Here is a 70,939-nt window from a genome sequence, read left to right as displayed (position 1 = left end):
CAGACTCAACCACCTCTGCCATTGCTGAACGTGTGCTCACATTCACAGAAGAGCGAGCCCGTCTGGTCTCCTGCTGCTGTCTAAAGCAGGAAGGTTCTTTCCTCTCTGGGTCACAGACTCACCCTCCTAGCTTCAGATGGACAGGATGCCCATCTATCTGTGTGAGGCTTCTGTTCTGCCCCGAGGAAACCTCTCCTCATTTGAGAACCACACAACCATCAAGCAACTGACCTCTCACAGGGCAGGAATTTTGCCAGCCCCGCCTCTACCCACCCTACAAGAGAAGCCTCCAGATGAAGTGGCACCTGCATGTGCAAAGAGTCTGTTCAACTACCTAGGACCTTGCAGTTTACATGGGTGACCCTTCACCCTGTTTGTGTAAAAGCCCCAATCTTATGAAGCTCAAGATAACAGGAGAATACTTACATAACACTGGGATGAGGAAGGCTTTCCTAAGCACACCATCAAAAGCAGACACCATATAGGGAAAAAGATCTTGCCAAGTTAAAAAAGAATCCTACCACAATTTTACCAACCATCTACCAAAGAGATAAGGAAAAGGTGCCCCTGATACTCCAGACTCTGGGCACTTCAAGTCCACCGCTGATACCAGAGAAGCAAGGCTCTGGCATCCCTGCTTCCCTATCAGGTGCTCAGGACAGCACCCTCACCCCATACCTGTGCAATTGTCGTGTATGTGTGGGGGTAAGCTCCCAGCACTTGTGGCACAGCCCAGGAATGCTCTGTTTGGTAAAGCAGAGCTCAGGCCAGCACAAGAGAGAGCTGTCCCACCCTCTCTAAATGCTGGCTGGGTCTAAGCATTGTCCATGGTTGAGGCCTATCCCAAACTTTCTGCCCTGCCCCAGAGGAGGAATCCTAAGAGCCCACCCCTAGAAGGGCCAGGAAGTGAAGACAGACCAGAAGGAAAGCAAATCACTACACTGGTCCTGAGCAGGAAACACAGTTTTGACTTAAATTAAGCTAGCTTAAGCCACAGTGCAAATAAATATGTTCCCTGCAATAATTTCATTTAAAAATAAAATTAAATATGAACCTCCAGGCTGGCATAAGGAACTGAACCTGCACGTCTAATTTTGTTCCGTCTTAAAACCCCACTAAAACTACTGATAAAGGGGGATTTTGTTTTTCTTTAACACAAACTCACAAAGCCAGGAAGGACAGGAGTAATGGCTCCAACAACAGGATTTTAGAATCTAGAAAGCCGATGGTCCAGTGGTGATAGACACGGCAAGCTAAGAAAGCAGAGTCCTAAGTAAGTGACAGTGAGGAGGGCTGAGGGCCAACCCAGTGACAGCTCCAGATCTTGGCAAAGCTCAGGACAGGGTGTGCCAGGCACTCAGGAACCAAGGGTAAATGGAAAGATTCCTGTGTGAAAGCCTTCCCCGCATCCCCTCCTCCACTTCATACTGCTGGGTAACCATTCCCACACCAGCAGATACCAGAGATTTATTCTCTGGAGAAGAGTCACTGCACTGGGAGGGGTCAACCCACCCAGGTGAGAGGGCAAGGGGAGGATAATGAAAAAAGTGAACTATGTGGCCACTGAGTGTCTAGATCCACACTAACTGTTGAAGCCCACCTGTCTCCCTTCTGCCCACCTGTGGCTTCCTCCAGTGTAGCACCCAGGCCTTCACTCTACAGCCCAGTGTTTAGAAGACCATGTTTTGGAGGAAAGACACAGAGCCTGAAGCTACATGAACCTCTGGGGAAGCTCCCAGTGGACAAGCCCCTCGTGCTAAAAGCATCCGCCTGCCTTCCTGGTACCCCTGTCCTCTTGAGGTGAGCCACCAACCAAGGGCTTCCCAAGACACCCTTACGTGGCAGATGAAGACCCCATGAGAAAAAATGCCAAGAAACTATCTTTACTATCCAAAGATAAGACGTTGCATCCATTTAACAAGAACAGGAGTCTACAAAACAGGAAGTCAGGTTACAAAAAGCAAAGCAAAGAGTTCTTAGAATTAAAAGCATGTTAGCAATGAAAAGTCAGAGATAAAACTGAAATCTCCCGCAGAACACAGCAAAAGGACAAAGAGATGGATATAGAAGATAAAAGATAAATTACAAGAGGACCAAAGGGCCAACATTCAGACACAGGGGGGCAGAGGGAACACAGGGAGCAGAAGGAACGTGACACGACATGATTTGGAGGAACTTTCCCTGAAGCACCGGACATGAGTTGTGGCAATGAGACAAGTCGCCTCGAAGCTCACTGGGAGAAGTGCTGGGCCCGCACAAGCAGCAGCACGAGAAACAAGAAAACAGCGGGATGCACTTCTCAATCCTTGAGTTAGTATTTCCAAACCAGAAGCCCATGTGCACCCAAATGGACATGGCCTCCAGAAATTGAGTTCTTTCTCTAGAAGCTAGTGGGATGAGGGAGTGAACCAAAAAGAACACACCACAGGATACAGGAAACAAGAAACCCAACAATGGAGCTGTGCAGCTCAAGAGACTAGCACTGCTTCTGGCCTGTGCCCATGAGAGCTCCAGAGGGAAGTCCAGGGAAAAAGCCAGAGCTGACAGACAGCCTGGCAGCACTGAGCGTGGGGATGACCGTACTGAGCTGTGACTGGAAGATACAGGAAAAGTCAGCCACAGGTACACAGAAAACTGGGCACATTTTTAAGAAGGCAATTTAATTCTGGAGAAAAAAAATAATGGTCATCTGTAGGATATCATTTGTATAGGCATAAAACGTAAGTATTCCTTACGGATTTACCCAGAAGGTAAAATACTGGCAGAACGAGGGAGAAGCACAGTTAATGGCTGTGTAAAGGGAGCTACAGAGAAAGTCAATAGATAATTTATGAAACTCATAAACGTGATGACCTGAGATAGAGGCACATGCACGTTACACGGGATCACAGGCACATGCCAGAAGGAAGAGCAGAGAGTCACAGGGGAGTACTCAGTGAGTGGGGACACACCACGGTTTCTTGTCTTTTACCACTCCTTGACTTTTAAAACTGAATGTGCATATATTACTTTGATAAAATAAGAATTGAAAGTTCAATGACAAAATCCACATAAAGAGTGTGCCACAGACTCTGCCACAAAGATATACTTAGTGAACACCAGCTGTTAATAAGGGTCTCTTCGGGCCACCTGCTTGGCTCAGTGGGTACAGCATGTGACTCTTGAGTTCAAGCTCCATGTGGGGCATAGAGATTACTTAAAAAAAAGGGGGGGGGTCTCCACCTTTCTTTTTTTTATTATCATTTATTTATTTTGAGAGAGAGCATGAGCGTTCAGGAGGGGCAGAGAGACAGAATCCCTAGCAAACTGTGTGCTGACATTGTAGCAACACAGGGCTCAAACACACGAACTGTGAGATCATGACCTGAGCTGAAAATCAAGAGTTGGACACTTAACCAACTGAGCCACCCAGGCGTCCCTCCTTCACCTTTCTAATCCTTCCAGACTCAGACAACATGGAGACATGATGCTCACACTTCATTGCCAATTTTGACCCCAGGAGCATCCCGAAAAGCCTACCACACATTCCACAGCCCCTCAGTCAGAGAAGTCCTGAGCAAAGCAGTCCCCTGCATCCTCCCATCCAGCTGAAAAAGCCCCTTCCTGTCCATCCCACCCCCCAAAGCGCAGGACTGTTCAGTTGGGTCTTCGACCTTCACCAAGTCCTTAGGAAGCTCCAGAGCAGCCTCCCGTGCCTCTCTTGGTCTCCTCTCCTCTCAGTTCTGTGGCAGTGGTTTACTGCCCCAGGTGGTTTCGTTTAGGAGGCAGGCAATGACTAGACACCAGTTGTTCAATCACCAATAGTAACCAATGCAAACACCTGGCCTCAACAGGGAGTGGGCCTTCTTGACCTCACAGGTAGCCGTTAGCAGAATACAACTGCTTCCTTTTCTTTGTTGCCATCCTTCTGCATTCCGGTTCTCTGACATTTTGAAGAAATATAAAGTGTTTTCTAACTAGATAAAAATCCGTATTTCAGAATTTAGCCAGCCACCTACATGTAAGGAAAGAATATTTTAGTCTTGCAGAAAGAAATTTCTTAATCATACAAACACAAGAGACTGAAAGCACTTTCTTCTCACATTCCTCTTGGTTTGTTTGATCAAGCTCTCCAAATTCTGCCCTCAAGATTTCTCAATCCCCAACGAACTGGATCAACAGAAGAACTACTCCTAGAGAGAATATCATTGCCCTGAAAAGAGCATGTTGTTATTTGAGCTAGTTCAGAAGACTTACAAACTTTGTCCTTTACTCCAATCTGCTGGTTTGGCCTCAACAGGTCCAGGAGAGTCCTCGAGATCCCTGTTCAGGCACTGGCCTCTGGGCTCCAGGCCTGCAACCACGTGCTGAGGATTCTCTCTGCCAAGCCAATAATTTATTAAAATGCTTATCTCACATGATTTTGTGGTATTTGGAGAGTAAAGCCCTATCGTCTACAGATCTGCACTCAAGGACTAGCAGTTGACATCATATGGTGTCTGGAATGTGATTGAAAATAGTCCAGGAGTGGGTGGAGAGGGATGGGTGAAACTGGCCATATGTTGCTAACTCTCCAAGTACCTGAGAGAACATTCTTCTATCTCTACTTCTGCAAATATTTGGAAAAGGCCATAATGGAACTTTTAACAAGATAGTAAATAAAAAGCTCGTGTCAAGCATGCAGGATGACTGTGCAGAGGAGCTTGGAGAAGGCTTACTCCCAAGACTGCCTCACTGTGAGGCCATCTTGGCTGTCACACAGGGAGTGACCATGCACTCTGAGTCACCCTGGCTGCACAGTCCCCCTCAGCCTAGGGAAGCATGGCCCTCTGGAAGGCAGCAACCAATAAATGTCTTAAGAAATCTGCTCCCACACCACAGGTCAGTCCAGTTCCTCACAACCTAACCACGGGAAGAGTCCCATTGGCCAGAAGCTTTGCTGTGTCCATGCCTCATATAAACCGGGGCCATAGGCACACAGGTCCCAGCCAGAGTCACCCCCAGGAGAGGAACACAATCTGAGCTGTGAAAAAGCCAAAACTCAAACTGAACTCAAGAGTTCAAGTATAAATTTTAAAAAATTAAAGTTAAAAAAAAAAAAAGAGTTCAAGTATAAAAATATACAGGTATAAATAAAACAGGTGTGTGTGTGTGTGTGTGTGTATACACACACATATATATTCACATATTTAAAATACATACATATCTTGGCACAAAAACAGACCCTCAGATCAATGGAACAGAATAGAGAACCAGATAGAAATGGACCCACAAATGTATGGCCAACTAATCTTTGACAAAGCATGAAAGAATATCCGATGGAATAAAGACAGTCTCTTCAGCAAGCGGTGCCGGGAAAACTGGACAGCGACATGCAGAAAAATGAACCTGGACCACTTTCTCACACCATACACAAAAATAAACTCAAAATGGATGAAAGACCTAAGACAGAAAGCCATCAAAATCCTCAAGGAGAAAGCAGGCAAAAACCTCTTTGACCTCGGCTGCAGCAACTTCTTATTCAACATATATCCAGAGGCAAGGGAAACAAAAGCAAAAAGGAACTATTTGGACCTCGTCAAAATAAAAAGCTTCTGCACAGCAAAGGAAACAATCAGCAAAACTAAAAGGCAACCGACGGAATGGGAGAAGATATTTGCAAACGACGTATCAGGTAGAGTCAGTATCCAAAGTCTATAATAAAGAACTTACCAAATTCCACACCCAAAAAACAAATAATCCAGTGAAGAAATGGGCAAAAGACATGCATAGACACTTCTCCAAAGAAGACATCCAGATGGCCAACCGACACATGAAAAAAGGCTCAACATCACTCATCATCAGGGAAATACAAATCAAAACCACAATGAGATACAACCTCACACCTGTCAGAATGGCTCACATTAACAACTCAGGCAACAACTGATGTTGGCGAGGATGCAGAGAAAGATGATCTCTTTTGCATTGTTGGTGGGAATGCAAGCTGGTGCAACCATTCTGGAAAACAGTATGGAGGTTTCTCAAAAAACTAAAAATAGAACTACCCTACGACCCAGCAATTGCACTACTAGGTATTTATCCAAAGGATACAAGTATGCTGTTTCAAAGAGACACACGCTCCCCAGTGTTTATAGTAGCACTATCTGTTAACAATAGCCCAAGTATGGAAAGAGCCCAAATGTCCATCGATGGATGAATGGATAAAGAAGATGTGGTATCTATATACAATGGAGTATTACCGGCAATCACAAAGAATGAAATCTTGCCATTTGCAACTACGTGGATGGAACTGGAGGGTATTATGTTAAGTGAAATGAGTCAGTCAGAGAAAGACAAATATCATATGACTTCACTCATAGGAAGGCTTTAAAATACAAAAAAGATGAACATAAAGGAAGGGAAACATAAATAATATAAAAACAGGGAGGGGAACAAAACATAAGAGACCCTTAAATATGGAGAACAAACAGTGTTACTGGAAGTGTTGTGGGAGGGGGAATGGGCTAAATGGGTAAGGGGCATTAAGGGATCTACTCCTGAAATCATTGTTGCACTATATGCTAACTTGGATGTAAATTTAAAAAAATTAAAAAATAAATACATTTTAAAAATAAATAAAATACATACATATCAAAGCATACACCCACAGAAGCAGGACTGAAGAGAAAAAATTAAACTGTCAGCAATAGCCATCTCTGGGTAGAGAGAGTATGGAAAACATCTTCCTGTTTTGAAATCCTCTACAATGTTATCTGAAAGGGAATTAAGTACTGCACCCATCAGTCCTGAACACAATGACCAAAACAGGAGACAGAGGCAGGCCCAAGCTGCTGGGACTGGCTTCCCGTGCCCACACCGCCCCACCCCAGTCTCTCCGCACATCTCCTCTGCCCACCACACCCACCGCCAGAGCCTTCTGCCTGGCCTCCTCTGCCACTCCCACCCACTTCACAACTGCAGCTAATTGCTCTTCCAAGTTTGTTCCTTGCATCACCCACTGGCCACTGGACTCTCTCCTTGGAAGGGTTGACACCCCACACACTCCACACACCATCACCTTAAATTTTTTCATTTATTTAATGTTTATTTATTTTTGAGAGAGAGACAGACAGAGCACGAGCAGGGAAGAGGCAGAGAGAGAGGGAGACACAGAATCCCAAGCAGGCTCCAGGCTCTAAGCTGTCAGCACAGAGCCTGACACAGGGCTCGAACCCATGAACAGAGAGATTATGACCTGAGCCGAAGTTGGACACTTAACTGACTGAGCCACCCAGGCGTCCCTATACACCATCACCTTGTACCCCACCTGTCAGAAGCAGCACAGAATCAGGGCCCATCTCCCTCAGGGGTGCATATCTGTGTCTTTCTCCTCCCCTTCCTCCTGCACGAACACACAGTTGCCGAATTTCAAAGCTTCCTTACATATAGGATCTCTCCCTCCTAAATCATCCTCTCCATTCCCACTGTCGTGGCACCTAGTGGGTCTCAAATTTGAGTATGCATTCAAAATCAACAAGGATGCTTATGGGGCGCCTGGGTGGCACAGTCGGTTAAGCGTCCGACTTCAGCCAGGTCACGATCTCGCGGTCCGTGAGTTCGAGCCCCGCGTCGGGCTCTGGGCTGATGGCTCAGAGCCTGGAGCCTGTTTCCGATTCTGTGTCTGCCTCTCTCTCTGCCCCTCCCCCGTTTATGCTCTGTCTCTCTCTGTCCCAAAAATAAATAAACGTTGAAAAAAAAATTTTTTTTTAAAAACAAGGATGCTTATTATAAAGGCAGGTTCCTTGACAATGTCAGATGTTGGTAAGGATGTCTGACAAGGGGAACACCCCACGTGGCTGGTGGGAAAAGTAAATGGATACACACCACCTGGGAAAACTGTCTGGCAGACTGCACCCCAACGTCCATCGAGTGTAGAACAGAACAGAAAAGTGATCTGGGGTAGAGTTGCACAATGGATGACACATGGCATAAGTAAGAATGGCTACCTAAAAGGTTGATCACCCATCACAGACATGCTAATTGAAAGAAGCTGCTGAGTGAAAGAAGCCACACATGGTGTGACTCCAATGACAGGGAAGTTTAGGAACAAACGTCTCCCTGGCCTGGGAAGCCAGAAGAGTGGGGGCACATTGGCTGAAGCACAGGGGGGAGCCTGCTGGGTGCTGGGCCTGTTCCAGATGCAGGCCTGGGCTGTGGCTAAGAGGGTGTTTTCAAGTGTGAACATTCATCTGGTAGTGTCATGCTGAAGATGTGTCCTTTTGTCATTCACTGAAGTAGGTTTGTTATACTTCAATATAGAGAGGCACCATGTGAGACAACCAGAGCTCCTAAGCCCTGACCCCATCCTCAGGTTGGACTGGATTGGCCTTGAGCCTGAGTTCCTAGTACACAGCACCTGGTGAGGATTTGCTCTGCATTTTCACAGGCCTGAATCCCTCCAGCATGAATCAGAGCAGACCCATGGCTTTTGGAGGGCACAGAGTGTTCCATCAGGGTTTCTCAGAGCAAATCTGGCATTCTTTGTAACAGGTGCTCCATGCCACACACAGTGGCCAGATCACTCAATAAAACATCACCTCTGATGAGGATTGAGAGGGAGTCAGAAAGGGGAGAGGGGGCAGAAAAGAAGGATGACCCTCTGGAGGTGTGGAGAGGGGGGAGTTCTGGTCCAGGCCCCTTAGTCCGGATGTGCCCACCTGCCTGTCCCTCTCCTGGACTGGATGCGAGTGGGTCAGCTCAAAGGCAGCTGGGTCACTCCTATTCCCTACCCACCCCTACCCCCCCCCACCTCCAGCAGATTCCCAGGTGGGGAACTTAGAGAAGACTGTGGGGCCAAGGGCAAAGAGAAAACAGGGTCCAGAAGGAGGAGGGAGCAAGACGGAACTTGGCTGTCATTCACCAAGCATGAGCTCCAAGATGTGTATAAATGAGAAAATGGGTAAACCTGAGGGAAGGGTGTACCCAAGCACTCTATACTATCCTTACAATTCTGCATGTTTGAAACACTCTCAAAATAAAAAGCTCAAAGTAAGGAGAACAGGGACTTCAAGAGGTCAAATGTTTTCTCCAAAGGCTCACTGCTCTAAGTAACAGCTATGCCACCTCAAGATACTTAACTCATTCAATCAGTGATCTTTATTAACCCTCACCATGTTAGCAAGTGATTTGTTATTAAAATGGAAGGGAGCATCTCCATCACAGTATAGGTTTCAAGATTATTATGCCTGGGCTTCTAATGTATCTTCTTTGTTCTCCAGGATTGGATACTCATTTGTTTATGTGTTAAACAGAACCACCTACTAACTGCCTGGACTCTCCATCTTTAAATTTTTTTTTTTTTTTTAACGTTTATTATTGAGAGACAGAGACAGAGCATGAGCATAGGAGGGGCAGAGAAAGGGGGAGACACAGAATCTGAAGCAGGCTCCAGGCTCTGAGCTGTCAGCACAGAGCCCGACGCAGGGCCTGAACCCACAAACCAGGAGATCATGACCTGAGCTGAAGTCAGATGCTTAACCAACTGAGCCACCCAGGCGCCCCTGAACTCTCCATCTTTAAATAAATGTCTTGATTAAAAAAAAAAGGCTCAGAATGCGAAGTGGTTCAATGTTTAGGTAGCACTGATGGAGAGAAAGCCCTGGAAGGCCATCAGAAGAGAAGCCAGCACTGCTTTCCACCATCCTACCTGTGATTATTATGCACCTTTTATCTAAGCCAAGGCATCATGCCAGGAGTTCAATGAGATGCAGAGGTATAAGACCAGATCCTACACTCTAGGAATTCATAATACTGTTGGCAAGGCAAAAAAATAATGATGAGTGTAAAAATAGCAAAAAAGAGTTAATCTGTTTAGTACATGCCAGGGTGCACCCAGTGCGGGCCCTACAAACTCAAGTGGAAGTAAGAATTGCCACGGTCTGAGCCATCAGGGCTCATGAGAAGGGGATGATGCCAAAGCCAAACCTCCAATAGGGAAGAGAAAGAACAGAGAAGTATGAAACCAGAGGGCCTGGCATGGAGGAGGGAGCATCTGGCTGGGCCTCTCATACCAGCATGGTGGGAAAGCCATCTGGAAGGACAGTTTCAGACTGAAAGGAGAATGCTTCTTAAAAGGGGTGGAAAGAATCATCTTAGGAAGGCTCTGGTGGCACTCAGGGCCCAGATGAGGGAGGACATCCACACTGAAGGCAGAACACATGTGACTTTCCACCTTATGGTAGCTATCTGTGACCATGGCTCCATCTTCCTCATGTGCACACAGGGCACTTCATCTGGACCACATGTTCTGCTTGCTAACCTGTTCTCAGTATCACTGGGTTATGAACATCTCTTGTGTCATTTTTTTAAAAGATTTTTAAGTAATCTCTACACCCCAAAGTGGGACTCAAACTTACAACCCCAAGATCAAGAGTCACATGTTCTACCGACTGAGCCAGCCAGGTGCCCCTCCCATATCTTTTTGTTTTTTTAATAAAGTTTATTCATTGGTGGGGAGAGGGAGGGAGTGACCGGAAGAGGGAGAGAAATAGAGAAAATGAATGAGCAGGAGAGGGACAGAAAGAGAGCAGACAGAGGATCCAAAGTGGCCTCTGCACTTACAGCAGAGAGCTCGAGGCAGAGCTCAAATTCAAACTGTGAGATCATGACCTAAGCTGAAGTCGGATACTCAACCAACTGAGCCACCCAGGCGCCCCGTCTCATATCATTTTTTTTAAGCAATTTTAATGTTTATTTATTTTTGAGAGAGAGCGCAAGCGCACAAGTGGAGGAAAGGTGAAGAGAGGGGGACAGAGGATCCGAAGTAGGCTCTGTGCTGACAGCAGAGGCTCGAACCCATAAACCATGAGATCATGACCTGAGCCAAAGTTGACACTTAACTGAGCCACCCAGACACCCTCTCCCATGTCATTTTCTTAAAATTGTTTTCATGTTTATTTATTTTTGAGAGAGAGAGAGAGAGAGAGAGAGAGAGAGAGAGAGAGAAACAGAGCATGAGTGGTGAAGGAGCAGAGAGCAGGAGACAGAATCTGAAGCAGGCTCCAGGCTCTGAGACGTCAGCACAGAGCCCTACACGGGCCTCAAACCCACATGCAGTGAGATCGTGACCTAAGCCCAAGTCGGAGCTTAACTGCCTGAGCCACTCAGGTGCCCTTCCCATGTCATTTTTAACAACAGCACTGAACCTGCCATCTCCAGCTCCCACAACAAATCTAATCCAGCTCAACTGCTGGCTAATCTCCCCTGTCCCACTCCTGACTTGATGTGGACATGAGCATCCTCACTGCCAACAGATTTTGAATACTCTCCTGCCTATAGCCTTGCAGGAAACGCCTAAGGAAGTAGACATTTTAAGCTTACGGGAATAAACGGTATTGCCAAATGGCCTTCCAGAAAAATGGCCTCATTTATGTGCCTCCAGCAGCAGCTTGTGAGGAATGTCGGTTTGTCTGCGTCTTCTTGTTCATGGTTCACTTTCTCCAACTTGGGGCACCTGGCTGGCTCAATGGGAAGAGCATGTGACTCTTGATCTCAGGGTTTGGTTTTGTTTTTAAATTTATTTTTGAGAGAGAGAGAGAGCACACAAGCCGGGGAGGGGGTAGAGGAGGAGACAGAGAATCTTAAGCAGACTCCATGCTCAGCGCAGAGCCCAATGTGGGGCTCTATCCCATCACCCTGGGATCATGACCTGAGCCAAATTCAAGAGTCAACATTCAACCGACTGAGCCTGAAGCTGAATGTGGGTACATGGGCATGGGGTCTTTATACTACTTGGTTTCTGGATTTAAACATTCCATTTTGAATTCTTAAAAATTCATTAGAATTCCTTTAAAAATGTGCCCTCTAGTATGGAACCAACATTATTGCCCTGAGGAATGCTTTAAAGGGTACTCCCCTGCCCTGCATGACAGTGGTATGATGATCATGTGACCACCGGGAATGCCAAACATGGAGCCTGGGCTAACCACCCACCTTGTCACAAATGGTAGTAAGAGTCGGAAGACTTCTGGTCAGGAATGGATGTTAAGGGCTGCAGGTGTGGCAGGTGGGTGGGATCTCTTACAAAAGGGAGCTGGTGAGGCTGGGAGGCTGGCTACAGCCTGTGTGGAGGCCAAAGATCATCAGAGGCTTGCTGGCTGGCCCTTCTGGCACTGTTTGGGTCGCACTGACTCACAGGGAGTTGCTAAAACGGATGCCCACTGGCACTTGGCTTGGGTTAATTTCCAGAGCTGCCATCTCCCCTCTACCCCTAAAAAAGGCATGACCTCTTTCAGATTATAAGGCAGTTTGCCTCTCCTGTCCTGCCATGGTTCAGCAAACATTCATTTGTAATATGCAGAGCATAACTATAAGCAGCAGTGACTTCTCCTCTACACCTCAGTTTCTTCCCCTTAAAAACAGGAGTAACAAGTGCATCGAATGACCCTGCAGGCGTGAAGTCAATGGGCTAACATAGGTCACCTCCTGCAGCGGGGGTTCATGTCAGCTGCTGTGTTGCTGCTGTTGAGGAAGCCCTGGACCCCTGAGCAGATGAGGGCTCACATCCCTTCAGGTTACTGTCACTCCTGGTCTAGAGGCAGTAGGGCCAAGGGTCAAGACTCTTGAAGTCAATGGCTCCACGATCACTTCCTGATTGCTGTCAGGGGCAGCAAGGCTTAAGGTGGTCAGACAGATGGGCCCCTGGCCTCAGGGAATGAACATTTTAGTGGTGGCTTATACACAGAAGCCTGCAAGCCAGCCCAGTTGTTGAGATACGGACCAGGCTATCAAGAAAGCAGAGGAGCTCAGGAACTTCCCCACTGGAAAACAAGGGCCAGAATCGCACCAGGAGGGTACCAGGCTGTTGGGATGCCTGAACATGATAAGCCACAGAAAAAGCTCACCCAAGACTCGCTCACTTCTGCTTGGAGGATAAAACATAACCCACAGGCAGAATCTAGACATGCAAGTTTCAGGGCACTCCCCATCCTTCTTCCCTAAGGCCTCTCCAGGACCTTGGAAGTTGCTATTCAGTTGTTTGTTCTTTGTTCCTTATGTTTTGTTTTGCTTTGTTTTATTACGTTTCTGGCTAAGTAGCACTCAACTTTCCCCTTATGGTACAGGCAGAAAGCTCTCCATCTCTTAGGTCCCAACTTGGAGCTCAAATCTCTTTCAGAGGCTGACTTGTCTGCCCTGAGTCTGCTTCATGCTCCCTAATCTCCTGGCACTTGAGTAGAGAGCCCTGATACACGCTGCCCTTCCCCCACCACCAGTATCTCCTCCCCTCTGCAATCTGTTCAACCCAACAGACATTTATTTATTTCATGTCTATATGTGCAACATGCTGTACTAAGAAGTGGGAGGCATAAAAAGTCTCAAGAATAAGATGGAAGAAAAATTTAGAAGAACCGGAAGAAGTGATTGACGAAGTCCTTTCATTCATTCACTGCTTACCTATCCATTCCAGGCACAGTGCTGGCAACTACAAATACATGCTTGTTCTCTGGGATCCCAGAGACCAGACCCATGGTCAACACTAATCCAACAATTCCCCCAGGAAGGCCCAAGGCCCACAAAGGCCAGCTTGAGAACTCTAAGGGGGGCTTCTCCTGGAGTGCTGCAGGGACGGTAGATGTTCAATGAAGAAATGATCTGAACTCACCAACAACATCACAACTATCCTACCCACGAGCTCCTTTAAGTGTCATCAACTCCCATAACCAGCCTTGGGGGTTTCACCTTCACCTTCCAGGGCTCAGGTGGAGGTCTTTTTATTTTCCCTCCACCTTCCCTGTTAAGACAGACTGGACTCCAGCCATTTCATAGATAAAGATGATGATCCAGAAAGGTTAAGTATCCTGCACATGGTCACTTGGGCTAACAAGTAGAGAAAATGGGGTTTCCAGAGCTTCACAATGCACGCTGGCACAGGTAAAGAAGACCACTGTAGAGAGAGCGGTGCATGCAGCCTCTAGGAAAACACTTACTCTTGCACATCTCAACAAGTGTTTTATTTGCCAGGTGCCATGTTTCATAGGACTGGGGTCCTCCCACCAGACACTACAAGGGGCTGAGAGCCAACACATCGAAGGAGGTGACCCACTTTGGCCAGGTAGGCAGGGAAGGATCTGGAGTATTTGTTATTTAAGCAGACATTTAAAGGAAAGGAAGAGAAACTGGTCATAAGTGGGGGGGGGGGGGGGGGGGGGGGGGGGGGGGGGGGGGGGGGGGGGGGGGGGGGGGGGGGGGGGGGGGGGGGGGGGGGGAGTCTACCCATTGTCAAATACCCTAAATACTTGGTAATAACTTGTTTAAAAAGAGAGGAAAAAAAACTTAGAGTGTTCAAGAAGCTGAAAAACCAGAGAGAATGGAGCAAGTTGGGGGGTTTGAGAAGAGGTGACTAGGCCAGGCCACCTGGAGTCTTATTAATGCTAAGAGAAGTCACAGAAGGTTTTCAGCAGGGCAGCAGAGAGCAAGGGGAGGTGCAGTCCAGAATGGGCCCAAATGAGGTAGAGGGTCCCTGCAAGGGCTCTCCTAACCAGCCCCAACTCAAAACTGCTTTTTCTCATGATGGACAAGAGACTAGATTATTGGGCCTGTGATCTGAAGCACTGTTCTCTTGGTAGATACTCAAGAGCAAGATGGAGAGAGTGAACGAGCTATCAGATGCTTCTCCTTCTGTTGAAACTCCCCAGCTCTTTACTATGCTTTCTTTACTCCCTCACTCATCTATAAACTACTCGGGTTCAAAACATTTCCCAAGATATCCACCTTCAACCAACAGCATGAACACCAGAGGAAGTCAGAATTAAACCCATGAACACAACAAATCAAGGTACCAAGAATCATGATTTTCAAAGTGAACCATAGAGATAAAACAGACAAATCTGCGAACTCAGAACACCACATCATGTTAGGCAGACAACCTCTGAAACTGCTCATCCCAGCAGTGGTAGCAGAAGGGCTCCCAAAGGTGTCCGTGGGAATCCATGAACACACTACGTTATATTTACAGAGATAATTAAAGTTATGCACTTTAAAATAGGACCATCACCCTGGATTATCTGAGCGGCTCCAATCTAATCTGAGTCTTTACTAGAGAATTTTCTTGGCTGAAGTCAGAAAGATGCAGTAGAAGAACCCACACCTAATGGAGGGGGCCAAAATACAAAGTGTGAGACTGAATACAGGCCGCTTCCAGGAACAAAGACTGACCACTAGCTAACAAATAGTAAGGCACAAGAACACCTCAGTCCTACAACTGCATAGACTGAATCTGACCAACAACCTGAATGAGCCTGAAAAGCAAATTCTACTGCAAAGCCTCTGGGGGAAAAAATGCACACCTAACCAACGTCTTGATTTCAGCTCTGTAAGACCCTAAGCAGAAGACTCAGCTGAGTCCACCTAGATCTCGGATCTACAGAAACTGCCAGGTAATAAATTTGTGTTGTTTTAAGCCACTGTATTTGTGGTATTTTGTTACGGCAACTAGGGAAAAACTAACACACAAGCAGCTATCTGGCAGAAAGGAAAGGAAAAGGAGGGGAGGGGAGGGGAGGGGAGGGGAGAGGAGGGGAGGGGAGGGGAGAGGAGGGGAGCAAAGCGGAGGGAAGCGAAGGGAAGAGAAGGGAAGCGAGGGAAGTGAAGGGAAGGGAGGAAAGGAAAAGAAAAGAAAGAATCCAACTTCCCTAGAAGCAGAAGGAAGTTGAATTATGAAGTATACAGTCAGTCCTTGACACCCAGAGACTCTTCAACCGCCCTCCTTAACCTCTGACTCTCCCCCCACCCTCCCCAATTTCCTTTGATGACAACTCATCCGTCTGGTTCTTTGGTCTCCCCAAAGAGAAATCACTGCCCCGGGGGCTTTTCTTGCAGGAGCTCTGAAGTGGACCATCCATCAAGATTTCAGCTATAGACAACTCCAGGGTATCCAAAAAACCCCAAAAGCCAAAAAACAAAAAAACCCAATATTATCAGATTCTGCAATATCTGCAGAATTGTCCCCAGACTATTCCATGGCAGTGCCCAGAGCCACTAACTCTACAGTCCCTATGCCTTCCACTGTACTAAGAGGCTTCCCAGCATTCCATCCCACTTCCTTCCTTCCACACTGCTGCATTCCACCCCCTCCAAGTTAGTCATCAAGAACTGTCTATGCTTGCTCTCCCCTATCTCTGGAATGGTCTTCCTCTTTCAGTTTCCACCACTGTCTACTGCAGACCTTTATAATCTCCTGCCGACTAGGTCATTCCACAACCATTTTATGGAGCAACGTGACAGGCAGTGATCTAGCAGTAAGAATATAGGGACGAAAAATGAAAGGTCCCCAAACCCCAAGAGTTCAAAACTCATAATGGCCTAATTGGCCTCTCTCTCTCTCTCCTCTGTTCTTGATCCATCTCCAGGGACTCAGGGAATCTTCCCAACTTTGGCATTTCACTACCTCAAAGCAGGCCACATGCCAAATACAGGCTCAACTCCTTAGCACAGCACTCCCACCACTAACATGTCAGCACCTGCTCACCCTCATTCCATTGCCATCTCCTGAACCTCCTTACCCCTCAAACTCCAGAAACCAGCCTACAGCAATGTCCTCCATGCAGTGAGCATTCACACTTCTCCACTCTTCAGCCTGGAACGATGGCCTTTCACACTACTTGTTTTTTTAGGGCTCAGTTTATTCGTTACCTACTCCACAGACTGCTCTTGGTCTGCTCAAGCAAACTGACAATTCCTCCCAGAAGAAAGAAGGCACTGTAACTACTCCTTTGTGGTAGCGCGTTCCCCGAGGGCAGAAGCTGTCTCAGGTAAATTTGTGGCTATCACCACACCAGTAAGCTCAGTAAAAGACTGCTAAACGAAACAAGTAGTCGGTGGTGAAGCCTAGGGCGCACTGGCAGCATGGAAGGGTTCAGCAGCTGAAACTGGGGACAAGGCACTAACTAACCCCAGCTCTTCATTCCGTCCTCCCAACCAAAGGTCGCTTCCTGACAACCTCTTCCTGCCACCCCTCGAGAAATCCACACTGGGGTGGGACTGGGGGGGCGGCGGAGGCAGGTTACCCCTAGATTCTCCATCCCCTACCGCCCTCAGCCCCAAGCACCTAGCCTCCGAACCTCATCCTCCAGCCACCCTCTTCCAATTTCTTTCTCTCATTCTGATGCGCTTTTCTTAAAGAGGAATCACAAAACACCCAGATCTGCTAAAGCCGCCACGGGCTGCCCCTTTCCTTTTTCGAATTCAGTGTGATTCAAAGCAGGGGAAAGTCTGCAACCAAAGCACACAAATGACGAATGAGAAAGCTCAGGACGATGACTCATAACCCAGGGCTCGCTGGTTTGCAGAGTTCGGCCCCAGGAAAGCTAACCAACAGTCCGTATCAGCGAAGAACGGAAGGGACAGCCGAAGGCTCGGCCGCGCCCTGTAACTCACGCGAGTCCCTGGCGCCTTCGGCCTCCCGGCACCCCCAAGCCCCCGCGGGTCCGGCCGCCCTAGGTCTCCCACGGGTCCGGCCCGGCCTCGCCCTCCGCGCGCAGGGGGGCTGAGGGGGGAAAGGTCCGGGGATCTCGGCCTCTAGACCGGCCCCTACTCACATTTGACTGACCAACTTCTGCCGGAAGGCGGCGCTCCGCCAGTCGGTCTCCTGCCCCGAAACGTCCATGCCGGTCCCTCCGCTCCCACCGCCCCCGTCCCGCTCTGCCGCCGCTGCCGCCGCTTCTACCGCAGCGCCAGGCCTAAACCCGGAAGCCGTTGGAGGCGCCTCCGCCGCGCCGGAAGCCGAGCGGGGATTGTGGGAAATGGAGTCGCGCGCGAGGGCCTATGGGAAATGGAGTTTCAAGGCCCAGCGGGGTGACTTCTCGGCGCCCGCCCCCTCCCGCGTACCCCAAATCGCGGGCCTCTCTCCCAGCGCGGCTGTCGCGCGGGACGTTGAGCCCACATACTCTGGGCTGACGAGAGCCGGTGGGCGGGAAACATGGCTGCATAGTAGTCCTGATACTGCCCTTAGCAGGCCCACGCTGGCCACCTGCATTTCTTGCGACCCTACTGCGTGCTAGTCTCACCAAATCAATGAGATCCGCACTTTTGGGCAGAGCTGCTAGCAGTCTACAGATGAAATGGAAAAATTGTTTATCTGTCAAATATTTATCAGCACCTACTGTGAGCCGAGTACTGTGCCAACATGGTCCGGGTTCTGCTTTCCTGCCACTACCTTGCAGCGCCACATGCAAAGCGTGACCAGATAGACTTTTGTTACTGCTTCTGTTAAGACTTGCAGAATCTCATATCCCACTGTATTTTGTAAGGGGTGGGGATGTAAGGAGCCTAAACTAAATCACGTTTATTAAGTTTTAGACATGGGAAATCTTGCTTGGCCCAAGAGCCATGTCCTGTTAATGGAGAACACAGCCCAGATCCTCGCTGGTGGCCAGATACCACACAGACTTGTTGGGTGGAGGCAAGTGAGCTGGAGGTAGGATGCAAGGGAGTGAGAGGGCCTGAGGATGCTTTTAGAAGGATAAAAGTTCTGCTGGGTAGGATATATGTGGCCCTTGTCAGTGCCAAAGGGAAGGGAGGATAAGTGGCAAAAATTCTGAGCCAAAATGGTCCACAAGTGCCAAGTGGACAATCACCAACATGAGCCTCAGAGAGAATGAGCCGGCACCTACTGTTGCCTGTTGAGTGCCAGGCCCAGGCTAGGCTGGGTACACCCCCTGTCTGGGTGTCCCAGGCAGGAGCTTAGGGTGGGGTGGAAATTGAGAGAGGAAATCGTGACAGTTTTCCCAGAAAGGCCCCTCTTGCCTACAGGGTTTCAGGTCTTGAGTCTATAAGAAAGCTTTTCACATCTTCAAGCTTTTTTTGCTCATTCTCCTGAAAATAAGTTTTAAAACTCTGTATTTAGGATGATCAATTTGTTCTGGTTTCTCTAGGACTCTGTGGACTTTAGTTCTGAGATTCCTGCATCTCTGCAACTCCCTGAATCTAGGCCAACTGGCATAGTTGATGACCCTATCTATATCCCTCTTGCACATTTGTTTTCCTCTTGCACATTTTTAAAAAACATATAATTTGGAGCACCTGGGTGGCTCAGTTGGTTAAGCATCCGACTTTGGCACAGGTCATGATCTCACAGTTTGTGGGTTTAGGCCCTGCATGAGGCTCCGTGCTGACAGCTCAGAGCCTGGAGCCTGCTTAGGATTCTGTCTCCCTCTCGCTCTCTGCCCCTCCCCCACTTGTGTGCACGCATGTGCTCTCTCTCTCTCTCTCTCTCTCTTAAAAATAAATAAGCACTTTTTAAAAATTGAGACATAATTCACATACCATATAATTCACCATTTTAAAGTGTATAATTCAGTGTTTTTTAGTATTATTCACACATTCATGAGGTTGGACAACCATCGCCACTCTCTTACACATATTAATTTTTTTAAGTAGGCTTCACACTCAGCATAGGGCTTAAACTTATGACCCTGAAATCAAGAGTCACATGCTCTACCGTTTGAGCCAGCCAGGTACCCCACTCTTGCATATTTTTAAGTTGACATTTAAATACTTTTCTGTGCATCACTGGAAAGGTATGACTGCAGTGTATCCTATATTGTATATGGGCTCCAAATGCATTTTTTTTCTTTTTTTTTTTTTAAGTATGTTTCATGCCCGGTGCAGAACCCAACATAGGGCTTGAACTCATGACCCCAAGATCAAGACCTAAGCTTAGAACAAGAGTTGGACTTGGGGCACCTGGGTGGCTCAATCAGTTAAGCATCTGACTTCAGCTCAGGTCATGATCTCACAGTTCACAAGTTCGAGCCCCGCATGCTGACAGTTCACAGCCTGCAGCCTGCTTTGAATTCTGTGTGTGTGTGTGTCTCTCTCTGCCCCTCCCCTGCTCACACTCTGTCTGTCTGTCTCTCTCTCAAAAATAAACATTAAAAATAAAAAAAAAAAAGAGGTGGACACTTAACTAACTGAACCACCCAAGCACCTCTGTATTTTATTTATTTATTTTGAGAGAGAGAGCAGGGGAGGGGCAGAGAGAGAGAGAGGGAGGAAGAGAATCCCAAGTAGGCTCCACACTGTCAGTGCAGAGCCCAATGTAGGGCTCAATCCCACAAACTGTGAGATCATGACCTGAGCTAAAATCAAGAGTGGGACGCTCAACCGACTGAGCCACCCAGGTGCCTCAACCACCCCTGCATTTGTTCTTCATGTCCTTGGGCCTGCACATTCCATTCATCAATTTATGGAAAACATTGGCTCATAACCTCATAGAGATTCACAGACAGACAGAGACTGGGAGCTTGTCAAGAGTTTGTCACTGGGATAAAATTAAGTGCTACCCCCTTTGCTGTTTGCTCCAGAGCTCTATTTCTACTTGTCCCTTTGCGGCCCAGAGGTGGTAACTCCTAGGGCAGTGGTCTTTGGTTAGAATCTGGATGGGTGGCCAGGGAAGGAGAGGAGGTAGAGACAACCATAGACTTCCTAGCCTCAGGGAGACAGGAAGTCCATGGGAAGGTGGATCCTGAAATGGACCTGTACTCTCTCAGCACCTGCAGACCCCCCTGGGGACCTCAGTGTGAAAGTGGGTAGTTTAGACCCTGAAAAGGAAATGATGGAGGAAGCTGAAGCCATTCCCAGGCTTGACCAATATCCCACACCACTTGAAGGTAAAGTCTCTGCCCTCCTGGTTCCTGCAGGCTACCTTGCCATTGCTGGATCCTGTCACTGGCCACACATTTTATGAATATGATCCTGGGCCCTGCAGGAACTGGGAGCTGGAAGCTTCTGGGGCAGATGAAACTTCCCTGTAGGGAGCCTTGCACATGATCTTTGAGCATTTGTCTCTGTCTCCCTTCAGCCTCATGTGAGGACCCCTCTGATTCCCCACCTTGTTTTGGTGCTCAATCCATGGAAGGTACTCAGCTGCCCCTCTTTCCACCCTAGCACCCTCTACTGTGTTAACCTGGAGCCTCCAATCACCTCTTTGTGTGTGGATGGGGGTGGGGGGCGGTGGTGGTGATTATTGCTTCTACAAACAATACATGAAAACTTTAGAAAGGACCAAACATAAATCCCATCTATCAAAGGCAGCCATTATTTATATTTTGATAAATTTTCCTTTTCTCTCTTTCTCTCTCCATTAGTTTAAAAAATACAACAAATCATGGTGTAGCTGCCATTTGATCCTGTGCTGTAAACCTACCATTGTAGAATCAGCATCTCCCAAGGATTAACAAATATTTAGCAATTGGAATTTTAATTATTATTTATTTATTGTTTTTTCTTAAAAAAATTTTTTTTTAAGTTTATTTACTTTTAGGAGAGAGAGAGAGATACAAAGACAGAGACAGAGTGCAAGTGGGGGAGGGGCAGAGAAAGAGGGAGATACAGAATCTGAAGCAGGCTCCAGGTTCTGTTCTGCCAGCACAGAGCTCGACGTGCGGCTCAGACCCATGAACCATGAGATCATGACCTGAGCCAAAGCTGGACCCAACCAACTGACCCACCCAGGGTCAACCAACTGACCCACCCAGGCGTCCCTAATTATAATTTAGATTATAAAACTACATCATGGGAAAACCTATAAACAATCAACTGTAACCGGTGTAAAATATAATTTTAGTAATAGTATCATATACTGACTATGAAATCTGTCATCTTAGTCATTCCCCTGTTCTTGGACCTTTAGATTGTGGATGTTTCATTTCCTATTACAGATAATGTGTGACAAACATCTTTGTGCACAGATCTCTGTTAGTGTTTCAGAAAATTTCCGCAGCCCAGACCTGAGTCCTGGGTCCTGGGGACATACATTTGTAAGCTCTAAATTCACACATTAAACACATTATAGAATAATTTTTTTAAATAGGTAAAATCATAACTTTCAAGCAGATATTAACTTATTGAAGAGAAAGCTGTTAGGGGCACCTGGCTGGCTCAGTTGGTAGAGCATGCAAGTCTTTTTTTTGTTTTGTTTTTTTTTAATGTTTATTTATTTTTGAGAGAGAGGGAGAGAGGGAGACAGAGGATCTGAAGCAGACTCTTGGATGAATGCAGAGAGCCCGATGCAGGGCTCAAACCCACAAGCCATGAGGTCATGACCTGAGCCGGAGTCGGACTCTCAACAGACTGAGCCACCTAAGCTGCCCAAGCGTACAACTTTTGATCAGGGTCCTGAGTTCAAGCCCCATGTTGGGTGTGGTGGCTACACGAAAGAAAGAAAGAAAGAAAGAAAGAAAGAAAGAAAGAAAGAAAGAGGAAGCTGGTAATATATTACCAGCTTTTTAGTATTTGAGAATATTGCACTGAATATGTAAATGAGATAAAACTGGCCTCTTCTGCAGTGGGCGAGAGAAACCATTTGAATCTCCACCTGATATGATTTGCATGTCTACGGACAAGAATTATTTTGCATTGCTATTATCTACATTGGACAGAGTAGTAAATCAGCTAGGGTAAGGAAAGACTAGAATCCGATAGATGAGAAGGGTGTATTCTACACAATGCACAGTACCCCTTGAAGCATGAATTTTCCTTAAGTGCCTATCACATAATTTTTACAATTTTCTACTTTTTTCCAAGAAGAAAGCACTTTGCATGCCCACCAGCGGTTGTCACATTGTAGACTACAAAATTCAGTCTGGGTGAAACTACAGATCAAAGGACCTGGTTTCTTCAACAAGAAGAAAAATACAACATGAAAGGGAACTCAAAGATTAAAGGAGACTTTCGAGGTATCCCAACTATATGAACTATGAGTATGAGATCCTCGTTTGGATCTTGATTCAAATAAACTTCAAAAAGCAACAAAGAAGAACGTGTATAGGATAATAGGGAAATGTGATCCCTTGACTACTTGGTGATATTAAGAAATTATTGTTAATTGTGTGTGTGAGAGAATGGAACTGTGTGGGTTGAAGAGGTCAAAGGCAGGATGTTTACACAGCAGACCCTTGAGCTACTCAGCGGTTAGTGTTGCCAACTCCTGAGAAGCTGAAAATCTGCAAATCGTTTCTAAGTCCTCCAAACTTAACTACTAATAGCCTACTATTGACTGGGACTCTTACTGATAACATGGCCAGTTAACACCTATTTTATATACTTATTATAGGCTGTATTCTTACAACAAAGTAGACTAGAGAAAAGAAACTATTATTAAGAAAATTGTTGGGGCGCCTGGGTGGCGTAGTCGGTTAAGCGTCCGACTTCAGCCAGGTCACGATCTCGCGGTCCGGGAGTTTGAGCCCCGCGTCAGGCTCTGGGCTGATGGCTCGGAGCCTGGAGCCTGTTTCCGATTCTGTGTCTCCCTCTCTCTCTGCCCCTCCCCCGTTCATGCTCTGTCTCTCTCTGTTCCAAAAATAAATAAACGTTGAAAAAAAAAATTTTAAAAGAAAATTGTAAGAGGGGCACCTGGCTGCCTCAGTTAGTAGAGCATGTGTCGTGAGTTCAAGTCCCACGTTGGACATGGAGTCTACTTAAATAAATAAATTATTTATTTATTTATTTATTTATTTATTTATTTATTAAAAAGAAAATCATAAAGGAAAGTACATTTACAGTACTCTACTGTAAAAAGTCCATGTGTAAGTGGACCTGTGCAGTTCCAATCCAAGTTGTTTCAAGGTCAACTGAATTTATAAGGCTTGGTGGGGGCAGGTCTTTTAGTGTTGGAGCCAGAGTAGAATTGGGCAGAACTCCTGATATATAATAGTTTGGGGGTGATGGGCACAGCTAGAGGAGGGTTTGGAAACAGCCCTGAGGAGTAAAAAGTTTTGAAGGCACCCTGTCTTGAGCTATGTGCTACACATTGAGCTATCTGCTGTACTGACATGGGACTATTCCTTCTGATGGTGGCTAGGGCTAGATGAATAGCCTATTGTTCAGATAAATAGATTCTCAGGAAGTTCCTGAAAGAAACAATACAGTTATTTGCAACCTCATCCTTCTGGATAAAGTCCTATTCACCCAGTGTGGCATAATAAGAAGTCATCTTGATGGAGACAAGGAGCTAAAGTTTAGGATGGCTTTAATCCTCAAAGCTCTTGTTTTCTGCACAAATGTTAGGATATGAATCTTTTCACAATTTGTCCTTGTCACTTACTGAAAGTTATTGCTACATCACCACCTCTAGATCGCCTGCTATAGGTCATTCCACAGTGCCAATGCACCATAGTTTATTGATGGACATTCACTTTGATTCTGCTTTTTCACAATTGAAAACATCCTCTGCCATGCTGTCTTACATCCTTCTGGGGATATTTCTCCAATACAGACACCCAGAAGTGGAATCATTGGTTGCAGAGAGCCACTTTACATTTTATTTAAATGGTAATAGCTGCTGCCAATTGTTTTAGGGTATTAGTTATCTAATGCTACTGCATAAAAAATTACTCCACAGCCAAGCAGCTTATGACAGCAGTGATAAACACTATCTTTCACAGGTTTTTTTTAAAAAAATTTTAACATTTATTTATTTTTGAGAGACAGAGACAGAGCATGAGCAGGGGAGGGGCAGAGAAAGAGGGAGACACAGAATCCGAAGCAGGCTCCAGGCTCTGAGCTGTCAGCACAGAGCCCTATGTGGGGCTTGAACTCACAAACCACGAGTTCATGACCTGAGCTGAAGTTGGACACTCAACTAATTGAGCCACCCAGGCGCCCTTCACAGTTTTTAAAAAAAATTTTTTTTTTTTAACGTTTATTTATTTTGGGGACAGAGAGAGACAGAGCATGAACGGGGGAGGGGCAGAGAGAGAGAGGGAGACACAGGATCAGAAACAGGCTCCAGGCTCTGAGCCATCAGCCCAGAGCCTGACGCGGGGCTCGAACTCACAGACCGCGAGAGAGATCGTGACCTGGCTGAAGTCGGACGCTTAACCGACTGCGCCACCCAGGCGCCCCCACAGTTTTTTGTTTTTTTTTTTTAACATTTATTTATTTTTGAGAGAGAGAAATGGAGCGCAAGTGAGTGGGGGAGGGACAGAGAGAGAGGGAGATTCAGAATCCAAAGCAGGATCCAGGCTCTAAGCTCTCAGTATAGAGCCCAACACAGGGCTCGAACTCACAAACCGTGAGATCATGACCTGAGCCGAAGTCAGACGCTTAACTGACTGAGCCACCCAGGTCCCCCTCCTATTTTTCACAGTTTTTAGGGGTCAGGAATTCTGGGGAAGGTTAGCCAGGTCCTGGCTCAGTCTCCCTTGAAGTTCCAGGTAGATGCGGGACTTCAGAAGACTATAGTCTGGCAGAGAGACTGGAGGATCGACCTCCAATACAGTTCACTCATGGCCAGCAAGCTAGTGGCTGGCTTTGACAGAGCTGTTCGTTCTGTGGAGGCCTCTTCTTAGGGCTGCTTGAGTGACTTCAGGACATGGTGGCTCACTTGCTGCAGACTCAACAAGACAGAAGCTGCAAAACCTCATATGACCTGGCCTTGAAAACCACAGGCTTGGGGCGCCTGGGTGGCGCAGTCGGTTAAGCGTCCGACTTCAGCCAGGTCACGATCTCGCGGTCTGTGAGTTCAAGCCCCGCGTCAGGCTCTGGGCTGATGGCTCAGAGCCTGGAGCCTGTTTCCGATTCTGTGTCTCCCTCTCTCTCTGCCCCTCCCCCGTTCATGCTCTGTCTCTCTCTGTCCCAAAAATAAATAAACGTTGAAAAAAAAATTAAAAAAAAAGAAAACCACAGGCTTTTTCTTCTGCCTCATTCCATTCCTTGGAAGGCAGTCACTAAGTACCGCCCATATTCAAGGAGAGGAAGATTAGGCTTTACTTTTTGAAGGGAGGAGAGTCAAAGAATTTGCAGATATATTTTAAAAACACCGTGTGCTCCAAACTTGTCATTCTGATTTACATTCTTATCAGCAATGTATGTATTCTTACCCACACCAACCAACACTGGATCTCATCCTATTTTATATTTGCCTTGCTGATGTTGACAAAGAGACTCTCCTTGACCGAACTTTAGTCAGGCTTCTCTGAGCCCTCTTCTCAACCAGGCCTCAGCCTTGGCCCCCTTGGCCTACCTAGCTCAGCCTTAGCAAAGAATTCTACTAAGTCAGTTTAGGGAGCATCCCCCACCTTTGATATCTAGTCAAGTTCTTCATCCCCCAGCTCTGATAACCCTGGTGGGCCAGTTTAGCAAGAATCTCCCTATCTTGATGTCTGATTTTAGTACTCTTACATCTACTGATCCTCTCAGTCTGCTCTTTGGCTATAAATCCCCAGCTCTCTTTGCTGTATTCAGGGTGGAGCCTGATCTCTTTCCCTATTGACATACCCCTATTACAATAGCCTTCCTGAATAGTCTTCCTTACTGTTTTAACAACTGTCAGATTAATTTTTTCATTAACAATGTGTGAAAACGTGGTGTATTGTTTGCACTTCCTGATTATTAATGAAATTCAACTTGACTTCCTTTGTTTATAGCCACTGGGACTTCTTTTTCTGTGAGTTTCTAGTAAATATCTTTTACTATTTTTCTGGCTGGTTGACTTTCTCATTCTCAATTTTTAGAAGTTCCTTATTTATTCTGGATAATAATCTTTTGTCTGTTATATATGTTGCAAAAAACATTCACTGATATATTTATTGTATCATTTGTGTTTTTGTTTTTTCTTTCACTGATGTTGATGATTCTCTCAGGCATTAAATGATTTGTTTATCCTCTTTTGAGTATTCTCCATTCATGTCCATTTCCACTTAACTGGAAATTCCTAATATCTTTTTGTTTTTTAACTTTTAAGTTTTATTTATTTATTTTGACAGAGAGAGAGAGAGAGTGCGGAAGGGGCAGAGAGAGGGAGAGAGAAAGAATCCCAAGCAGGCTCCATACTGTCAGTGGAGTACCCGATGTGGGGCTCGAACTCATGAACCACAAGATCATGACCTGAGCCAAAATTAAGAGTTGGACACTTAAGCAACTGAGCCATCCAGGAGTCCCTGATCTGAGTACATTTTGAGATGATGGTCGCTCTAGCTCTGAGAAGACTTGGGAATGTCCTCTCTTCTCAGTCCTGGCCAGCATCCCACTTTGCTCTTGGCCTGCTCCCCTTCACTCATTCTCATTCTCTCTATCCTCCAGCTCCTCCCTCCATCCTGAAGGTGCTGTCTTCAGTCTCTTCTCAAGCTGTGGTCCCATCTGTCCTCATGTCGGAGGCCAGACCCATCCCTGCCATCTTCCGGTCTTCCCCGTCCCCTGTCCTCTCCTCCTTTCACACCTCAGTCACTGAAGGCTGGCTTCTGCCACTCCAAGGGAAGGGCTCCTGTAAACACACCAAAGGCCTCCCCGTAGCAGATCCAGGGGCTTTGCCTCCTGTCCCCTCTGGGGCCACCCTCACACGTGGACCTTTGAGATTACTCTTCCCCTGTCTCCTCTATGGGTTCCTGCTTTCTGGGTGTCCCCTGGAACATCAATGTGCCTCATGCTCTGTCTTCAACTCACTCTCCTTTCATCACACATGTACTAGTTTGGTGTATCACCTCTGGCTAAAGTGCATGATGTCCATGACTTTACCTCTAGGCTGAAAGGTCCTTAGCTGGACATGTGTAGTTTCCTTACCCTGCCTGGGGCCAAAGTGAGCCTAGTCTTCCCCCAAACCTGCTCTTGCTCCAATGTCCTTGTGATGTGGGTAGCCTCATTGTTCTGCACCATCTCTTGGGCTCACTCTTCCTCCCACATCATTCATGTGGGAAGGAGAACTTGTGTCCTTCCCGGGTTTCCAGCCAGCGCCAACCTGTCTGCACTCCCTGCCCATCTGAGGCTATAGCTTCACTGCTGCCCTTATACTTGGCCTCCTCCCATCCTGTAGTCCTGAGTCTGCAACCCACCTTGGCATCTGCCATCCCTAGCTGAAGGCTGCCCTCCCGGCCACATCCACCTGCACCTCCAGAGGTAGTGTCTGCTTTCGTCTTACCTTCAGGGTCAGAAACTCCTGGTGGCCTCTGGACCATTCATTCCTCCAGATCTCATCTTCGTGCCTCTGCTGACATTCCTCATTCTGGAATGCTTTTCCCACTCCCCCCAAATTCTAATTTGTTGTGTAGCTAGGGGGTCACCTCCTCCAGAAAGCCTTCCCAGAAGTCCACTCCTATTGGGAACCTCTGGTCCTGGAGTCTGGTCCTACTCTCCTGACCCTTGCTAGACTCTTGGGCAGCTGTGTGGGCTCAGCCAGGACAGTGCCTCTCTTCCTCTTCTACATTCCCCTACACCTTTCTTTTTAACCAGGAGCCATCCCTAGCCACATCCTTCCACCACAGCTCCACCACCCTCCATAACACCTCTCATCAAAAACGGTGTGGAACACCCCAACTTTATCTATCAGGAGGCTCTGCTGGCTGGAACCTCTGGACAGGGCAATTACAAACGAGCCTCGGAGGACAAGATCCTCTTGCAGGTGAGGTGTGGAAAAATGAACGCCAAGAGCCTCCTGGCAGACTGCTGGGGTCTTTGGAATGGGAATTGGACTTACTCCAGAATCTTAGTAAACAGGAAAATACCTGTTCACTCTGACCGTGTTCATCTTTTCTCTCCAAGATCCGGCAGAGGGCAGGCGATCAACAGGGGGCCTAAAGGGACCAGGAAAGAAGGAAGCAATGAGTGAGAGATGGAATGAATGAGAATGAGTGAGAGAGATAATGAGGAGAAAAGGAATAAAGGAGGGAAGGGATCGAAGGAATGAGTGAGTGAGGGATGAATAAGTGAGAGCGAAGGATAGATGAAACGAGAGAAGAAAGGAGGAAATAGATTTACGGGCGCGACCCTCCCCAAAAGGCATTGCTCTATTTATTCACTTATTCATTTATTCAGCCCCACTAGGTGTCAAGAGTTAAGTTAAGCCAGATGCAGAGACGCACGTTCACCCGGGCGGCTGTAGCCCTTCTCCACTGAGCTAAGACCGGAGCCGCAACCGCACAAGAGCTGCTTGGGGCGGCGCCCCTCCTCCTGCTCCGGCCGGGCGCCCTTCCCCCAGCCCCCTAGTGAGGCGCCCCCTGGTCTCCGTGCGCACCCTGTCCGCGCCTGCGCAGCGGGGCCATGTGACTCGCTGAGGTCCCGCCCTGCGGCCGCCCGCCCGCCCCGCCCCCGCCTCCCGCGAGTGCGGCCTCGGCTTGCGGCGGCACCTGGTGAGCTGCGAAGCGCGGGTAGGGCGGGCCAGGCGGCAGAGAGCGGGGGTGGTAGGCGGCGGGCGGCCGCTGGGCCTGGGTGAGCAGCTCGGGGGGCGCGGGGACACAGGGGCAGGCGCGGGCCGGAGGCGCGGGAGTGGCGGCCTGAGGCTAGCCCTCGGCCTGACGTGGCGGGGGCGCGGCGGTCGGGACCCCCGGGCGCCGCCCGGGGTAGGGGGCTGGCGCTCGCAGAAGTACCAGGCCTCCGCTTGTAGGCGGGACCCGCCGGCCTTCTAGCTCTCGGGAAGGCCTGTCACCTGCGGCGGGCCTTCCTAGCCGCGACCCTCCGCGCTGCGCGCGGGCGGGTTCTGCAACAGGCGGGCGGGGCGGGGCTGGGCTGCTGCCACCTGGTGTGACCTTGGACCTCGGCCTGCCTGCCTCAGTTTCCTCAGCGGCACACCCAGGCCCAGGGTCGGGGGCCCGCGGGTTGCAGCTGAGGGAGTCCAACCTCGCTGGCTGGCGAGGTTTCCCAAGAAAAGCCGGAGATCGCGCTGTCATTGCAAAATCTCGGGCCCCGAAGCGTTGGCTGCGGGTTCTAATTATTTCCAAGCCTGGGTGGGCTGGAGTCTCCGAGTTGCCATCGCCTGATGCCCAGGGTCCCTTTCGCGCTAGGCGTCCGTGGGGCCGGGCCTGGGCCGTAGGTTTGGCGCGCCAAGATGCCCCAACTCAGCTTTCTGGAAGACTCGTGCCAGAGAGCACCTCAGTTGGCACCTCTGTGATAGCTCCACACTCTGGAAATTGGTACCCACTCCCTCGTCTCCTCTTCCCGACTGTCGTTTTCCCTGTATTGCAGACCTTGCTTCATGCTGCTAAGGATTGGGGTGCATTGAGTGCAGACGCTGTTTTGGGGCTCTACAGAGACCTGAGGAGTGCCTGCGCAGTGAATGGTGTTGAGTTGGGGCACCTGGGTGGCCCAGTCGGTTGAGTATCCGACTTGGGCTTAGGTCATGATCTCACAGTTCTGTGAGTTCGAGCCCAGCGTCGGGCTCTGTGCTGACAGCTTGGAGCCTGGACCCTGTTTCCTTCCAATTCTGTCTCCTACTCTTTCTGCCCCTTTCCTGCTCGTGTGTGCCGGCGCATGCTGGTGGGCCTGCGCGCGCTCTCTCTCTCTCTCTCAAAAATAAGTAAGCGTTAAAAAAAATTTTTTTTTGAATGGTATTGAGTTGAAAATTCTTTGAAAATGCTTTTGACTCTCATCCATGAGTTCATAAAAAAGCATTTTACATCTTTCAATTTGGGACATAAAGCTTCCTTCCTACTCACCTCAAAAACTTTGAACAACACAAAATGGAGGGGCCTTGCTTGTGATGAGAAGAATCAGAAATGCTATGGAGCCAGAGGGAACTTAATCTAGGGAAGAGCTTCATGATAGAATAACTTCTGTAAAATGAATCGAGAAAGAAGGTGACACCAAGTGAGCGCCCAAGAACATTTCAAATAAAGAATGACATGGGAAAGGAATCCCAAAAGAAGTGTTGCATTGGACCTAATTTTTTATTTTTTGAAGCTTTGTCAATTACTGAAGTATAATTACATTGTGGAATGCTGTTTTTCTTTGTCTTTTTTTAATGTGTTTTTTTGAGAGAGTGAGAGCGCCTGTGGGCTTACACAAGTGGGGGAGGGGCAGAGAGGGGAAGAGAGGACAGCAGGGAGCCTGACTGGGGACTCAAACACACAAACTGCTAGATCATCTGAGCCAAAGTTGGGTGCTTAACCTACAGAGCCACCCCAGGCACCCCTGATAGGCTGTTTTCATCTCAGTCAACAAAGAGTGAAAAGAAATGCTATTGGTGGGCAAGACAGTGGTTGGAATCAGGTTCTCATACTTTGCTGGTGGGAGAATAAGTTAGTACAACCTCTATAGAGGGCAATTTGGCCATATGCCTTACAATGACAAATATACATTAAAATGAATATGATCCAACAGTTCTGTATCTAGAACATTTTCCTCAGATCACTGCTACAAGTGTGGCACATACATCTAAAGGATTTTCAGTATGTAACTGCAAAAGCAGACAATTGGAGGAAACCCAGATGTCTCTCTGAAAAGAACTGGTTAAATATGCTTTATCCATACAATAGACTGTGGGAGGGATATTAAGTTTTCATATGCAAAAGTTAATAAAGGGTGAAATGGTGTAGATTTACAGATTTGCCTTCGAATCTAGATGCCCCCTGAAGGGAAGGTAGAATAGTAGTTTTCTTCCGGGAGAGGATCTGGTTGGGGCATAAGTTGGAGGGAGACTTAAGTTTCACAATATGCCTTTCTGTGCCTTTTGAATTTGAATCATGTGAACATATTAAAAATAAGTTTGAGAATGTAATTTTTATTTTTATTATTATTTTTTTTTACCATTTGTTTATTATTGAGAGACAGAGACAGACCGTGAGCAGGGGAGGGGCAGAGAGAGGGAGACACAGAATCCAAAGCAGGCTCCAGGCTCAGAGCTGTCAGCACAGAGCCCAATGCGGGGCTCGAACTCACAAACCGTGAGATCATGACCTGAGCCGGAGTCGGACGCCCAACCGACTGAGCCACCCAGGCGCCCCAGAGAATGTAATTTTTAAATATTTCATACTGACAGAAAAGTTACTCACCGCCTCTCCCTATCAGATCCTGATGTTTTGTCTTACTTGTTTTTTGTTTGTTTTAAAGAAAGAAAACATTCCCTTTTTCCGTGCTGGAGATAATTCTGATCCTGAATTCCTTTAACGTGTCTATACTATCTTATACCATAACACCTATCTATAAGTAAAATTGAACGGCATTTTGTTGGGTGTTTTCAAACTTTCTGTACTATATTCTGTGGTGTGCTTGTTCCTCTGTGCAGCTTTGAGATTTCTCCATGGTCATGACTATAGCATGAGTTCTAGTTTGCTCATTTTAACTGATATCTAGTGTTCTGTCAGCTCACTGTGTGCAGCATCCGTTCCTCTGAGGATTGACATTTTGGTCGTGGCCAATGCTTGCTTTATGAACAAGGCTGTGAATGTGTTGTGCTCCAAGCTTTGCTCCTTCAGAGCAGGAAGTTGGTTCATTTTTCTTCACACTGCACTCAGCACCTAGCTTAGTTCCTTAATTGTGCTTGGTGAATGTGCTTGGCTTACCCAAGGAGGCAGTCTTCTCATTGTACTGTATTCTGGACTTGTAGTAAGTGTAGCTACCATTGATCCCTTCCCAAAGGGGCAGAAGTGCTGATGTGCTCACAGAGTGTGGGGACTCACTGGGGACTGATGTCTGTTGGAGTAGTCAGTCGCCATTGCCACCACTAGAGACGGAGGCTCTCTTGACTCCCTAATGGTCATGGTAGTGAGGAGGAAGCTGAGGCTTGGAGATGAGCTAAGTGCCCAAAGTCCTGTGATTAGCAGGACTGTGATTAGACAGCCATGGGGTTCTGCAATGTGGGTGAGGTAAAGCCTTAGCTGGTGAGTAGCTAGAACAGCTGCATTGATGGAGCATGCCTGTCATGTTCTTGGTACGGTGACAGAGGGAGAAGTGATTGAGCTAGACCTTGACCAATATGGGGTTATAAAGAAACGGGCCTAGGTGGGAGTCTGAAGGTGTTCAGAGGATGACTCATGTCCCTTTTGGTCTTAGGGCTAGTGATGGTATAGGGGAAGGAACATTTTGAGCCAGATAGCGGGGAGATCTAAGCAGAAGGCAGTAGGGAGCTAGTGCTTGAGAAGCCAGGTGGTATACTCATTGGGCATTTGGGGACTCCCTGCAGCCTGAGCAGGGGAACTCAGGAGGATGGGACAGGAGGAAGCAAACCAGTTGGAGTGTCACTACTGTGGTCTCTGACCCAGAGTGGTGGCCATGGAGGACTAAGTGGATGGGCGTCTGAGATGGGAGAGAATGAATCAGAACTAGAGGGTCTGATAGGACACAAGGTATAAAAAGGAAAAGAGATCAGAGAACATTGAAACCATGAGGTTTCTGACATGGAAATGGTGGCTGTGTGAATAAGAAAACTAGACCAATGGAGAGGGCTGCTGGCTGGATTAGGCATTGAGCTGGAGGTGCATTTGCTAAAAGGCAAAAGATTTATATGATCTGAAGAGAAACTGGAGTATTGCATTTGGGAATATAGGGGAGATTCTTGGGAAAGAGGGGGAGGGCTGGGACAGAGTGTGTTGGCTGAAGGGAAGAGATCAGAAAAGAGGGCATTGCCACGCAGCAGCATATCAGGTCAGAAGTGGTTAGTGGGGGATATCCCTTGGCCTCAGCTGTCTGTGTATGAGCCAGTCTGGGGTGGGAAGGAAGAAGTGGATGGGTGAAGGTCCCAAATCCAGGAGGTACATTGAGGGGGCCAGCACAGAGGGAAATTGAATATGTTGGATGGGAAACAACAATGAGTCCAAAGCAATCAGGTGGAGTGGGGAAGAGGGAGAGAGGAAGGGGGAGGCAGTAGCAAGGGGTGCTCTTGAGCTCTAGTAGTGAGGAGGGAGGCCTCTTCCTTTTGGCAAGTTTTATAGTAGAATCTATTTTTCTTTTTTATTCTCTCTGTCTCTTTTCAATTTTAAGTAGACTCCATGCCCGATGTGGAGCTTGAACTGAAAACCGTGAGATTAAAAGTTGCATGCTCTGCCCACTGAGTCAGCCAGGTACCCCTATAATTTTTTCTCCTAAAGATACAATCCAAGGGAATTGGAGAAGAAACTAATTTGGGGGAGGGGATAGTGGAATGGTGGTAGGTGGGGGAGGCAGATGTTCACAGGCAGTGAGGCAGGTGCACCTTGGGCTATTGCCTGCTGGCTGGGTGTGACAGTGTTGTGGCCTGGAGAGTGCGTAGCTCAGTCCCACAGTGCAGTGCAGGACGGGGTAATCCCCTAACTCAGAGTGAGTGACCCAAGTGTGTTTGAGGTAGGTTTGTTTTACTGACTGGGTTTCTGAGGCTCCAACTCATATTGTGTGCATGTTTTGAACATGCTGACTCAATTATTACAAAGTAACCTTGAATTAAAAACATGATGCAGATATCTTGAATGCAGCAGGTCTAGTTGAAGTTACTGTGCTTGACTCAGAATCTTGGTAAAAGAAGACAAGCCCTGAACCCTTCTCTGGGTCTCCTGGTCACCACTCAGGTCTCTTGTCATTTTTATGCATCCATTCTACATGATGGAACCCAATTTTGTTCTTTCTCTTTCTCTCTCTTTTTTAAGTAAACTCTGTACCCAATGTGGGGCTTGAACTCACAACCCCGAGATTAAAGAGTTGCATGCTCTACTGACTGAGCCAGCCAGGCGCCCCAGTTTTGTCCTTTTATTTACCTATTCAGTTGTTTAATTTTATTTTAAATGTTTATTTATTTTTGAGAGAGAGAGAGGGTGCACACCTGCGGGAGGGGCAGAGAGACCAGGAGATGGAGGATCTTAAACGGGCTCTGCAGCAGAGCCTGAAGCAAGGCCCAAACTCACGAACCTTGAGATCATGATCTGAACTGAAGTCAGATGCTTAGCTGACTGTGATACTCAGGCTCTTTTTTTTTTTTTTTTTTTAATGTTTATTATTTTTGAAAGAGAGAGAGCATACCCACAGGAGGGGCAGACAGAGAGGGAGACAGAGGATCCAGGCAGGCTCCTCACTGTGAGTACAGAGCCTGATGTGGAGCTCAAACTTATGAACTTTGAAATCAAGACCTGAGCTAAAGTTGAACGCTTAACCAACTGAGCCACCAGGCACCCAGGGTTTGTTCTTTCTTAATGGCAGAGAGGAAGAGCTCTTGAGAACCTGTTCTGTGCTGATGCTTTACATTCATTGTTTACCAGTTTTAGACTTTCTGAACAGGAGGGGTGATTTTATTTCCCTTTTTTCATTTGAGGATCCTGAACTCAGGTTGGTCATGCAGTGAATCTGTGGTAGGGCCAGGGCCCCAACCAAGGTCAGTCTGTTTCCAGAACCTTTTGTTTCCCAGAGATGCTAAAGGAGATAAAATTTAATGAAGAATCTTAGAGATGAAGGGACACACAGGTCATCAGGAAGGAGGCTCCAGGTTCAGAAGAGCAGTGGGAGGGAAGAGGAAATTCAGGGGTTTAAGACCACAGGGGCAGGGCACCTGTGTGGCTCATTCAGTTAAATGGCCGACTTGGTCTCAGGTCACAATCTCAACTGTTGGTGAATTCTAGCCCAGCTTGAGTCGGGCTCTGTGCTGACAGCTCAGAGCCTGGAGCCTGCTTCAGATTCTGTGTCTCCCTCTGTATCTGCCCCTCCCCCATTCGCACTCTCTCTATCTCTCAAAACTGAATAAATGTTTAAAAAGAAAAAAAAAAAAAACCCACAGGGAAGCACAGGTGTGCTGGTGGGAGGAACAAAAGTGCCAGGAGCAGCAGGTGCCACTTGGGAGAAGAGCTGGCCAGTCTGCGTATCGTGTGGTGTTACCTCCCTGGCTTATTCTGTGTCCCCTCTGTCTTGCCAGCTGACAGCCGCAGTGGTGAGGTCTGGTGTGGTGGTCAGGATGGCAGAGGAGCAGGAGTTCACTCAGCTGTGCAAGTTGCCTGTGCAGCCCTCACACCCTCATTGTGTCAACAACACTTACCGGAGTGCACAGCACTCCCAGGCTCTGCTCCGGGGGCTGCTGGCTCTCCGGGACAGTGGCATCCTCTTTGATGTGGTCCTGGTGGTGGAGGGGAGACACATCGAGGCCCATCGAATCCTGCTGGCTGCGTCCTGCGATTACTTCAGGTGAGTTACGTCACGTGTTCTGTTCTTACGAGTAAGGTAACAGGTAGTCCTGGCTCCACTAGGTATTGTGTTGGCACCCAGTGATCTGGTGGGAGGGACCAGCCAGAAGCTGCCAAGTCCCTTGCTTCTCCCCGAGCTTCTCCCACTGCTTGTTGTGATGACTCCCCAGCAGTGAGTGGGACAGAGGGGTTTTTGAATCTGTTTTTCTTCCAGCTGTCTTGTTTTTGGTGCACCTTCTCTTTTTTCCTATTTCTCTTTTATTTATTTATTTTTAAGTAATCTCTATACCCAACAAGGGGCTTGAACTCACAACCCCAAGGTCAAGAGTCGCATGCTTTTCTGACTGAACCAGCCAAGCGCCCCCCTTTCTTCCTGTTTTTTTAAAAAGCCAATGCTAGACTTTGTTGTGTTTTATAAAATGAATTTTCTATATCTTGGTATAAAACACATTTTTGTTCTATTTTACTCTGGTTTCCCCAATATTTCATTTTGAAAAATTTCAAATCTGTGGAAAAGTTGAAAGAATATTACGAACATCTTAATACCAGTTGTTGACATTTTGTCATATTTCCTTTCTCTTCACACACACAGACACACACACATACATGCCTCCCCCTTTTGTTTGGGAGAGTACACTCGTGTGCATGCCAGTAGGGAGGGATGGGTGAGGGGGGAGAGAGGGAGAGAGGGAGGAAGAGAGAGGGAGAGGGAGAGAATCTTAAGCAGGCTCCACACACAGTGCAGAGCCTGACAACAGGGCCCCATCTAATGACCCTGGGATCATGACCTAAGCCGAAATCAAGGGTCAGGTGCTTAACTGACTGAGCCACCCAGGCGCCCCCATACACGCCTTTTTTAAGACATTGTGGCACTTTATACCTTAGTCTTTTAGTGCCCCCCTCCCCCAGTGATGTTCTTGTAAGGCTGGTTAGAAGCCCACCCGAGCGGGTGCCAAGACCAAGGCTGAGTGGTCAGTCCTGTATATGTAGTGTCCACATAGCCATGTGATGTGAGGAATTGTGCCTTTTGTGCCCCTTCCCTGGCCGTCGACCTTCTGGCCCACACCTTCTCATCTTGAGGGCCTAAGTCTCTGACCTTCTTCCTTCCTCCCTGGATTCTTTGTCCCTTGGGGTTTCTCATGGCTTCCTGCATGACCCCATCCCAGCCATTGGCACATTGGGAAGAATTGGTGCCACTGCCCTCATTGCATGCTTGTGAGAGGAGGCTCAGGAGTGAGCCCCAGCCATGGCTACCTGATTCCCATTCCAGTTCTGATTCTGATTGTTTCGTCTTCAAGTATTGGTTATAGTTCTTGGGTTTTTTTGTTTGTTTTTTAAGTAATCTCTATTCCAATGTGAGGCTTGAACTCATGACCCTGAGATCAAGAGTCACATGCTCCTCCGACTGATCTAGCCGGGCGCCCCAGATTGAGTGAAATATTTTTTCATGGTATAAGTATTGGCCTCCTGTTTTCCCGAAAGAGTTTATACAGAACATGACCAGTGGTGGCCTAGGGCAGACATGGGCAGGCTCTCTTGCCCCTGTTTTTGCTGTTACTCAGCAGTGCTGCCCTTCTCTGCCTTTCCTGCCCTGCAGTGATATCTTCCAGGCCCAGCTGAGGTGCATCTTCCTCTGGGGAGCTTGCTCTTCTTGTCTTGCACCTTTTCCCAGCCCCTGCCTCTCAGGGCTAGCTCCTCCCTGCAGGCGGCTGCTGACCTCTTGGGGCTAAAGAGCTGGATGGCACTTTTCTTTTTTTTTAATTTTTTTTTTTTTTTAACATTTATTTTTGAGACAGAGAGAGACAGAGCATGAACGGGGGAGGGGCAGAGAGAGAGGGAGACACAGAATCAGAAGCAGGTTCCAGGCTCCGAGCCATCAGCCCAGAGCCCGACGCGGGGCTCGAACTCCCGGACCGCGAGATCGTGACCTGGCTGAAGTCGGACGCTTAACCGACTGCGCCACCCAGGCGCCCCTGGATGGCACTTTTCTTAAGAGGCGCCCCCTACAGGAAACCTCTTTTGGTATGCACTCTGTGCAGGGTTTAGGGATTGACTAAACCGTGATCTTGGGTCTTGGTTTTTTGGCTTGTGGTAAGAACTGTCCACTGTACTAATCTTTTGGCTCCTGTAACCCTCTCCTGCTTTGCCCTGTCTACTCCTGGGCTGTGTGTCAGATGGCTCAAGTGTTCTGTATTGTATGTGGCCTCTCTGGGTCATGTATCCCTCCCTGTTTTCATACTGTGAATTGTAAGACAGTCAACTTAACTCAATGTCTGTGATTTTGAAAATTTGAATAAAACTGATGATTTTCTACAAAGTGTGTATTGATAGAACTTCATGCCTGAAACAGAAAGTTCTATTTTCCACAAAAGCATGAAGCCCAGACACATCCTGGGGAGTTATCCCTTTTATGAACAAACTCTAATGCCATTTAAGCTTTTTCATAACAGATAAAGAGAAAGGAAGTTTCCAAATTATTATTATTTTTTAAAAATTTTTTAACGTTTATTTATTTTTGAGAGAAAGAGAGTGTGAGCAGGAGAGGGGCAGAGAGTGAGGGAGACACAGAACCCAAAGCAGACTCTAGGTTCTGAGCTGTCGGCACAGAGCCCGACACGGGGCTCGAACTTAGAAACTGCGAGATCATGACCTGAGCCGAAGTTGGATGCTCAACCATCTGAGCCACCCAGGCGCCCCAGAAGTTTCCAAATTTTTAAAAAAGAGAGTTATATAACACAGGTATCAAAATTGGAGAGATTAGCCAACACACAAGAAAACTTCAGCTTGTTTGTGAATGACAGCATGACGTGTTCAGTGAGACCTCAGTACAGAGCTCCAGAACACCACTGTCCCTAATGTTACTTGCAAAGCAACAGACCATAGCCCAGGGAGGCTTTGTTTCCATGTCAGAGAATCTTTTTTATAATGCAAGTTGTCCTTAATCGCTCAAAGGGGACCTTGTCTGTAGCCCTCCACAGACATCAGCATCCATTCCCACAGCTAAAATACTTTTTGAATATGTGGGCAAAAAGTTGAAAGCACCACTTTACCCCTGCCCTTCCTTCCATATCATCTCCCCACCTCCCCCTCACCCCCCATGGTAACTATTTTCAAAAGTTCCTATTCATCCGTACACTGTTTATTTTTGCAAATACTGGTCCTGAAATTGACAAATTGTTTTGTTTTGTTGTTGTTGTACCACATTGCCAAAATGTCATAAATGTGTTCAGGGGGTCTCTTTAGAGCTATTTTTGTTAGTTGGTAGCTGTCTAGTGGTTGATTTTGTGGGGGATAGGGAAAGGTGGGTTCTCTCACATTGCCATTTTTTCTATGAGTTTTTTTTTTTTTTTTAAATTTTGGTACAAATTTACTGAACCACAAAACCTACCCTAAACTCATAGGAGGCTTATTTTATTTTATTTTATTATATGAAATTTATTGTCAAATTGGTTTCCATACAACACCCAGTGCTCATCCCAACAGGTGCTCTCCTCAATGACCATCACCCCCTTTCCCTTCCCTCCCACCCCCCATCAACCCTCAGTTTATTCTCAGTTTTTAAGAGTCTCTTATGGTTTGGCTCCCTCCCTAATTTTATTTTATTTTTATCCCACTCAGTATACTTGGAAATATTAAGGAGTTTGGATATGAGATACTGACCTAGGCCCTTCAGGGGTGTGACATCATACATGGCATGGGTGCAGTGTTTTTCCAGTTGAAGCCTTTTGAATTCTGAAACGCTTGGGCCTCTAGGGTTTGGACCAGGGATTGGGGGCCTGAACAAGCTCATGTAGGGAATGTTCCTCACTGGACATCAGAGGGAGCTTACTGGACATCTGGTTATGGTATCCTAGCAGTAGAGGCAGCCCTCATTATGATTCTGCAGTGTTCTGTGGTGGTCATGCCCTACATTTATTTTGTTGGTCCCCTGCTGTGATTTTAAGCATATACGATAAGATTTACCATCTTAACCATTTTTCTCATGTTTATTTTTGAGAGAGAGAGAGAGAGTATGCACGTGTGTGTGCAAGCAGGGGAGGGGCAGAGAGAGGGAGACTGTCTGAAGCAGGTTCTGAGCTGACAGCAGAGAGCCCAACGCGGGGCTTGAACCCATGAACTGAGAGATCATGACCTGAGCTGAAGTCAGACGCTTAACCAACTGAGCCACCCAGTTTTTAAGAGTACAGCTGAATAGTGTTAAGTGTATTCACACTGTTGTGGAAGGGGTCTCTAGAACTTTATCATTTCGCAAAACTGAAATTCTGTACCCATTAAACAACAGCTTTCCATACCCTCCTCCTAGCCCTACCATTTCACTTTCTGTTTCTAGGAACTTTTTTTTTTTAACATTTATTTTGAGAGCTCATGTGTGCATGTGCATACACATGCAAGCAAGGAGAGGGGCAGAGAGCAAGGGAGAGAGAGAAACCCAAGCAGGCTCCGCACTGAGCGTGGAGCCCCATGAACCTTGAGATCATGACCTGAGCCAAAATCAAGAGTTGATGCTTAACTTACTGAACCACCCAGGCACCCCTCTAGAACTTTTTATAAGTGGAATCATATGTATTTGTCCTTTTGTGACTGGTTTCTTTCACTTAGCATAATCTCAAGTTTCATTCACGTTGTAGCATGTGTCAGAATTTCCTTCCTCTTTAAGGCTGAACAATGTCTCATTGTATGAATATACCATTTTGTTAATCCATTCATTTCTCAATGGATACTTGGGTTGTTTTGCCTCTTGGCTATTGTGAATGATTCTGTTATGAATGTGGATGTACAAATACCTTCTTAACACCTTCCTTTCAGTTCTTTTGGGTATGTACCCAAAAGTGGAATTGCTGGGTCATATGTTAATTCTATGTTTAATTTTTTGAGGAATTGCCATGCTGTTTTCCACAGCAGCTGCCATCAGTTTAACATTCCCTCCAACAATGCAGAAGGGTTCCATTTTCTCTGTATTCTCACCAACACTTGTTACTTTGTTTTTGGTTCTTTTGTTTTTGTTTTTGGGTTTTTTTTTTTTTTTTGGTAGTGGGCCATCCTAATAGGTATGAGGTATGGACATCATTTTAAAAGTTTTTCCCCTTTTAAAGTTTTTATTTTGACATAATTTCAGTGTTACAGAAAAGGGGTAAGACTATGATAAAGAATTAAGCACCCATTTTTGGTTAAAAACAACAAAACCAGAAGGAGTGCCTGCATATTTTATTTTTCTTTTGGCCTTTTTTTCCCTCCCTAACTCTTGTTTTGAAAGATATCAATCCTATAGAAAAGCTGCAAGATCAGTGGAGTGAACACACCTGTGACCTTTGCTTAGCTTCATTGGTTAACATTTTGCATATTCACTTCAGAGTAAGTTGCAGCTATGACAGTTTTACTGGAAATACTTTATTGCACTTCTAAGAATAAGGGCCTTCTCTGGTATATCTTTAGTACCATTATAAATCTAAGAACATTTACAGTCATTCCATAATTTTATCTGATGTTCATATTTAGATTTCCCTAGTTTTCCTCAAAATGTTTTCCGTCTCCTCCCACCCCTCTCCATTCAGGATCTAGTCAAGGTCCACGCAATGCTTGGATACCCCAAAGAGTGAGTCAGGGTACCACAGAGTGGGAAAGCACCCCCTGAGAGTGTATGCATGGAGTAAAATACCTAGGAATTAGACATAACGTGCGAGTGTCAGGTCTGTGAGCAGGTGACCTATAAGACCTGCAAAGAGACCCAGAGGCTGGCTTGTGAGATAGAGTCCATTGTGTCCATCACAAAGATGCTAGCTCTCTCTGTATGAGTCTGGATGTGTAATGCATTCCCTATAAAAACATCAAGAGACTTGAGGCACCTGGTGGCTCAGTTGGTTGGACATCTGACTTCAGCTCAGGTTATGATCTCAGTTTGTGAGTTCATGCCCGGCCTCAGGTTCTCTGCTATCAGCACAGAGCCTGTTTCAGATCCCCTGTCCCTCTCTCTATCTGCCCCTCCCTCCCCCCCCCCAAAGTAAATAAACATTAAAATTATTTTATTTTATTTTTTTAATGTTTATTTTTGAGAAAGAGCACGAGTAGGGGAGGGGCAGAGAGGGAGACACAGAATCTGAAGCAGGCTCCAGGCTCTGAGCTATCAGCACAGAGCCCAACGCCGGACTCCAACTCACAAACCATAAGATCTTGACCTGAGCTGAAGACAGACATTCAGCCGACTGAGCCAACCAGGCGCCCCAACATAAAATTTTTTTTTTTTTTAAATCAAGAGACTTTATGGGGGCGGGAATTGCACATACTGATTCTAAAGTCCAAATTTTCAAAAGCAAGCAAGGCCAGGAAATTGTTGAGAAGGTAATGAAAGGAGACTGGCCCTACCCTACGTTAGTTAATGCATGTAACAGAGCTGCAGTAATCCAGGCTCCTGGTGCCTGAAGAAATGTTGGAATGTTACTGGGAAAGATGAGAGGTTTGAACACAGACACAAGCCTACCACGAACTTTGTGTGTGGTAGAGATGGCATCCCAAGTGGGGGAAGGTGATGATGGGGTAGTCCTCTTGAAAAACATAAAGTTGGACTGTTTTTAAAATTTTTTTTATGTTTATTTATTTTTGAGAGGGAGACACAGAGTGTGAGCAGGGGAGGGGCAGAGAGAGAGGGAGACACAGAATCGGAAGCAGGCTCCAGGCTCCGAGCTGTTAGCACAGAGCCTGATGTGGGGCTCAAAGTTAAGAGCCCTAAGATCATGACCTGAGCAGAAGTTGGACGCTTAACCGATTGAGCCACCCAGGTGCCCCTGTTTTTTTTTTGTTTTTTGTTTTTAAATGTTTGTTTGTTTGTTTGTTTGTTTCAGAAAGAGAGGGAGCACAAATGGGAGAGGGGCAGTGAGGGAGACACAGAATCGGAAGCAGGCTCCAGGCTCCCAGCTGTCAGCTCAGAGCACAATGCGGGGCCCAAACCCACAAACTGTGAGATCATAACTTGAGCCAAAGTCAGATGTTTAACTGACTGAGCTACCCAGGTGCCCCCTGGATAAATGTTTTTGATTTTTTTCCCTCATAGGGAAGAGCTGTTTTAAGTTTGGCATAAAACTCACAGGCAAAAAAAAGAAAATGAGAAATTTGCATTCAAAACAGACAGACTTCTCCATGACAAAAGGCATCATAAAATCAAAAGATCTGAGGTACAAGAAAAAATTTCAACTCATCCAAAAAAGGGCAGATTTTTCAAATTAACAAGACAGAGTCTAATAGAAAATGGACAAAGAATCTGGACTGTTCAGAAAGAATATAGAAATGACACTTTAAGGAGCACCTGGCTGTCTCAGTCAGAAGAGCACGTGACTCTTGATCTCGAGGTCGTGAGTTCAAGCCCTATATGGGGTGTAGAGCTTATTAAAGAAGAAGAAGAAGAAGAAGAAGAAGAAGAAGAAGAAGAAGAAGAAGAAGAAGAAATAATAATGGCACTTAAACACTTGACAAGATTATCTGTCTGGTTCATTATAAGATTTCTCCCTTAGAAGATTGTTAGTATGTAGGCAGTACTATCAAAGTATAAATATATATAAACCCTGTGTCCCAGCAATTGCTTTCATAAGAATCCTGGCAAGCACTTAAGCAAAATGTAAGACCATCCGTCTGGTGAAATAATGGGAGATTAGAAGTAACCCAGGTGTATCCCAGCAGCAGGGGGTTAAATCAATCATGATAGCCTTTACAGGAAGAGGGGCAGCCCTATGTATACCAGTAAGGAGCCATTTCCAAGATGCATTGCTAAATCAAAACAAGGTGCATGTAGAATACAAGGTGCATACATGGAGTGCCTCTGGGTATAGTGCTGCCCTGGGAAGAGGAACTGATGGCCTGGAGCAGAGGAGGAAGGGCTGCTAGAGGGAGACTTTCACCCTGTTGTATATTTTAAGTCATGTACTGCACATATAATTTACCTAGTTGAAAAATAAACAACAGGTAAAAAATAGCTACTCTCTCCTCTGTATGTTGCTGACTGTCATATTTCAGCCCTGCTGCCTCCCCTTTCTCCCCCAACCTTCTTCCCTCTGAACAACTAATTTAAGTGGCTCCCCACTGGGATGCCTCAGAGGCATCTCACTGATGGTAACTGTGCTCTCTGGCCCCATTCCTCCCAAGTCCCCATCAGCCCAGCTAACCCAGCCAAGGGCCCTGATTCCTCCAGTGTTCTCCTAGATTCGGTTCTTCAGCATATTCTCCCTGCCACTGGGCCCTCCCTAGGCCTGCAGGAACCCTCCCTCCTGCAAAGTCTACTCATACCATTCTCCTGTGTAAAGTTCCCTGACAGTGCCTGGATTTTAATCCTGGCTCAGTCTTGACCTGGGGGAAGCAGGACCTGGCCCTGTCTTACCTGTTCACTTCTTCCTTGCCCTTACCTGGCTGCTTTGTTTACTGAACTCATCCTTGCCCCAGGACTTTGGCACCCGTCTCCTCTACCTGGAATGCTGTCTGCTGGCTGGTGAGGTGCCACCCAGCCCCATCTTGGTTCCTGAGAGCTAGCCTGTCTCTGCTCCTCATCACTCTCCACCGCTCCCCTCTCCCAGCTGGGTGCTCCTAGATCAGATGCCCAGTTGTGTTTCTTCCTAGCATTTCCTCACTCAGAAATGCCTTGTTCTTTACTTGCTGTTCTCTCTAGCATCAAACTCCATGTAAGTAGGAATCTTACACTTTACTTGACTGTTACACCTTTGACTCTGATTGGTATAGTTAGGCGCTCAATATATTTTGAATGGAATGAGTTTTATTGTTTCCCATTCATCCATTCTTTCATGACATGCCCCGGGCTGCTGCTGTGATCAGGAAGTATATCATGGATACAGCAGAAAGCAAGCTGGACATTGTCCCTGTCCCTAAGAGGCTCATTCATGACACCTTGCAGCCCATGATGGTGAATTCTAGGATGGCTGTCTAAATTTGGTCAGGAGTTTGTGGGCACCTTCTGTGGCAAACATCAGTGCCCAGAGCACAGAGTGAGCTGATACTCTATTTTACGTCACTGCTGGGTCAGCCTGCCTCCTGTTCTGGATGCTCTCACTCTTTGCGGCCTGGGCTGGCATTCTGATTGATAATACATTGATACGACAACACTGTTTCATGTTTTTCTTTGCAGAGGGATGTTTGCTGGAGGATTGAAGGAGATGGAGCAGGAAGAGGTCCTGATCCACGGCGTGTCCTACAATGCCATGTGCCAAATCCTGCATTTCATTTATACCTCTGAGTTGGAGCTCAGCCTGAGCAATGTTCAGGAGACGCTGGTTGCTGCCTGCCAGCTGCAGGTGAGGCTGCCCTCGCTCCAGCAAGGCAGACCCAAACCCAGGGGTGTTCTGCAGGTGTCTGCAGGGCAGTGGTATAAGGAGGATCAGCAGGCGAAGATGCCAGGCAGCAAAAGAGACTACAGGTCGGGCAGAGGCTCTTGGGTGGTACATGGCTCAGCCAGTTCTGGGCGCTGAAGCATAGCTGCTCCAAATGCCTCCAGGTCCAGGCTCCTTCTCTGCCTTTGCCCTCTGCTCTTCTGCTGGTTCCTTTCCTTCTACCTGGCCTCTCTGTCGCTCAGAAGATCCTGCATGTAAACACGGGGGCCGACCCTGAGGTGGGTATGTGATGTCCTTCGTGCCCCAGCGTCCGACAAAGCTGAGCTCCCATGGTTGCCCAGACCCTTTCTCCTCGTCCCCCCACTTGGCTTTGTCAGTCTGTTTGAAACCACTTTCCTTTTTGTCATTGAACTTTGAATAGTTGTTTTCCTACAGAACACCAAAAGTTTTCTGAGGCTTTGACAGTGTGACTTACATTTTAGAAGGCTGTATTAGCTCGGCAGTGTGGGTACAGTCACTCAGGGCTGGGCCTGCCTGTGCCTTTGCTCTCAGGAGCCATCATCAGATGGTTTCCTCTGGCTGGAGAGACTTCTCGCCTTACATTTGTTGAAAGTGAAAATGAAATGCTATGGTGAGTTTATTATCCTGACCTTTTCTCAGGTCAGAGCATGTTTGGGGCCATCAGAAAGAATGCAGGTCCGGAAAACCAACCTGTTTAGGGGTGTCAGGAGGCCCCACCCTGCGTGGCAGGGCCCTGGCAGTTCCCTGCACATTCACTCACACATGGGCGGGTGGGGGGCACTTGGCCCGTACTTGTTGGGTTGGTTTGACCACAGCTCTTCCTATGCCACAAGTGGGTAGAGCCAGTGCTCCTGAGCACTTTAGTGTCTCTGAGGTCATTGTGAGGGGTAGCATGGGATGGGCATCCCTGCTTCACCTCGAGCAGCCTGGCTTTTGGGGATTTGATTTTTAACATATTGGGATTCTATGCAATGTTCCTTTTTTTTTTTTTTTTTTTAATGCTTATTTATTTTGAGAGAGAACAAGCACGTGGGAGGGGAAGAGAGAGAGGAAAGAGAATCCCAAACAGGCACTGTAAATGTGGACCCCAATGAGGGGCTTGATCCCACAACCCTGGGATCATGACCTGAGCCGAAATCAAGAGTCAGATGCTCAACCAACTGAGCACCCCTGGTGCCCCTGCAGTTTTGTTTTTTGTTTTTTGTGTGTTTTTGGGTTTTTTTGTTTTTTGTTTTGTTTTTAATTTTATTCAAATCCCAGCCAGTTAACATACAGCGTGGTAATGGTTTCAGGAGTAGAATTTAGTGATTCATCACTTACATATAACACCCAGTGCTCATCCCAACAAGTGCCTTGCAATGTGGTTTTTAAAGCAAGTTTGACTTGGCATAAGAGTTCCAAGTCCATAGGCCCACCAGGGTCCTGTTTGTTCATGTAGCCAGTGACCACATTCTCCCCTTGCTCTGTGCCTTGCACTAATTCAGGATCACACTGTTCGTGGTGTCCCCAGAGACTTGGATCTGAATCCCAGTGAGACTGTCACCACTGGGTAACCTCTAGCAATGATTCCTTTCTCCGAGCCTCTTGTGGGCTCCTGCACTGGGCAGGCTTGGGGTGATTCCTCTGTGAGCTTCCCCAGCAGAGGGTCCACTGCTGTGACCATGAGGATGGAAAGGAGACAATGACATGGCCCCTGGATTCTTCAGGAGCTGCTTCTCCGACCCACTGAGAGCTGTTTGCTCTCACTTTCTATCCAGAAACTGGTCCTCAGTGTCCTGGCCCGTGACAGATCAGAAGTAGTATTTTAGGAAGACAAGGCAAAGCAGAAGTGCCTGCCAAGGGAGAAAACAGGTGGTCAAGTGAACTTTTAGGGCTTAACAAAACACAGTGGGAATGGTCCATGTGGGGCAGACGCATTCCTGGCACTTGGCAGGTTTTCCTTCAGCTCTCATCTTGTGACCTGGCAAGCACTGAGTATCTTGTGAATGTGAAAAAAATAAAGGTAAAAAGATTTTAAACGTTTATTAATAAGCTTCACATACCAGCAGAATTATTGTATGTGCAATGGTTAATTTGTTGATGATAAGTGAGATATTCACATTAAAATTTTTTTTAATGTTTATTTTTGAAAGAGAGAAAGAGAGAGAAACAGTGTGAGTGGGGGTGGGGGAGGGGCAGAGAGAGAGGGAGACACAAAACTCAAAGCGGGCTCTAGGCTCCACACTGTCAGCACAGAGCCCCATGTGGGGCTCGTACTCAGAAACTGTGAGATCATGACCTGAGCCAAAGTCGATGCTTACCCACTAAGCCACCCAGCACCTCAAGGCATTTCCGCTTTTAGGGCTATTCTAAAATCCTGTTTTCCTAAAGAATGTAGCAATGCTTGGGCAGCTTTCCCCAGAGCCCTCCCCTCTGTCTCCGCCCTGCCGTGCTCTGGTTGTTTAATCACCAGGTGGCCTCTAAGCCTGTGGCTCACTTCTCAGCTCCCACCTCAGCAGTGTTGTCTCTCGCTCTCCTTCCATCTCATTCGTTCTTCTGCATGATTGGACACGGGCAAGTGCCAGCCACCTGTGACCCCTGTGCTAGCTGGAGTCATGCGGGCCTCTGCCCAGGCAGGGTGGCTCCCAGCCTTTTAAGAACCTAGTGGGATTTCCAGGATGGGTGCTAGGCAAGTGTCTGGAACGCTCTGCTGGCAGTTCTTAGCACGTGGGTGCTTCAGGGCCATCTCCTGGGGAAGGGGGTGGGTTCCCTGGGCCTGCATCTTTGGCTGAGCCTGCAGTTGTGGGGGTTGTGGCAGGACAAGAGAGCTGGATGTTTCTAGAGAGCCTGGGGGGGGTGGGGCATGAGTCCTAGGTGCCTTCCAAACCAGGGGTAATTGATACAGTGGCCACTGTGCTGCTTCCTGATTCTCTGGAGATTCAGTACTTCTGATCTGAAAGGTTTTACTCTGTGCCAGGTAGTTCCTGGGTACCATCTCATCTTCAACTTACTGCTCTCCACTTTATTTTATTTTTTTTCATTTTTATTTTTTTTGAGTTAATTATTTTTTTGTTTTGGTTTTCTTATTTTTTTAATATAATTTATTGTCAAATTGGCTTAAATACAACACCCAATCCCAGCAAGTGCCCTCCTCAATGCCCATCACCCATTTTCCCCTCTCCCCCACCCCCCCATCCACCCTCAGTTTGTTCTCAGTATTTAAGAGTCTTTTGCAGTTTGCCTCCCTCCCTCTCTGTTTGTAACTATTTTTTTCCCCTTCCCTTCCCCCATGGTCTTCTGTTAAGTTTCTTAAGATCCACATATGAGTGAAAACATATGATATCTGTCCTTTTCTGACTGACTTTTTCACTCAGCATAATACCTTCCTGTTCTATCCATGTTGCTGCAAATGACATGATTTCATTCTTTCTCATTGCCAAGTAGTATTCCATTATATATATAAACCACATCTTTATCCATTCATCAGTTGATGAACATTTAGGCTCTTTCCATAATTTGGCCAATGTTGAAAGCACTGCTATAAACATTGGGGTACATGTGCCCCTATAAATCAGCACCCCTGTATCCCTTGGGTAAATTCCTAGTAGTGCCATTTCTGGGTCATAGGGTAGTTCTATTTTTAATTTTTTCAGGAACCTCCACATTTTTCCAGAGCAGCTGCACCAGTTTGCATTCCCACCAACAGTGCAAGAGGGTTCCTGTTTCTCCATTTCCTCGCTAGCATCTATTGTTTCCTGAGTTGTTAATTTTAGCCACTCTGGTGTGAGGTGGTATCTCAGTGTGGCTTTGATTTGTGTTTCCCTGATGATGAGTGACATTGAGCATCTTTTCATGTGTCTGTTGGCCATCTGGATGTCTTCTTTGGAAAAGTGTCTATTCATGTCTTCTGCTCATTTCTTTACTGGATTATTTGTTTTTTGGGTGTTGAGGTTGGTAAGTTCTTTATAGATTTTGGATACTAGTCCTTTATCCGATATGTTATTTGCAAAATATCTTTTCCCATTCCGTTGGTTGCCTTTTAGTTTTGTTGATTGTTTCCTTTGCAGTGCAGAAGCTTTTTATCTTGATGAGGTCCCAATAGTTCATTTTTGCTTTTAATTCCCTTGCCTTTGGAGATGTGTCAAGTAAGAAATTGCTGCAGCTGAGGTCAAAGAGGTTGTTGCCTGCTTTCTCCTCTAGGGTTTTGAAGGTTTCCTGTCTCACATTTAGGTCTTTCATCCATTTTGAGTTTATTTTTGTATATGGTGTAAGAAAGTGATCTAGTTTCATTCTTCTACATGTCCAGTTCTCCCAGCACCATTTGCTAAAGAGACTTTTTTCCATTGGATGCTATTTCCTGCTTTGTCAAAGATTAGTTGGCCATACATTTGTTAGTCTAATTCTGGGTTCTCTATTCTATTCCATTGGTGTATGTGTCTGTTTTTGTACCAATACCATACTGTCTTGATGTTTACAGCTTTGTAGTAGAGGGTAAAGTCTGGGCTTGTGATGCCTCCTGCTTTGGTTTTCTTTTTCAGTATCACTTTGGCTATTCGGGATCTTCTTGTGGTTCCATACAAACTTTAGGATTGTTCTAGCTTTGAGAAGAATGCCAGCGCGTTTTGATTGGGATCGATTGAATGTGTAGATTGCTTTGGGTAGTGTTGATGTTTTAACAATATTTATTCTTCTAATCCAGGACTGCTCTCTACTTTAATCGCTGCTCTTATAAATGAGGAAACTGAGGCTCAGAGAGGTTAAGAATGTGCTACAGATCTCTTTGAAGCCCAGGTTTAAACCCAGTCAGTCTGCAGTGAGCCCCAATCGTCTCTACTATTGGGGGAGAGCAGCTGCACCAGGCCTCCACTTCAGGAAAGGTCAGGGGCGGTGGAAGGGGGCCAGCTGTAAACAATAGCTTCGCGTCCCCTGTTATCCTCTGTCTCCCTCACTCAGACACTGTTCCCAGCCCAGGCTTGAATGGGGCTTGTTCTTTTCACAGATCCCAGAAATCATCCATTTCTGCTGTGATTTCCTCATGTCCTGGGTGGATGAAGAGAACATCCTTGATGTCTACCGGCTGGCGGAGCTGTTTGACTTGAGCCGTCTGACTGAGCAGCTGGACACCTACATCCTCAAAAACTTTGTGGCCTTCTCTCGGACTGACAAGTACCGCCAGCTTCCCCTGGAGAAGGTCTACTCCCTCCTTAGCAGCAACCGCCTGGAGGTCTCCTGTGAGACCGAAGTGTATGAGGGTGCCCTGCTCTACCATTACACCCTGGAGCAGGTGCAGGCCGACCAGATCTCGCTGCACGAGCCCCCCAAGCTCCTTGAGACCGTGCGTTTCCCCCTGATGGAAGCTGAGGTCCTCCAGCGGTTGCACGATAAGCTGGACCCCAGCCCACTGAGGGACACGGTGGCCAATGCCCTCATGTACCACCGCAATGAGAGCCTGCAGCCCAGCTTGCAGGGCCCTCAGACAGAGCTGCGGTCGGACTTCCAGTGTGTTGTGGGCTTTGGGGGCATTCATTCCACGCCATCCACTGTCCTGAGTGACCAGGCCAAGTACCTGAACCCCCTGCTGGGAGAGTGGAAGCACTTTACCGCCTCCCTGGCTCCCCGCATGTCCAACCAGGGCATTGCGGTGCTCAACAACTTTGTGTACCTGATCGGAGGGGACAACAATGTCCAGGGCTTTCGTGCCGAGTCCCGGTGCTGGAGGTAGGCATGGGTGCTTGGCTGAGACTTGGTCTGTGGGTGACGCTGTGGTGCAGGAGTTGTGGGCCTAGGAGGCTGCTTATGGAGTGGGGTCTGCGAGGGCCGAGGCTGTAGCCTTTTAAATTAATCTTGTGGCTCATCGGGTAGGTCTGTTTTGTGGAGTAAAGTCCAGGTTAATTTGAAGAGTGAGGGCTGTGGTGAGGCAAGGAAGAGGGGACCCAGCATGCTTCCTTTCGCGGTTCTTTTCCTCTCAAACCCACTCACCATGGGTCATACCCACTGTCTTGTTGGTGAGGGTCTAGGTTGTGATTGTGCACTTGGACTGGCCAAACACAGGGAGGGGACCTAGTTGCCAGGAACACTGGGCAGGGCAGCTTCTCCTTCCATCTCACCCTCTCCGGCTTTGACATGTATCGTCCAGGGCTCCCTCTGCTAGGCAGCTCTGCCCTCTGAAGCACAGGCGTTGGTGGAGGATGGCTTCCGGTCCTCCCTCCCTCTTGCAGTGTACAGTTCTCAGCCTACGGGACCCAAAAGACAGGCATCGCTGAACCTCGTGCCAGGTTTCACCACCCTTGCCTGCCCTGTCGTCAGTGGTGTTGCTGGACATGGGGTCCCCCGAGGTCCTCTGAGGAGGCAGTTTTTCAAGAAGGAGTGGGATATTGTGATGTACTATATATGTTTTTGCTATATGTTAGGTCTATATCCACAGTTTCTGGTTCACAGCTCCCAGAACTCAGAATTTCCCAAGGGAGGAGAGTGCTAATTTTGTCTTGTGTTATGTTAATGAGGTGACTTTGGAAGACCCCAAGTGTAAGGGGGTGCTGGTTACTGGGAGAACCAGCCCTGTGGTTAGAGGGTTGGAATTTCAGGCCTACCCACTGACCTTGGGGAGGGCAGAAGGGCTGGTGGCTGAGTCAGTCGCCAGTGGCCAGTGATTTAATCAATCATGCCTATATCGTGAAGCCTCCATAAAAACCCAAAAGAGGGGGTTGGGAGAGCTTCGGGATTGGTGAACACCGAGTTGGAGGTGCTGGGAGATTGGCACACCTGGAGGGGGCAAGGAAGCTCCCTACTCTTTCCCCAGACCTTGCTCTATCTCTTCCTGTCTGGCTATGGCTGTTCCTGATTTATATCCTTTTATAACAAACAGGTAATCTAGTAAATATGTTTTTCTGAGTTCTGTGAGCCGCTCTAGCAGGTTAATTGAAACCCAAGTAGGGGTTCATGGGAACCTCTGATTTATAGCCAGTTGGTCACAGGCACAACCTGGTGCTTCAGAGTGATATTCTGAGCCAGAGGGGGTTATTGGAACCTCCAGTTGGTAGCTGGTAGGTCAGAAGCATAGTAAACAGCCTGAGCTTGTGAGTAGTGTCTGAAATGGGGACAGGTGGGGTGGGGAGGCATCTTATAGACTGAGCCCTTAACCTGTGGGATCTGATGCTTTCTCCAGATAGATAGTGTTAGAATTGAGTTGAATTGTAGGACTCAGTTGGTGTTCCAAGAATTGCTTATTAATGTGCAGAAAGTGTTGTGGTCCCCCCCACCCCACCTCCCGCCACCGCCCTGCCCCAACACACATTGGAACTGAGTAGAGAAACCCAAAAGAAGGGGTTTTGTGGACTGTCATGGTCTGTAGGATGCTTCCAGCTCTGTCAGTCTATGGAGCTATGATCTCACAAATCCATTTTTGAGGGCAGAACAAAGAAACCAACGCAGATCCCCATAGCCTCAGCTACCATTAGGTGTCTAGGGCCCCTCCACTGTGCTTTGACTTGATATCGTGGGATTTGGTGCATGTGGGAAGTCTCCATCTTCTGTAGGCTGAAGGAAATCTGGCATTGCAGAGAGAGAGATTGCCAGCTGCTTCCATGGCTGTGAGGTACTGACCAAGTTCATGTTCATGTTTCCATCTTTGAGGGTGGAGGTGGGATCTGGCCTGGCCATGCCCCATGAGGGCCCCAGCACTTCTGGGAAGAAATCACCTTTGTTAAACTGATGAGACGCAAAGCTTGGCAGCTCAGTTGAGGTTAAACAGGAGGACATGCTGAGTACAGAAAGGAGGAAACAATACTTTGATTTTCTCTCTAACAGAATACCCTCCAGAGTGGGTGTGGCAGCACCAGGTTCAGCCATCCCTTGAAAAGCCTCAAAGCTTCCTTTTTAGGGGCCTGTTTCTTTCACAGTGGGAGGGCCAAAGCCACATCTCCCTGCTGAGGCAACCCACAGACCTACAAAACAGACCTCTCCAGGGTGTTAAGGTCACCAGCCTTTAGCATACAATGGGGTGGTTGTGTGCCCACTGGGAGGCCAGCCCTGGGGCTTTCTCAGAGGGCCATGCCCAAGGGCAACAGTTGGGTCCACTGCCTGCCCTTAGTCTGCCCTTTTACTGCTTTGATGTCCGTTGCACTCAAGACTAGTCTGAATTTCCCATTGGTGAACATGTGCTCTGAGTCCCAAGCCAAACTCTGGAAAATGCTAGTATCAGCACCAGTGTTTGATAACCATGGCCTCAAACTCCAGTGAGAAGGTTAGGTCACTGTGGCAGGTAGGGTTGGTGAGGCCTACCTGGCAAGGGGAGGTACCTCAGAAGGGTTGGGGTACAGTATCTGCCTGGGGTGATGGGGTGGTGGTGAGGGCCCTGGTGTCTGTTCTCTGTATAGGGTGAGAGTTCCTTTAATCTCTTCATAGACTTTTAAAACTGCCAGATGGGTCTTAATTTGAATGGTCTAAGAGTTAGGTTCTCTTCCCTCTCCCCTTTCTTAATTTACCAGTCTTAGGGTCTACAGACTCTCAGAATATGAAAAGACAAAATTTGCAGTTAGAGTTTGCATTTTGAGGCTTGAGGACTTAACAGATTATATCAGGACACTGGTATAGGAGCTTCATATAGGAAGTTAACTCTCTTGGAGCAAATTTTATTTGTACTCCTCCCCCACCCCGCTTTCAAAAGTCCACATTATTCCACTTTGCTTTCATGAATGACCTACGTTAGTGCCTATTTTCACTAACCAGTAGAATTCCAAAGAGGATTTTTACTTTTACAAAAACAAGATGAAAAGAGAAGATCATGTTCAGCATTGGTTTAGCAGTGAGCCTTTGTAGAGGAGCTTGCACCCTTAGCGAGATGGCCCTTCCAAGTGCCTTCCACAGGAATGACACCCAGCATCTCAGCATCAAGTGACCATAGCTTTGAACTCTATTTGTAAGCATCTGTGCTTTATCTCCATTTATTTTGTGCATTCATTAGCAAGGTGTGACTTCAGGTATCAGAAAAGCCCTGAGAACAGTTATTTTTTGGGCCTGGGAATGCTCAAATTTTTTTCCATGTAAACTAATTGCAATTGCTCTGTTTTATGCCATTTCAACTTCTGAAAGGTTTCCAAGAACACCCTACTTTCGGATGGGAGAGGGCAGAGCCTGTACTGATATGCCTTACCTGGGAGTGGCCTTTTGCCCTCTGACCTTACTTAGAATAGCCACTTATTTTTAACATGGGGCATTCCCATGTCTGTTTGGAATTTAAAATATATTTTAAACATTTCTTTGATTGTAATGGACTTCATTAATAGTCATAGGAATGTTGGAGCGCCTGGGTGGCTCAGTTGGTTAAGCATCTGACTTCGGCTCAGGTCATGATCTCACGGTTTGTGAGTTTGAGCCCCGCATCAGTCTCTGTGCTGACAGCTCAGAGCCTGGAGCAGCTTCAGATTCTGTGTCTCCCTCTCTCTGCCCCTCCCCTGCTCATGCTCGTGCTCTCTCTCTCTCTCTCTCTCTCTCTCTCTCAAAGAATAAATAAACATTAAAAAAAAAAGTCATGGGAATGTTGGGGCACCTGGGTTGGGCAGTCGATTGAGTGTCCGACTTCAGCTCAGGTCACGATCTCACAGTTTGTAAGTTTTGAGCCCTTCATTGGGCTCACTGCTGTCAACATAGAGCCCACTTCGGATCCTCTGTTCCCCTTTCTCTCTGCCCCTCCCTGCTCTTGCACATGCTTTCTCTCAGAAGTAAATAAACATTAAAAAAAAAATAGCCATGGGAATGCTTAAGTTGTGGAAATACAGAAGAAAAACGGTCTGCTCAATTTAACAAGGACTCCAGAGCGTTTTGTATCCACTTGAGCTTCCGAGTTTGCAGTAGGGTGATCTAAATTCTGCCTTAAAGTGACTAGAACTGTTTATATCCTTCTGTAGCTAGTTTTTATTAGAAAAAAATATTACTTGAGAACTTATTCTGACAAAGTAGAAAATCAAGAAAGAAATGTGGAATACAGGACACAGTGGGGAGATAAGAAATGAGTGCAATTGTGATTGTGTCTAAATTACTGATGTATGGTGTGTGTATGTATTGCGTGTGTGTGTGTGTGCGCACGCACACGCACGCACGCACACGTGCGTGTGTTAAATCTGAAACTGCAAATCCAAATGAATGCATCTGAGGAAGCTGTGAGGGCCGGAAGGAAGCAAGCGGAAGCATCGGGTGGGTCTTGCTTGTCTCATTCTGGTGGATGATGCCGACTTGCACTTAACTAGAAACGGGGTTGGGGGAACATGTACATGAATGAGTGTTGTACACAGGAAAGGCAGTGGGAAGCGCCATCCCAGTCAGTTGGCAGGGCCTCACGAGTGCCGAGCCCTGGACTGGCTTGGGCTCCGGTCCCCAGCTGGACCTTCAACTGGCTGGGCCTCTTGTCATTGAGTTCTTAACCGCCACCTCCTTGGGAGGCCCTTCCTGGTCCCCATGAGAGAGCTCTGACCTCCCGGCCCCCTCTGCCCAATAGATTATGATCTCTGAGTAGATCATCCTCTCTCTACCTCTGTTCTTGTCCTTTGTGGCGTTTGTCATTATATGGAGTGCTTGCTTACGTGTTCTCTTTAGCCTGCTTCCCATCTACAATGGAAAGAAGGGTCCTGGTCTGGAGTTTGCCTCTGGATTCGCAGCACTGAGCACCGTGCCTGATCCATGTTGGGTCGCCGGTGAATATTTGCAGAGTGACTGAATGATTTCACCTATGGTAATCTTTGTTCAATTCACTGAGCCCTGAGTTACAGCGAAGTCTAGGAATACAGACTTGAGGCAGTCTTAACGAAGTCCCTTTCTAAGCCCTCACGATAGCTTTTGGAGGCAGGTGGCATCCTCCTGTTGGCCAGGTGTGGAAACTGAGTGAATGTCAAGGGAGGGAAATCAATGCCTAGACACACCCAGCTGGATGGGGCAGACCAGCTGTCCATCCTGGGTCTGTGTGACCCACATGCGTGTTCTTTCTCTCCTGTTGGCCCCAACCCCTGAGCACCTTGTTTCCTGTCATTCCTGTCTGGCAGGGAAGAGCTGGCCAAAAGGTGCAGGCAGGAAGAAGCAGCTGCCTAGCGCATCTGGATGAAACTTGTCTCTTCACCAACCAGTGTGCGGCACAGACCCAGACCAAAGCAAACTTTGCTCACTCTCTAATGAGCCAGTTGAAGTTCAGCTTGTCTTCTTGGGGTTGGTCTTTCTATGGAGAAATAACCACTTACCTGAAAGCGGCTGTAATTATGCATGAGCTATTGAGCAAGGAGGCTTCAGAAGCAGGCACTCAAGATGCTGGTGCCTCAGTGGATGTCCAAGGGAAGGGGCCAGATGCAGGTCAGGGGAAGAGTGGGCTTGGCCCTTGGGCTCTCAGGGTCCTGGTCCCTCAAGGTTCTGTAATTGTCTGTATTGACCCAAGTAGCATACTCGCCTGTGTGCCCCACGGAGTGCCAGGCCTGGGGCATGGAGTGCGGCAGGGCTGAGTGCTGGCAAGGTTGGTGTGGACTGGGCTGTAAGGGCCTCCTCAGCTGCTAGGCTAGTGAGGATTTTGGTGTGAGTGGGGGCTTTGCTGCTGAGGGTAGGATGGGTGGGCAGAGGGAGCGTGGGGTTCCGTTCAGGACCGGTGAGCAGCCAGCTGGAGATGGTTAGGAGGCCTTTGCAGTGTGGGTCTGACATGCAGGAGGAGGAAGTGAGGGGTGATAGCTTGTCTCCTGGGGTGATTGAGATCCTGTGGGTTGGGCATGTGAGGCCCCTCAAAGGCAAATGAGGGGCAGCACGACCTCAGGGGGGCTATGGGAGGGGGGCAGCCACACAAAGCAGCTCAGAATGAAGTTGCTTGGGGATACGACTTTTTAAAAAAATGTTTATTTTTGAGAGAGAGAGTGGGGGATGGGCAGAGAGGGGTACAGAGGATCCAAAGCAGGCTCTGTGGTGACAGCAGAGAGCCCAGTGCGGAGCTTGATCTCCATGATTTGAGCTGAAGTCAGACACTTAATCGACTGAGCCATCCAGGCACCCCTCTCCATCAGCCTTTTAAAAAATCATATCCCTGGGGCGCCTGGGTGGCGCAGTCGGTTAAGCGTCCGACTTCAGCCAGGTCACGATCTCGCGGTCCGGGAGTTCGAGCCCCGCGTCAGGCTCTGGGCTGATGGCTCGGAGCCTGGAGCCTGTTTCCCATTCTGTGTCTCCCTCTCTCTGCCCCTCCCCTGTTCATGCTCTGTCTCTCTCTGTCCCAAAAATAAATAAACGTTGAGAAAAAAATTAAAAAAAAAAAGTCATATCCCTGAGGTGCCTGTGTGGCTTAGTTGGTTAAGCATCAGACTTGGCCCAGGTCATGATCTCGTGGTTTATGAGTCCCACATTGGACTCTGCACTGACGGTGTGGAGCCTGCTTGAGATTCCCGCCCCCCCTCCCCGCCCAATCTCACTCTCTCTCTCTCTCCCTCTCTTTCTACTCCTCCCCCATTTGTGCTTTCTCTTGCTCTCTCATGATAAATAAACCTTTAAAAAAAAGGTTGATGGAGAAAGAAGGAGATGTGGGAGATGGCTCTCGTTCCACCAGCTGGCAACAGGACAGCTTAGGAGAGGTACCTGAAGTGATGGAGGTGTGGTCTGTGACAGGATGCTGGCAGACGACTCTGGAGGGAGTGTTGGCATTGGCCATAGGCTGGGAGGCTGTTGTGCCTGTCCAGGGATGGGCATTCTTCAATGGGGATGGGACTGTGGAGACCATGGATCTGGATAGGTGAGATGGGGCAGCCTGGGGTGGACAGATAGGTGGGCTAGAAACCCCCCATGAGGTCACCCCTAGAATATGATGGCATCATGGGCAGAAACCCGAGTTCCTGGTCATGCTTTCCAGGCTCCATGCTGGGGACATATCCGTGTTCAGGCATGTAGCAGCCTGCTGGTGTGGCTGTGGGTAGGCCTGTGCTGGTGTGAGGGCAGCTGGGGTACAGTGATGGAGCAGGAGGTGTGGGCCTGCTGGGCAGGCTTTCTGGCCTATCAATGATGCACTGCCTTCATGTTCCCTCAAAAGGTATGACCCAAGGCACAACCGCTGGTTCCAGATCCAGTCCCTGCAGCAGGAACACGCCGACCTGTGTGTGTGTGTTGTGGGCAGGTACATCTATGCGGTGGCGGGTCGCGACTACCATAACGATCTGAATGCTGTGGAGCGTTATGATCCCACCACCAACTCCTGGGCTTACGTGGCTCCGCTCAAGAGGGAGGTAAGGAAGCCCCTCCAAGTGGGGCCTTCTCCTGTCTGCTTTCCTTAGACGGTGTGCAGAGTGAATGTGTGGCCAGGCCAGGGAACTAGGCCCAGTGGGTACCTCCAAAGACTCTGCACTGTGATTGGACGGGGGACCCCTGAGGTTCAGCCACCCCCTGGGGAGATCCTCCCGAAGCACGCATCAGACTCCATTCCCCAGAATTTCACCCCTATCTCGCCCATCAAGGGTCTCGCCACCTTGTCCCAGGAAGCTGCTTTAACCCTGCAGTTCAAATGCAGACAGAAGCCTTCCCCTTGTCTGTCCTTCAGGGCAGTGGGGCTGAGCTGGGACGTGTCCAACAATGTTAAACAGGAGGGACACTACCATAGAGGAGGTCTCAGGAGCCTCAGACTTACACAGGCTTCCTGGAGGGTGGGGCCTTTGAAAAGCCAGAAAACCAGTTTAGAAGTCGTATTTCATATTTATTCATTTGTTTTTTAAAATCATATGCATCCTGCATAGTACTTTGGATCCGATTTGAAGATGTTTAAAATATGGTCATTGTGCAAAGGTGGTGCTTTAGGGATGTGCCTGTCTTATCTTATGGACTTGGGATATTAGGACCCTGGCTGTAAAACCAGGCACAAGATCCTAGGGCAAGGAAGAGGCCTCAGTGATCCAGGTCCCATGTTTTGGGTCCTACCTCAGAGCAGGGTAGGCACCCTTCCCGTATTGGCATTATAATTCGGGGAGCACCTTCTATGGCCCAGGCTACCTTTGGGCATCTCTGAGCCCTCTAGTGGCAGAGGATGGTGTGGGGACACACATGGGGCTATTTCCCAGGCTCTGCCATAAGAGCTCCTGCCTTTCTGAACCTCTTTCCAAACCTCCCCTCTTTATCTCTCACCTCTCTCCCAATTCCCTCAGGGGTGTAGATTTTGACCTCAGGGGGCTGAGGGTCTTCCTGATGGGCCCAGCTCTTTTCCAGGGCCCATGAGGCCTCTGAGACTGGGGTCTCCCACTGTAGTTCTCCCAGGTAGGAAGCTAGCCTGCTCCTTGCTCTTCAGCTTTGGGGAAGGAAGCCCCCTTTGGTGGGGTACTCACTACCCTCATTCTGGAAAAAGGAAAAGATTTTGTATGGGAAAGATCAGGGGGTCATTGAGACCTGATGGACACCTGAATTCTGTTCTGGAAAGGAGTGAGTGGGAATGGGGGGCTCCAGGGGTTCTTTGTCTGGGGCTGCCTGGTGAAGCTGTAGTTCTCCGATGTGGCCACAGAGGGGCAGCCTCGATCTTCAACCTGCTTCTCCCCAGAATGTCAGTGTTCCTTCCTTCCTTCCTTCCTTCCTTCCTTCCTTCCTTCCTTCGTACTGTTTGTTCATTTCAGCTACTTTTTATTAAGCACCTACCATATACCGTGTTCTGGGGATCCAGTGGTGATAAAAAATGAGAAAGGATTTCGCACGCGCGCACACACACAGGTCATGGCGCTCACAGCCCATGTTAAGAGAGACTGCTTTTAACCTCTAAACAAATCATTAAAGTAACTGTCTATTGTGCTAAGTGTGTTGAAGGAAATTGAGAGAGTTGAGCTCAGCATTGCTCAGAGAGGCAGGACTAACCCGAAAAGACTGTTTGGGGAAGGCCCAAGCAAGATGTTGATTAGACCAGGGTCTAAAGGAAGCAGCTGTTGGGAGAGGGAAAAGAAGCTCCCAGGCCAGGAGGGGGACTTCCCAGTTCTGAATAAGGAGGGTTGGCATGAGGAGGGATTGTGAAGAGATGAGGGTAGAGGGGAGCAGCTCCTGAGCCATCAGGTGGTCCAGGTAGGGGCCATTGTGGCTTGTGCTAGGGTGGAGGCTATGGGGAAGGAGGGAGATGGGCAGGTTCGAGGTGTAGTTTGGAAGTAAACTGACCAGACTTGCTGATGGATCAGATGTTAGAGAATGAAGGGATAGATCATGGAAGATGCCCAGGTGCCAGGTTTGAGCACCTGTGCTGATGACCAGGCCGCTGACCAAGAAGACAAATGAGTTTGGGAATGAAAAAGAAAAGGAAAGGTTTCATCTAGGACATGATAAATATTGCAATTGGAAATGTCAGTTTGGCATTAAAAGTGAGCTCAGGGGAAATAGAAATGTGGAGGGTTTGTCAGGACATGATGGTGTGCACATGAACAACTGTGATGAGCTCAGAGGAGCAGGGATGAAGAGAAGGTTGTGGAGGGGCAGCCAAGGAGGTAGACGAGAAGCCTGCCAGAGAACAGGGGATTTTCTCCTGTGAGCAAAGGGGGCCCACAGGTCCCAGAGAAGGCATCTATGCAGTCCACATTGCCAACTCAGAACCCACATTCAGACATAGCAAATGGCAGAGAGGAAAAAGCTGTCACACAGCCCCATCCATTTGTCATGTCCTCTCACCTGTTTCTTAGGGACCCTCATAATGCTGAGTCCCACCAACATGGCATCATTAAGAACTGGTTGCTGACATCCCCCCAACAGACCATGAACTCTCTGCCCCAGCAGCAGGCAGAGTGTTGCCTTCCTGTGTTCCAGAGGAGAAAAAGGGGATCTCTGCAGGGATCTCTACTCACTTAAAAAACCCCTCCAAGAGAATTCACACCTCTAGGAAGATAGAGTAGATACATTCTTCTTGATTCCTCTGTGCTAAGTACAACTCAAAACTCTTGGCATTATACATAAACTTAAGACTCGGAATGGTTGAAAGAAGGCAGTTCAGCTAGGGATCTCAAGAACTGAGGACAACACCACACACTAATGTGTTCCCTGGGTTTTCTTTTTGCCTCATATATCTCAGACTTGTAAGTAAAGACGCTGACAGCTGGTAACACCGATGGGAAGCAAACTTCAATGAATGTATAAAAATTGAAATCCTACAGTGTGTTCTCCTACTCAAATAGACTCAAACTAGCAATCACCAACAGAAATCTCCAAATCATTGGAAACTGAACAACACACTTCTAAATAATCCATGGGTCAGAGGGAAATAATAAAAATACCTTGAAGTGAATGAAAATGGAAAGGCAGCATGTCAAAATTTGTGGCATCCAGCTAAAGCTGTGCTGAGAGGGGAATTTGTGGCACTGAAAGCATATGTTAGAGAAGAAGTAAATCTGAAATCATTTATACAAACTCCTATCTTAAGAATTTGGGGGGGGGGAGCAAAATAAAGCCAAACCAAGCAGAAGAAAAGAAATATCAAAGAGCAGAAATTAGAAGTTAAAAGCAGTAAAATCGTAGAGAAAATCAACAAAACAAACAACTGGCATCTTATTAACAAGATCAACAAAATTGACAAACCTCTAGTAAGTTTGAGAAAGAAGAAAGAGAAGACACAATTTAAAATATCAAGAATAAAATGGGACATAATTACAACCTCTGCAAACTTCAAAAGGATGATAAGGGGGATGATACTATAAACAACTCTACACATGTAAACTTGATTACAGATGAAATGGACTAATTCCCCCAAAATACAACCTAACACAACTGACTCAAAAGTAAATAGGTAACTTGAATAGCCCTATACCTGGTAAGAAAATTAAACTTCGCAGAAAGAAATGTCCAGGCCTAGTAGTATTGTGGAATTCTAAACATTGAAAGAAAAGCTAATACCAAATCTGCATGAATTTTTTTTTCTAGAAAATGGAAAAGGAGGGAATACTTCCCAATTTATGTTACGGGGTTAATATTGATAGCAAAACCAGACAAAGATGGTACCAAAAAAAGACAAATCTCTCAAATCTCTCATATGTATATCTCTCATATACATATAATATCCTTCACTGAATGTTAGCTAATAGAATTAACCCCCTTCAATAAATACATGACAAAATGGAACTGATTACAGAGATGGTAGGCTAGTTCCGTATTTGAAATTTAATCAGCACATACTTGACCATGCTAAAAAATCACATGTCAGTCAAAGCAGAAAAAGGATTTGACAATATGTTGCATCCATTCGTGATTAAACTCAGGAACTTAGAATAGAGATGCTTTTCTTCGACTTGCTGAAGAACATCTACAAAAATCCTACTGCTAGTAGTGTGTTTAATGGTGACAGACTGAATTGAATGCTTTTTTCTTAAGTTGGGGAGCAGGGCAAGGATGTCTGTTCTCACCACTCTTATTCATCATAGTTCTGGAGGGTCTAGCCAGGGAAACATGGCAAGAAAAGAAAATAAACACATGCAGCTTGAAAAGAAAGAAAGAAAACTGACCCTACAAATCAATAAATTGTCAAAAATCTAAAGGAATATACAAAAAAAAAATCCTAGCACTAATAAGTGAGATCAGTAAAATTGCAAGATATAAGATAAAAGCATATAAGATATAAGCATAAAAAAATCAATTGCACAGTGCCTGGGTGGCTTAGTCAGTTAGGCATCCATCTTTGGCTCAGGTCATGATCTCGCAGTCCGTGAGTTCAAGCGCTGTGTCAGGCTCTGTGTTCACAGCTCGGAGCCTGGAGTCTGCTTCAGATTCTGTGTCTCCCCCTCTCTCTGCCCCTCCCCTGCTCATGCTCGCTCGCTCCCTCTGTCTCTCTCTCTCTCTCTCTCTGTCTCTCAAAAATAAATAAAGATTAAAAAATTTTTTAAAATCAATTGCATTTTTGTGTACTAGCAACAAACATGTGGACACTGAAATTATGAAGATAATACTATTTACAATTGCTCCAAAAAATGAAATACATAGGTATATATTTAACACTTACAGGATTGATATGCTGAAAATTATAAAATACTAATGAAAGTTATAAAAGAAGATGTAAATGAGTGAGGAGACATACCAAGTACATGGATTGGAGGACTCAAATAATAAAGATGTCAGTTCTTCCCATATCAATATATGGGACCTAGAATACCTCCATTGTGTAAAAGAATAAAGTGGGAAGAATCAATCTGCCTGATTTCAAGACTTAACTACATAGTTATGGTAGTCACAACCATGATATTGGCAGAGGGATAGACACATAGATAGTGGAACAGAATGGAGAACCCACAGTAGACCCACACAAAATGCCCATCTGAATTTTGACAAAGATGCAGAAGCAATTGAATGGAGGAAAGATAATCTTTCAACAAATTAAGCTGGAATAGTTGGACATCCATAGGCAAAGAAAGTGAACATCAACCCAAGTCTCATACTTTATCTAAAAATTAACTCAAATGCCTTATGGGCTTATATGTAAAACATAGAGCTATATTTATTGGGGGAAAGTAGAGAAGTAGAAGAAAATCTTTGGGATCTAGGGCTAGGCAACAAGGACTTGGACTTGACCTTTCCCAAAGGATGAGCCATAAAAAGAAAAATTGATAAAATGGACTTCAGCAAAAGTACAGAGGGGATGTACAGATGGCAAACGAGCACATGAGAAGATTTGCAACATCATTAGCCATTAGGGAAGCTCAAATTAAATTCATAGTGAGAAAACCACCTATCAGAGAAACTAAAAAAAAGGACTAAAAAATGGCAACACCCAGTGCTGGCAAGGATGCTGAGAAGCTAGGTTTCTCATACATTGCTGGTGGGAATGTAAAATGGCACAGCTACACTGGGAAAGAACTTCACAGTGTCTTTAAAAAGTTGACTTCCAATATCTTGGGTATTTTTCCAGAGAAATGAAAATTTTGTACACAAATATTTATATCGGTTTATTGGTAACAACCAGAAATCGGGGCGAGGGACATAGGTGTGATTACAAATCGGTAACAGGATTACAAATTGGCAAATCCTAGTGGAAGTGGCAATGTCCTGTGTCTTGACTATGTCAACATAAGTGTCCTGGTTGTGTTTATTGTGCTACAGTTATACTAGCTCTTACTACTGGGGAGTCTGGGTAAAGGGTACATATGGTCTGTATTATTTCTTACAACTACATGTGAATCTACACTTCAAAATGAAAAGTTTAATTTAAAAAAGCACCAAAACCTCCCAGCCCCTACCATTGATGGGAGAAGACTCAGACCCTTGGTATATGTCCTGCCCAGTGCTCTCTCCCCTGTTCTCCACCCTGTCCACCTCTCCAGCCCTTTACTGTGTCCCCACACAACCTGAATGTTAGTTACTGGCTCTGTAACACAACTCTGGAGCTTCCACACCCCATGGGGCTCCTCTACCCCTAAAACACACAGTGCTCTGCCTTGGGGCCCATGGGCCCAGCATGAAGGGCCTTGCTCAGGGTGGGTGGAGTGAGTGGGTAGGAGAGAGGAGGATGTGGTAGGGACCAGTGTGAGGAGTCTAGCTGGTGGGGCAGGGAAGAGATCCTCTGCCAGGGTGCATGCATAAGGCTGAAGACCAAAATCAAAAGCAGGGTGGTGTATTTTCCTCCTCCACACACTAAAATGGCATTATTCTTGGTGTTGATTTTGCATCTCACTTTTTTCCTCATCATGTCATTATATATTATTTGTGAACAGATTTTGAAAGTGGGGTCAGCAGTCCTGGAGGATTGGCTGGCCATTGGGAGAGGGGGTGTGGGGTTGTGGGGGGAGGTGGAGGGCACTGAGCATGGGTCAGGCAGTCCCAGAAGTGCTATCTGTTCTCCTGTGTCTGGCTCTGAAAGCTGTGCTTTGATTGCTTTGGGCCCCCCATGCAGACATCTCCTTTAGGGGCAAGGGAAAGAGAGATTCCATTCTCCACCTTGTAGAAACTCAGAGTTACCTCTGGGTCCACAGACTGTCTCCTGTTGGAGTAAGGTTGGGGTGGATGACTTGGACTGTATCAGGGAATATGCTTGCAGAACGTGAGGTGTAAGTTGGGATGCCATGAGGCATGGGGCAGCTTTGGGGGTATGAGTGGCCTTGGCAAGGGCTCCTGGTTGCCCTCCCTCATGGCCCTCTTGCCCCCTTCCCGCTGTCCCGGTTCTCTTGGTGGCCCTGAGCAGGTGTATGCCCACGCGGGCGCCTCTCTGGAGGGGAAGATGTACATTACCTGCGGCCGCAGAGGGGAGGACTACCTAAAGGAGACACACTGCTATGACCCAGACAGCAACACCTGGCACAGCCTGGCGGACGGACCTGTGCGGCGGGCCTGGCACGGCATGGCCACCCTCTTGGACAAGCTGTACGTGATTGGGGGCAGCAACAATGATGCTGGCTACAGGAGGGACGTGCATCAGGTGAGCAGAGCTGGGCTGCCCACCTACACATTATTCCCATCCCTTTTATTTATTTATTTATTTTTAATTTTTTTTTTTAACGTTTATTTTTGAGATAGAGAGACAGAGCATGAACGGGGGAGGGTCAGAGAAAGGGAGACACAGAATCTGAAACAGGCTCCAGGCTCTGAGCTGTCAGCACAGAGCCTGACGCGGGGCTCGAACTCACGGACCACGAGATCATGACCTGAGCCGAAGTCGGCCGCCCAACCAACTAAGCCACCCAGGCACCCCTATCCCTTTTAATTGTTATGGATGAAAAATTAATTGTAATGTGTATGCCTTTTTTTAAAATAGACTTTATTTACTAAAGTTTATGTATTTTGAGAGAGAGAGTGGACGTGGGGAAGGGGTGGTGAGAGGGAGAGACAGAATCCCAAGCAGGCTCTGTGCTATTAGTGCAGAGCCAGACTCAGGGCTCGAATTCATGAACTGTGAGATCATACCTGAGCTGAGATCAAGAGTCGGACACTTAAAACCACCCAGGTGCCCAATAGACTTTTTTTTTTTATGTTTACTTATTTTTGAGAGAGAGACAGAGTTTGAGCAGGGGAGGGGCAGAGAGAGAGGGAGACACAGAACTCAAAGCGGGCTCCAGACTCTAAGCTGTGAGCACAGAGCCCGACGCGGGGCTTGAACCCACGAACTGTGAGATCATGACCTGAGCCAGTCAGACACTTAACGACTGAGCCGCCCTGGCGCCCCTAGACTTTATTTTTTATAGCAGTTTTAGATTCTTGGCAAAATTGAGCAGAAGGTACAGAGATTTCCCATATACCCCCACCCCCACACACATGGTCTCCTCACTGTCAACATCCCCCACCAGAGTGAGACCTTTGTTACAGTCAGTGAACCTACGGTGACGTGTTGTTACTCCAAGTCCAAAGTTTACATTAGGGCTCACTCTTGGTGGTGTACATTCTATGGGTTTGGAAGAATGGCATGTATCCACCATTATAGTATCGTACAGGATACTTTCATTTGTTTTTATTATTAAAAACATTAATTATAAAATTAGTATAACCACCTTGCAAAATGTTTGAATAATGGATAAGGGTGAGGAAAAGCACCCATAATCCAGCTCAGTGCCACTATTTTTTAGTCCAACCCATGCATAGTTTCCACCTAATTGTAGGTAAAGAGCATTCCATTCTGCTTCTGGCTAAAGTTTGTTATGGCTGTTTTCCAGTTTAATTCTTGATCTCCATAGCCACCTCTTCTACCTCAGTGGCTCTGCAGAATTCTGTCACGTTGATGCATCATTTGGATTGGTTCAAGTTTTAACTATTTCAAGTAACATAAGTAATATTTGCTTTGTAGAACTTTTCAGGTATTTTGGATTATTTCCTTAGGTGAGAGCCATTCTTCTCAAAGCGTGGTCCCAGACTACCAGCATCCAATCACCTGGGAACTTGTTAGCAATGTAGGTTCTCAGGACCCACGCCGGGCCCATGCCCGACCCACTGAATTGGAAACTCTGGGGGCAGGGCTCAGCAAATCTGTTTTATTTACTTATTTATTTATTTTTAATGTTTATTTATTTATTTATTTTTTTTTTGGAGAGAGACAGAGTGCAAGCCGGGGAGGGGAAGAGAGAGAGGGAGACACAGAATCCAAAGCAGGCTCCAGGCTCTGAGCCGTTAGCACAGAGCCCGACGCAGGGCTCGAACTCACAAGCTGTGAGATAATGACCTGAGCCGAAGTCAGATGCTTAACTGACTGAGCCACTCAGGTGCCCCTCAGCAAATCTGTTTTAATAGGTCTTGAGTGGTAAGAACCCCTGGGCTATAGTGGATTAGTTTCCTATTGCTGCCATGACAAATCACCACCAACTTAATCACTTAAATCAACATAAGCAAGTGTATTCTTACAGTTTGTAGGTCCTAAGTCTGATGCGGTCTCACTGGGCTAAAATCCAGGTGTCATCAGGGTGTCTGTCCTTTATAGAGGCCCTTGGGAAGAATCTGCTCCTTGCTCACTCAGGTTATCAGAATTCAGTTACCCGCGTTTGTAGAACTGAGTTCCCTGTTTCTTTTCTGGCTGTCGGCTAAAGGTCCTTCTTGGCTTCTGGTGGCCTCTGCATTCCCTGGCATGGGACTGCTTCATCCTCAGCCAGCAATGGCAGGTTGTCCTTTGACTTCTCTCCTGTTAGACTTTCTCCCCTCTCCTTTCAAGGACTTGTGCAATTAGGTGGGTCCACCCACAATATCCAGGATAACCTCCCCAGGTCTAGATCCAAACCCTTAAGCACGTTGGCAAAGTCCCTTTTGCCATGTAAAGTAACACTCACAGATTTTAGAGATTTAGGGCATGGACATCTTTGGAGGGTCACTTTTCTGCCGACCACAGCTGGAGAACCAAGTGTGATTATTAAGTCAAAAAGTAAGATTTTTGTGGCTCTTAGTACACATTGCCAAATAGCTGTCGTGGAGTGTCAAATGCGCAGTAGTATGGCTTCATTACACATTTGCCAGCACTGGATCTTGTGATTTTTCTTCCCCCAGTGGCTGCCTGTTGTCAGGGACAAATTTAACTCCTATTTTACATTTTTTGGATTATTAATAGGTTGAACATTTCCCCATGTATTTGTTTACTGTTTGGGGTAATTTTGGAGACATGAGAACGTTGATGGTCATCTCTAGTCAGCAAGTTAACTATTTCCACATTTTATCTGCACTTGCCTCTGTGTTGGGTACTTTGTGGGGCAGTTACTTGGGGTCCTTGTCCTCAGTCAGTTTCAGTCTTATGGAGGGGAGAGAACCCAAGACCTTGGAGAAGAACAGCATGCCAGTGTGCCAACTGGGAGATGCCCACACACCTGGGGCCACAGGCTGGCTGAGGGCCCCGGAGGCAGGGCAGAGCCTGGTCCATGGACAGGACATTTTGACGCTGGCCCCAAACTCTTCCTCCAGGGGAGCCGGGTTTACACATAGCCTGGCTGCATCCCTCAGCCTTGGTCTGAATCCAGGGCCTGGCTGAGAGTGCCGCCCTGCTCAGCTGGCCCAGGACGGGCTGGCAGCTCTGTCCCAGCAGGTGTCCAGCTTTACTCTGACCTTGGCTTTGCAGGTGGCCTGCTACAGCTGCACGTCTGGGCAGTGGTCGTCCGTCTGCCCGCTCCCAGCTGGACACGGTGAGCCTGGCATCGCTGTGCTGGACACCAGGATCTACGTGCTGGGTGGCCGCTCGCACAACCGTGGCAGCCGCACAGGCTATGTGCACATCTATGACGTGGAGAAAGACTGCTGGGAGGAGGGGCCGCAGCTGGACAACTCCATCTCGGGCCTGGCAGCCTGTGTGCTCACTCTGCCCCGCTCCCTGCTCCTCGAGCCGCCTCGTGGGACCCCTGACCGCAGCCAGGCCGACCCGGACTTTGCTTCCGAGGTGATGAGTGTGTCTGACTGGGAGGAGTTTGACAACTCGAGTGAGGACTAGGGCTCCGGCACCTGGTGTCAGAGGGAAGGTGGCAGGAGCTCTGAGGGCAGCAGGTCCTCAAGTGGTCCTTCCTGCTGGCACCGCCTGCTTGCTGGCTCCTGCCACCTATCCTTCACACTAGCCTGCCTGCCGGCCCATAGCAGTTATTTGGGGAGCTCTGCAGATCTGTGGCTGTAACTACCCTACGTTGGGGAATGCTTACAGAGGGCTCTGGTTCTCTGGAGGAGTTGACTGGGCCCACTCCTCCTCCGCTCGGACAGGGTGTGGCGTCACCAGCTGTCTTGGCCTCCCCAGTCCCTGGTTCTAGTCCCTACTGGGCTGAGAAGGCACCCTTCTCCAAAGGGACCTGGGAACTGGCCTCACGGATGAGGGGGCCCGGGCATATTGCGCCCCCTTCCATGGGCAGGGAGGGGGTGGAGTGAGCCCGTTGCCTGCCTGGCATCTGGGGGTTTGAGCTATTACAAGCTCCCTGGAGAGAGAACAGAGATACATAGAATTGCCCGAGACTGGTTCTAGTAATAAAAAAGATCCCCTACAGCTGGGCTTTTCTGACCCTATGTTGTTGACAAATGAAATAAATCCTCTTACAAAAGGTGTGAATTGTTTTTCTATGGCCATGGCCACACTCCTTTCATAGCCCGTGCAAGCCTGCCCCACCGGGCTTCCCAGGGTCAGAGCTGCTGAGTGGCAGTGGGAAGCCAGGAGCCCCCCTCTGAGGGAGAAGCACAGTACACCCCCAGCTAGTGAGGCTGTTACTGGGAAACCTGGAAACCTACCTGGTCTGCTGACAAGTGGTCGCTTGGCCTGCTGGAGCACCTTCTCTGGTGAGGTGCTCTTCTCTGAACCTGGGTCCACCTCGATTAGCAATCTCTTGGCCCCAAGTAAAGCCCAGCCTGACATTGAGAAAACTGCCCCATGCCTGGGGAGGGAAGCCCAGTCACGATAGGCTTCCCCCAGCTTGCTGGATCTGAGTGTGGCCAGGATAGGAAGGGGAGAGCTGCATTTCCTGTAGGTTCACTAGCTAGCTGAGTTCTTAGCACACCGTCTCAAGGGTCATGCTGCTACAGTGGATGGGAACCTCTCTGGGCCACCAGCGAATGGGCTGAGCTTCCAGCACCAACCTGGCTTCTCCACAGCTGAGCTTCTACCTGAACATCCTTGCCTCCTGCTGTAGTTTCTGTACTTGCAAACTCCCAATGGCAGGCCTCCCTGCCAGCAACACCCTGCTGGTGATCTGTGACTTCCCAAGTCTCCCGGGCAGAGCATGGGGACAACTGGGGCTTCTTTCTGTACCCCAGTGCCTTGCCCAGAGCCTGAGGCAGCTGGCACCCTGTCGTGGATGGAAGAGAGCAGAGAGGCAGTGTGTGCTACTTGATGGAAGGAAGAGGGTAGGATCCAGGTACCCTAAAGACTTTGGGGTGTGGGGTGAGGCCAGTGGGAATTGCTGTGCTGCTCAACACCATATGTATGATTTTCATAGCTGTCTCTTGGGGCTCAGGTACCCCTGTGCAAATATGCCCCCAATCCCTGACCACAACATGATCTCATGCCCTTACACTTTGGGTAGCAATCCTAGTGTTGACCCTAATGGGTCACTTCTAATGGGACAGGATGGCCACATCCTTCAGTGTCCTCTCCCCTGCTCCTTGAGGGGCTCACAGTAGGAACCCAGTATTTCCTGTCTCTGCCACTACGTTGCAGGCCAGGGAGGCAGTTCCTACAGACCCCAGAGTTTCTGGGAAGGAGAAACCAGAAATGCCTACCCCCCTCTGCTGTGCCCCAGGCTTGCTGGTTCCATCCCCCTACCCAGAGCCATCAAGGTGCGGCCACAGCTTTATAAGAGACCTCTGCTCTTCAGGGGAGGAAAGGAGGATCTGTGAGGCCCTGTGGAGCATGGGATGGGGTAGACGCAAGCCCTGAAAGGAGTCTCGCCACTGTCCCATGTGGAGGCATTCATGGCTATCCACCACTGCCCTGCCCCCTCCCCCCCCCCTCCTGTCTCA

General features: G+C 47.5%; 2 protein-coding genes across 6 annotated transcripts in view; one reads left to right on the top strand and one right to left on the bottom strand.

Annotated features, from left to right (window-relative positions):
• Positions 1-17,726, bottom strand: part of LOC122470479 (mediator of RNA polymerase II transcription subunit 15) — a 69,879-nt gene extending 52,153 nt beyond the window's left edge. For 3 of the 5 annotated variants that reach the window (XM_043558133.1, XM_043558128.1, XM_043558129.1), the window contains exon 1: positions 17,553-17,703. In XM_043558133.1, coding sequence (XP_043414068.1) covers positions 17,553-17,620 — 68 coding nt within the window. In that variant the 5' untranslated portion in view covers positions 17,621-17,703. Of the gene's footprint in view, positions 1-17,552 lie in introns of all 5 variants that reach the window. The other 2 variants (XM_043558127.1, XM_043558132.1) reach the window with 2 other exon arrangements.
• Positions 17,727-29,001: 11,275 nt separating this feature from the next.
• Positions 29,002-69,530, top strand: KLHL22 (kelch like family member 22). Its single transcript, XM_043558126.1, has 7 exons — positions 29,002-29,075; positions 35,531-35,796; positions 44,917-45,082; positions 50,118-50,836; positions 58,155-58,347; positions 65,232-65,465; positions 68,571-69,530. Exons 2-7 carry the CDS (start codon positions 35,570-35,572, stop codon positions 68,934-68,936), a joined length of 1,905 nt encoding a protein of 634 aa, XP_043414061.1. The 5' UTR covers positions 29,002-29,075; positions 35,531-35,569; the 3' UTR covers positions 68,937-69,530.
• Positions 69,531-70,939: the final 1,409 nt, after the last annotated feature.

This window comes from Prionailurus bengalensis, chromosome D3, assembly GCF_016509475.1.
Source record: "Prionailurus bengalensis isolate Pbe53 chromosome D3, Fcat_Pben_1.1_paternal_pri, whole genome shotgun sequence".
Taxonomy (NCBI): Eukaryota; Metazoa; Chordata; class Mammalia; order Carnivora; family Felidae; genus Prionailurus; species Prionailurus bengalensis.
Note: the sequence above shows the minus strand (reverse complement) of the source record. Positions and strands in the feature narration are given on the sequence as shown.

Coding starts and splice junctions, on each gene's coding strand:
- KLHL22 (XM_043558126.1), top strand. CDS start 35,570: ATGGCAGAGGAGCAGGAGTTCACTCAGCTGTGCAAGTTGCCTGTGCAG. Junction 35,797..44,916: donor GCGTCCTGCGATTACTTCAG/GTGAGTTACGTC, acceptor TTTTCTTTGCAG/AGGGATGTTTGCTGGAGGAT. Junction 45,083..50,117: donor TTGCTGCCTGCCAGCTGCAG/GTGAGGCTGCCC, acceptor TTCTTTTCACAG/ATCCCAGAAATCATCCATTT.